General features: G+C 37.5%; 1 protein-coding gene across 5 annotated transcripts; it reads right to left on the bottom strand.

Moving 5' to 3' along the window:
- Positions 1–14,444: 14,444 nt before the first annotated feature.
- LOC136842638 (polymerase delta-interacting protein 3-like) lies at positions 14,445–63,752 on the bottom strand. 5 transcript variants are annotated; one of them, XM_067110254.1, is made up of 12 exons: positions 63,484–63,752; positions 46,542–46,626; positions 46,049–46,204; positions 42,598–42,661; positions 35,756–35,975; positions 18,682–18,889; positions 18,394–18,452; positions 16,636–16,729; positions 15,997–16,139; positions 15,653–15,772; positions 15,211–15,240; positions 14,445–15,044 (listed from the first exon to the last, which is right to left on the bottom strand). In XM_067110254.1, the coding sequence occupies exons 1-11, from the start codon at positions 63,564–63,566 to the stop codon at positions 15,213–15,215; spliced, it is 1,260 nt and encodes a 419-aa protein (XP_066966355.1). In that variant the 5' UTR covers positions 63,567–63,752; the 3' UTR covers positions 14,445–15,044; positions 15,211–15,212. The 5 variants fall into 5 exon arrangements, with proteins under 5 accessions (XP_066966355.1, XP_066966356.1, XP_066966358.1 ...); XM_067110255.1 differs by having other exon boundaries at positions 18,394–18,437; positions 63,484–63,641; XM_067110257.1 differs by lacking the exon at positions 63,484–63,752 and adding an exon at positions 63,037–63,350.
- Positions 63,753–72,089: the final 8,337 nt, after the last annotated feature.

Below are 72,089 nucleotides of genomic sequence, written 5' to 3'. Positions count from 1 at the left end.
ACAAGATTAAATTTTTGCATCAAGTCAGTAAAGGTTCTATTTTGATGACACCGCGGGCAATTTAACCTAACCTTACGCCAGAATTCAATTTAAGACAATTGGGATGAAGCACGAAATCTTACAGAACCATATATATCTATTAAATTAGCATTAAGAAGACCGATTTAAGATTAACACAGTTTTTGTATATATACCGCACATTATTGTCTAAAGCATATCTTCTAATGAATACAAGTGTCACAACGGTATCTCACAGATTAAGAATAATCACGGTTTTTTCCGACCAAGTCAATGAATTCCAAAGAAAGAAGAAATTTTTACATTTCATTCCCTCTCCTATCCATTGTTTTTTTCATGTTCTATCACAAAGAGAACAAATAATTAGATGGATTTGGGGGATAATCATGAGAGAAGAAGAAAAGGGAATGTGAAAGTACGTTCACGCGATTAGGCTACAGATCTAGAGCGGGTGACAACGAGCTCGTAACCAGCATATGAAATGTCAAGGTTGTCGTGGTTATTCAATTTACTTATACCAAAGTATTCCTTTTTCCTCAAAGGTTTCTGCGTTGCTTACATTTCTCCACTTACTTAACAAAGAACTGTTTATCTCTGTACACCGAGGCACCTGTAAAATTTTCCCACGTAATGCCGAGTCCACCAATCACGTTAAATGTGGTTTCCCCGACACAAATGCGAACTACGCATAATTGGACGCGCGTAATTTTGTATAAACAGACATCCTAAATATCTGTTTAACCGGTCATGTAATGTGGTGTCTCACCTTGCCTGTCACTAACCAGCGGAAAATTTAAAAGAGCCTGAATATAATTCGGTTTCTTTGAGTTTTCGTCTTTTGCTTTAGACTTCGATGTTAAATGCAACTCCAGAGGATTACCGATTTTAACTAATAATACTCATTCTCCACAGTGAAACAGTTAACAAAAAAGGAATATTAACAAACTGCAATTACAAGCATACATTTACAAAACAGCCAGTTTCCAAGCTCATGTGGAGCGTAATCTAGGTTAGAAATTATATTAGCAGATTCGTAAGCTGGTTGTTTTCTTTTTATGGATAGATACTTTTATGAGTATTTCTTATATTTTTCCTTTTTATATTCTTCATTCATTATGTCTTAAAATCCTTACTGTGAACTTGAGAGCGAGAGAGGGAGAGAGTGGGGGGGGGGGACTGAACAGGACCGAGAATAACAGACTAGAGTATCAGGAAGACGGTGAAAGGGGAAAATGTGCCAAATAGTTCATGGATTGTATGGGTGACACTGTGTTCCAGGAGAGAAAGTTGTGGTAGCATGAATATATGGTCATAAGGGAACAGAATTAGAGTGAAAAGGAGAAAATAGGCTTACGAGCATTGTTGGGCAGAGGAAGTTTAATCCATACCCTCCTAAGTTAAATTATGGAAAGTTAGGCTTGACTGGTATCTGTTAGAGGAGGCAAGTTCCTGTGTCAGCTTCCCTGCTTCGCTGCTGAACCCAGTTTAGCCTCGAGGTTCGACAACCTCTCACAAAGTGCTCTCATATCTATGTGCCCACACGTCACTGGCATCAACACCACTTACAGTAAGTTACAGATCACCTGTAGTTACTATGCAGCCAACGGGCCTTATTAAAATAGCTCAGAGCCCGCATGGGCTGCCCAAGAGCAACAGCCCATGCTGGTATAAGGCAAGCTGAAACTAAAAACAAAAGTAATAAATCTAATATAGTTCATATCCTGTGAACGAGTGACTGCACTGACAATTAACAGACCAAATGCAGTCATGCCCTACAAAAAAAAAAAAAAAAAAAAACTGTAACGAGCTAAATACAACATCTCAGGCTCTCTCTTTCGAGAGCGCAAGGTTGTCCACCAAATCAGTGGACACAGCATAGTTTTTGCATCGAACAACACGATTCACGGACTAACTATGGCCATGCATGCCGATATAAGAAGCCAGTAATGGATTTTATATGTAATTTCACCTTGGGGTAGTTTCGAGTCAAACGTCGTACATTTCAGACTAACAACGGCCATACCTACCAATGTTAAAAAAAACTAGCAAACTTAATATGGTGTCTCAGTTTCTTTACCCTCTCTCAAGAGTTACAGTCACCTCAATAGCGTGCTGGGCCCAAATGATTCTAGCACCTAACCCCGATATACTAACAGACTAACTACAGCTGTGCCTAAGCTATGTAAGATTATCAGGTAAGGAAATCTCATAAAAATGTAAAAAAAAAAGAGAGCAGGCAAGCCCGAAGACCGTAAACTTCTGTCTTCCTTCCTTCTTAGCGACCGAACCATCAGCCTACTAGCAAAGGGCAGACGTCAAATTCTACCTCCAAAACATCACAAGTGTTGACAAAGAAGGCAGACTATGTCTTCTAGGCGATCCCAGACGCCCTCTTCCCTATATCACATGTTGGCTTGACATCCAAGATGACAGGATCAAATGCAACAACCTAGTCAAGTTCTTGATATTCCAGTTCTCTCTTCTGCCGCTCCTCAACCTGCTCAACACACTGATGGAATACACAATGACAAGGGCATCTTGGGATGAACTCGAGTCCCTCCTGATGCTGCTTGACCTCGACACTGACAGAAAACCCTAGATGGTCGATCTAGCGATGGAAATATGGTTTCTCTGACTGCTTACTAACATTTGGGATATCCTCCTCAATACTAAAAGAAAACTGTTAGCAAACCTGCAGAGGATGGGCGAGTTGCTGGAGGTATCCAAGGCCTTACAAAACGCCACCCACAACATCTGCAAAGCCAAAGGAGACCAGGACCAAGATAACAACAGAGTGGGTGAAGACCATGTCATACAAAAGTGCCCATTCAAGCAAAGGCAAAAAGGATGCCCCAACCCACTCATCCTTTGAATATGCCTTTGCAACTTTGGCAAAGTATCAAGGAATTGCGCCTCAGATGCAGATGGATAAATAGGCGAACAGGGCAGTCACCCAGATAATTATGGTGACTGTAACAACCCTAATGGACACTCATTCCTCCAGATTCTACATCTCTGACTAAGCCTCTAGTAAGAAGTTCTTAGTGGACGCAGGTGGCCTCAACTCTATTATTCTTGTATCACTGGCGGACCACTAGAGGTCCCCCAGACAGTGATCTATGGTTTGTACCCACCAATGGAAGCCACCTACCCATCATGCAGCAACCAGATCTCACTCGCCACCTCACGAAGAAAAAAAATTGACATCAACTGTCTCAGACACTTCAGGCTACTTGTACACATCGCCCATCACTGCCTCCGGAATCTTTCTTCCTTCCAAACAGCATCACTTACCACTAGACTCAAGAAGCTATCTGTCTCTTCAAATGGCCATGGGCCTACACACCCTGTGTTTTCAAGCCCGAGCTCAAAAAATACCAGGCATACCATCAATGCATGGCATACACCACCACGTAAAAATGACAGAGCACCCTCCCCAACATCCAGCCCATTCCAAATTCCACTGCCTGACCCTAGACAAACTTTTACACCGCAAAAAAGGCCTTCACAGAAATGGAACAGATGGAGGCCTTTGCTAAAAGGGGCTCCAGCCAATTGGCCTCGCCACTCCACATAGTAAAGATACCCTTGGCACTCTTGGCACTCTGTGGGGATTGCAGGTGCCTCCATCTACAAACAGAGCTTGATCACTATCCACTTCACCACATGGCAGACATCACCTCCTTCCTTCACCCCACAAGAATTTTCTCAGAGTTCAACAGCAGGAAGGGCTACTTTCAAGTCCTGGTACACCACGAGAACATACCACAAAACCACTGGAAAGCTATGCCCATGGAGAAAAACATACCAAGATACAACGAGGCAATACATCCAAAAGAATCTGCCTACTTGCTCATTCCTATTGCTACAGAACAATGCCCACAAAACCTTCTCTTACACGCCCATAAAGTGTAGACTACTCCATCCTTAAACAAATAAATAAAACGTTCCAAATACAGCTACATGGGAACAACGACAGAGTTTCTATCAACAGACTAAAACAAGGATGTCTCGAAGAGGACAACATGTCCCAGTCAACCTCTCGAAGTCTGCCATCAAATCCGACCGCAAGAAAAATGAATCTGTAACAGAACTAAATCTATAAAAATTACCTAGTACCTTATCAGCATCTCAGTAGGGACGTGGAACAGCTTTCTGTATATCATATCATAACGACTGCTTTGCACAATTTTTGTTTCATTACATCCCAAAGAGCATTTTACCTAGTAGGCATGTGGTGCAGGTGTGCAATTCAAATCTTGTACTTATATATATTTATGTTGAATTTTTAGTTTACATGTAATTTTATTCTTCTCTGTGACTTAGTACCTTATTGCCATCCTGAAAGGCACCAGCTTAGCAATATGACTACGCATTCCGTTTGAAAAAAAATCAATAATCACATGTATACTGTATATACCTATCTCTTGTAAACAACCTCAGTGATGCATGAGCATGTGCACATTCCTCTGTTCTTGGTATCTTGTTTTATGAGGAAGAGGTGGGGGAGGGGGTTTGGAGCTCTGTAATATTCCTGGCTTTGTCGCTGAACCTGTTTTTTTTTATAGGTTTAGCTGCCAGGTTCAGCACCTTCCACTAAACACTCTCACAGTTGTATCATGGCCACCGAGAGAGATATCTCTCGGTGGCTATGGTTATATGCCTACACCTCATTCGCTTCGCCACCACACGGTCTCAACCATGTGGGAAACAGCTCACCTGTAGACATGTGCTGCCCGCTAGCTATATTAAAAGGGGTCAACACCTGCTACAGTCAGTTTTTTATTCGTATCATGTATATGAGTTTCCCTACACCTTAAGCATTCATTGTATCTTCATTATGCTTTCAGCTAACTTTTGGCTTTTATGTACCTACAGTACATTTACTCACAACACTTGGCTAGGATAGGTGTGACCATGAATATACTTCGACCACAGGTGTGACAAGATCTCAAATGTTTTCCACAGACAATCAATATCAGAATTATCAAAACGATGAAAATACTAAAAATAAATGAAATTTCATAACTAATGGTGGATTGAAGATGTGTTATATTACAAATAGGGAACTCAAGAATATGGACGAGTAACATGGCAAAAATAAACACTGAGGGGGAAAGATACCATACCAAAGGCACAGAAATATATTTGTTCAACACTGGGCTGAGGTCTTGTAAGCAAACATCCAGCCACAGTACATAAATATTGTACTGCATTGCTAAACTGTACTTGCCTAAGGAACTCGCTGTTCAACTACGACTAGCATTTTAATAAATTTTACTGCTATAAATTTAATAAAATTTTTTGAGACTAATAATAGCCTCTCTCTCTCTCTCTCTCTCTCTCTCTCTCTCTCTCTCTCTCTCTCTCTCTCTCTCTCTCTCTCTCTCTCTCTCTCTCTCTCTCTCTCATTTCATTTGCTCATTACTGTATCTTTCCAAATGAATGAATATCTTCCTCTTATCCTGGGTTGCTTCCTGTCATTTCTATCATTGACATGGACTCTAAAATTTTGTAACCCTTTAATTAACTTTAGGATCTCACTTTCAATCGTTTAAAATTAGATATTCACACACGCACACACACACACACACACACACACACACACACACACACACACATATATATATATATATATATATATATATATATATATATATATATATATATATATATATATATATATATATATATGTGTGTGTGTGTGTAGGTACGTGAATGTGAAAAAGTTTGTTCGTCCATCTAACGTCCATAAATGTTTGCACTTAACCTGCCCCAAACTGATCCACAAATAGAACTTTTCAGAAGGAATTGGTTTTATGCAGTGCAGTTTAAAAGGTCTTTCCCTTGATTGCGATAATTTCACATTAATCATTTTCCATTTCGGAACTGAGACTTGCGAATTCACGAAATCAGACGGAAAGTGACCGCTGTTTTCAAGGTCTAGACTCAATGGTTACGCACACTGAGACGTGTCCCCGAAAAAAAAAACACATGTGCCTGATCTTGAGTCGAGGCATCTCTTGCTGTTTTCTAAAAATATTGTTTCAAATGGAAACAAGGATAGATACTACAACTTGCGGGTTTTCACTTTTTTAACGAAATCTTAACAGATGATAAGAATTAAATGAAAATCTAATGATACTAAACAATATAAAAAGAAAACGGTTTTTACTCTAACTAAATATTGAGCTTTTAATCAATACACATGAATTAGTTATATGTCATTAATGCAAACATTTCTGAATGTATTCTTCATATCCAGCATGTCTGATTAGCTAAGCTGATTGCTGGTAACGAAACAGCTTCCCATTTTTATATGAAAGGCACCTTTTCACGAGTAATGTAATTGTGTATTATCGAGCCAAATAAGTCATCATTTAGAAAAATTCTATATTGTTTTAATCAGAGCAACACAAAACATTCTGTAAGTTATACATACATACATACATACTACACGACACACACACATATATACGAGTACATGACCACGACCTAGAGAGGACAATTATACATATATATATATAGAGTATATATATATATATATATATATATATATATATATATATATATATATATATATATATATATATATATATATTATATATATATATATATACATATATATAACATATACATACATGTATATGTATGCATATACTGTATATATGTATATGTATACATAATTTACTTGTCCTCTCTGTAGGCCATAGTCATGTGGTTTCGGTAGTAGAGTTACCTGGTCTTCGCCATTATTGTTGCCTCTCTCTCTCTCTCTCTCTCTCTCTCTCTCTCTCTCTCTCTCTCTCTCTCTCTCTCTCTCTCTCTCTCTCTCTCTCTACATGCACCTAATTGCCATGCCAACATTTGACTGTCTTTCTGGCGACTTCTCGGCCATGCTGTTGTGTAATCTGTCATCTGCATGTTGCTGGGTGAATTTCTCAAGCTTCTTGTAGGTAGAGGCGCAACTACAGCAATGGAAGAGGGAATGGCGGACGTTGGTGTACAGTACTCGCTGATACCGCCCATGCAGTGTCTTAAGTTGGCCAGGATTAATAGCTGGCGGCCTTGATGCGAGGCGTAGTACTGAACTTATTGTTGTGGAGGTTCAGAAGAACATCAAGAAAGGGAAGCTGGTTATTGGCACGCCATGCTGTCGCGAAGTGTACAGTATACTAGATGTAGTTTCAAAGGAATCCATGTTGGTGATCTTTACAAATGCAATTAATGATATGGGTGTCCATTTTTCTGAAAACTTTGCTATCAACTATGAAGAGGTTCGCAAATAGCACACCTAACGCGATTGCAAGACTTTTCTTTCTTGATACGCCTTGCCCCAGAGGAATCTAAAGGGTGCATCCTGTGTATACATGCCCTGAAGAGTCTTCTCCATAGTGTCTCCTTTGGGATGCTGGTGGAAGGGAGAGAGTCATCATCGTACAACTTTTCAGTGATTAATCTGTGGTTTTGTCGACAGGCACGTTCGCGTGGAGAGACTCAACACATCGACGGTAGCTGTGATGCTATTGGACTTGTTGCTGCGGCCAAGATCAATGAATTCCACATGGGAGGGGATGAATAGCGTCCGGAGATGCAACCCTTCTTTACTAGGTGAAAGGTTGGGGATGGGATTTGGTTGATATTAGGACATGAGGATTTCTCGCCATGTGAGTCTTCACACTGCCGTACGAGTAGCCAAGGTCGTAGTTCCGGACTATCTTGGAAAGCTTGATGCCGCCAGGACAAGCACTGACCACCTCGATAAGCTTGCTGGGTCTTCTTTTGATGTCCTGGGGTTCCTCATATCCTTTTGAATGTCGTCTCGTCCTTTAGGGTGGCATTTAACTTGGCTAGATAGTCCTACCTTAGCAGGTGAACAGAAGAAAGGAAGATAGAGCAATGAATGTTAATGAGAGAATGAAAGCAGTAATCGGTTGATTCGTATAGGTATTCGGGAAGAAATATAGAGGATGACTGTAGGATGAGAGAAGAGGTGAGTTAGTGTAGGTGAAGCGAGGCAAGTGACAGAATGTGTGTAAAGATGAAGATTTGCTATGTCTATGGATTGGAAGCCAAAGTGGAAGTGTATAGAAGGTTTGTTGAGCAAAGTTTCAAGTATGGAAGAAGTGTGAACTTGATCACAGAATGAATAACAAAACGAAGATGTTGGAATGAATTGCAATTAGTTTTATAGTATAATGGGAAAGGAAGAATTAAAATGGTGATAAATGTGAAGATGGCTAGTCATTTGAAAAAATGGTGGACGACAGTCAATGAAAGGTGTATAATTGGGAAGTATTAAGAGAAATGAGAATTCTGAGAAAGAAACAGAAAATGCTGAATAATTCGCCAGGAAGAGGGTATTATCTATGTAATCCACACCTTCCTACATATTTTGAAGAAAAGTTATGACCTACAAAAGCATATCGCTTATATTAAGCCTTTTTTAGTTATTTGTTACTTTTAACTTCACGAGTTCGTCGATTCCCTCGTTCTTTCGATTGAATTTTTTGACGTATCAGATTAGTCTAGACACAACAGAAAGGAATGGCAACATTCCTACTGTCTAAAATCGAAATTCGGGTTCAATAACGTATTAGTGAAAAATATCTTTCTCCCTTTCCCAGTTTTCGTATGCATCTAGCAATACTTTTGTATGCGTAGAAACTTGTAAGCTTGTTTATATGCATGTATGCATATTCTGGTGTCTGTACACTGGATTATATAACTTACTATACTTAAAAAAATGGTTATTATGAACATATTAATCCTCAGTGTAGGAATAATGATAATAATAATCACAATAATTATCCATTACCGTGTACCGTATTAGCATGAGAACATCGGCTAATTTGCCCAGTCCTGCTTCATTGACAGCAGTGCCCCGTTATTCATTTTCTTAACATCCACCTTGCGCAAGGTTCTGGGAGAAAAAAAAAACAACATTCTTGGTCATACCGAAAACAACGCATCAATGCAACGTCTCGTAACTGGAAACTGTTGTTCTTTGATGAAAAACGGCAACCTGAAGCACCGTGCCTTAACATCATTTTGGTAAGCCATGCATATACTTGACGTCGAGCCGCAAAAGAAGAAAAAACAAGCAAAAAAAAAATAAAAAAATAATCGATAATTGTGCCTTCCAGCATAACTTCAGCGATCCATATTCAGGCGACCGCGAACCGGACTAAACTAGTTCTGAATCAAGGGGGTTGTTCTGAATCCATGCGGGGGTGAGCTGTTTTTATCTGAACGTGACGACGTCTTTGCGATCTCGTTATGACCCATTGCCCTCCACGTCCGATCATAATTTGTTAAAATATTTTCAGCCGTGAGCATATCAAACTCGGGTACATATTTGTATAAAACTAGGCAAAGTACGTTAGGATTTTGTTCAAGTGATTTTACTTCATATCTTAAGCGCACCAGTAAATACTACAGGATGACGCAATTGCATAAAGATGCTTTATGATTTTTATTATACCGTTACGTTAAATTAATTGATATCACATCTGTATATTTACACAACTGTTATTCTCTAGCCTGTTTCTTTTCGTTTATTGTCAAGCGTTGGATTTCTCTCCCGCCTCCGTTCTCCCTGAACCCTAGACTAGTCTTTCTCCTTTCTAATCACCTTACCCCCACCAGCTATCCCTCCCTTCCCCCCGTAATCACTCGTCCTTTTATCTCATTTTCTGCCTGTCTAACGAAAGAAGCTAGACGACTGGAATCTGGTCGTACAAGTTCTGTAAACCATGACAATTACTGGCCTGTGGATGGGAATTGGAAAATAAAATTTAGGTCAAAGGCCAAGCACTAGGTTTATGAGGTCATTCAGCGCTGAAGGGGAAATTGCAAGCAAAAAGGTGTAACATGGGGAAGACCTCGCAGTTGCAGTACGAGGCAAATGTTAGGAGATGGTGGAAAGTAAGATGGTATACAGATGATACGAACGGAATGAAAGGGGTTGCAGCGAAGGGAAGAAGGAATGCTGCAAGGAACTTTAAGTAGTGCCTACAGTGCACCACTTGAGGTGCACTGATGTCACTATACACCTACAGGGTCACGTTACTTTATTGTTTTTTTTATGTACAGTAATACCAATTTAAGGAGAAGAAACTGTAATTTTTATAAGGGAAGAGTAAATTTTAAAGGCTTAAATTGTAAACAGTATACTGTATATTAACTGTGCTGTTATTTATAAAAAGTAAGATGCTTATTGAATATGAACAACAATATTTTCAGTCATCCTAGCTCAAAAGGTTATTGCCATCAGTAAACTTTTTACTAAGTAGATCTTTGTTTTTTCCCAACGGGAATAAAAACCATATACCGAACTGTTATATTTCATAAATTTTTGGCAAGTACTTATATATGCAGAAAGAGCAAAACAGAATCTCACTCAGGCAGAGGTGATTAAACCTTCTGCCTCAATAGCAAGGTAAGGCTGGGATTCATGGTATCACGTCATTATAAGGTTGAAAATAGCGAATGAATGAACTGAAATTGTATATATATATATATATATATATATATATATATATATATATATATATATATATATATATATATATATATATACATATACTATACATATACTGTGTATTTACATTTACATATATAATCTGTAAATACAATTACACAATCACAATATACACTATATATATATATATATATATATATATATATATATATATATATATATATATTTTTTCCTAGTACAATAGCTCATAATCAGCAATTTAATTTCGCAGTGCAGGATTGAAACGAAATACTTGGTACTTCAGGTTAATACTGTAAATTACAATTAGTAAATATCATTATGTATTTGCAAGTTTGGCAGGTGGCCTTGTTTACCAATGTTGTTGTGATATAGTGGTATAGTGTCTCTCTGTATCAAGAACATTTCTGCCCGTCAAGTACAGGTACATTAAAGTTTAAGGTTAAATACCATTATGACATGAAATAGATATTGTAATTAATCCGAGTGTAAACCTGATCAGTGCGATCCACATTAAGCAAAAGCAAGGAAGGCAAATACAGTATTAGAACATAATTCCTCAGTAAGAGTTCCCTACAGTGCTCTTTTTTGTTTAACGATTGGTAGCCTGAATTATCTCAGTTGTCTCCAAACCATCTTGTCCATATACAGTATTCTATAATTCTTTGATCATTTCGTTGGCAAATGTACTGCACTGATTCTCTCACGCTTCTGCCCCTATCTTAAGATTGGGTGGACATACAGCACCTGGAGCCATTTCCATCAACATCTCCATTCATCAACAAGTATTCTACACCGAATTTCCCCTTTAGTAGAGCGACTTAGTTTTTATGAAATTAAGGATGTCAAGCCAAGCATTGGATAGAGACCCGGAAAGTAAAGGAACTGGGAGAAAACCTCACACTTGCACAATGAAGTAATAATCGAAGTGGTTGGACAGCAAAATTGCAGCAAGGAAGCAGAAATGGAGGTAAAATAAAAGGTTAAAATTATATTGGGTGCGATTATTCATCATCATATCTTATCATCCCGTGTATCATACAGCAAGGTAAAGAGATTTACAAGGATTACACACACGCATACAATTTAGACCCGTTTGCCCAATACACCATCGAACTAGGAGTGCTTTTGTTGGCCTCTGTAGCCAAAGAGAAAAAGTGAGAGATGACAAGAACTGATATGCAGCACAGATATGACTCGGAACAGTAAGAAAGCATGGAAAACAAATAGTAAACTGAACTCGGATAAGAACACCCAAACAAGAATAGCTGCAGTAACACCTAACGCAGTAGCTAAACAACTCTTACTTAATGGAAAGCCATTTAACAAAGAACGAGTTTATCTCAAAAGAATGAAGGACGAAATGAAACGTGTCATGCAAGAAAATCATGAGAAGTTCGAACCATTCACTGTTGAAGAACTCCCAGAAGCCATGAAACACCTTAAACCTGGAAAAGCTGGATCACATACTTAGTGGGTGTGAACATGGGCCAGTCTGTATAGATTTGGACCTCTACGAATGCAATCAGGCCGCTATGCAGTGGATACAATGTTGGCGCGATAAGATATGATGATGATGAACGTGAAGTGAAGCGCACTGACGGCTCTAAATCCCCTTGGGAAAAGGGTTAATTGGAAACGGAGATTGACAAAATTTTGTTTCCAAAACTTGTAATTTGTTGCAGATTATATTTTTGGCATTCACACAAAAAGTATTTTAATAGTTCTGTTTACTTTACATTCTGTATATAGAAAAGCAGATCATGTGGGCTATTCATCAAATATCCATTGGTCAAGGAGCGCCATATTTTAAGGCTAACTCAGTATTGTGTCGTTCCTCTTATGACGAATTACATATTCCAACACTTGGCTTGATATATTTCAATATTATGTCATGCTCATCATTCCATATATCCATCCATTTATGTATTATAATGGGCTTCAATCATGTTATGTAATTACTATTACCAAGATCTAGATGTGACCTTCCATAGTCGTTGCAGCTTTATCGTCTCAATTTCCTTGAAAGCCTGCATGGGCAAGTATCCAAAATATTTCCCATTTTCACCATCTTCATGTAATTTGTGAAGTGAAAACTTAATTTGCAGTACACAGGTATTTTGGATTTTATTTTCGAACGTCTTCCACAGCACTTACCGAGTAACGGTGTATCTTTACACAGTAATTAAATTTTAAATGGTAATCTTAGCGTACATTATTCTCTGAGAAAACAGCTTGTTAGGCAGGGTAATTTACATTTTGTTGGGTAATTTGGCAAAAAAAAAAAAAAAAAAAAAAAAAAAAAAAAAAAAAACTACTTCTGATGTGGATATGCACCCATTTATGTACATTGCAGTATAATCCTTCTCGTCTTGTACAGAATGTTGTTCTGGGGTATTGTTTATAGTTTTGATATTTTTAGACCACATTGTATATCCGACACCCACCCTTAAATCATAACCCACTAGTCAATCTCTTCATATATTCTTCACACTTATAAAAAACACAATTGCTGGTCTTTTCTAAGAATTGGAAACCTACTGACAAGGTTCAGGTGCCTATTTTTATTAAAGTATTATTGATGCCTTTGGTACGTCTTAAGCAGCAGAGTAGTCGAAAGCAAAATTGTCCATGTGAATATTTATTATATATATTAGGTAACTATTGATATTGCTTATCAGTGGTCAAATATCAAGTTTGTCAAGGAAAATGATTGACAATGGCTGTGTATTAACATTGCACATGCAAAGCATTCAAGAACTAATTAGAAAATAGCAAATAACCCATTTACAGAGCAGTGGCACCTACTGTTATTGTGACAGTATATGGTTTACTTTATGGTGTTAGTGTAACTTTGTAGGGCAGTATGTACTAAAAAAAAAAAAAATTAGGATACCCTTTCGTGCTGATGACAGATTTGTTTAATCTGCCATTATTATTACTTCCACATGAGATACATCTTACCAAAGTTTTCTATCAAGTCATAAAACCTCATGCTTTTATATCCATTAAAAAAATAAGTACCAGCATTAATTCCAGACATTTTATTTCTTTGCTATGTATTTCAACAATGTTGCTACCACTGTTGGGGATTTAATAAATTTTATCTTTCCTGTGAAGACTAAAACAGGACTTGGTAAGAGTCAAGATTCGAAAACCTTTAATCTGCTACAAAAAGGAAACACGACCAACAAACCTCTCTGTGTGGTGCATTTTTTTGTGACGATGTATATATGAAACTAGCCATTCAGCCTAGTGCTGGGACTCCTAACAGCAAAAATGCTATATTGAAAATGGGTTACATAAAAGTGGTTTTCTTCGAGACATTGCAATAAATTCTTTGTGGCACACTTCTGTAAATGTTGCATAGTTAACTAATTTGAATATACAGTTGGCCCCTAGTATACATGGGTAATATATTCCAAGACCCATTTATGCAAAGCTTAAAACTGTGCATGATTGTGAACCCCTTACTTAAAAGGGTACTATACTCATGTTGACCAAAAGACCTGTGTAAGCCCATATAAACCCCAAAGCATCTCTTAGAATAACCATTATTGGTTATACAATGCAAAGGCTCAGCATTTCTTGTTAAGTACAGTCCGTGCTTGAATCAACTGACTAAGGAGGAAGGGGGAGCTTTGTTGGAGTGATAGGTTATACTCAGCTTGACTGTTACAAGGTAAATGTTGCATAATTTATTACTGGGATAAATGTTGCTGTGCGCAGGCAATGTTCCAAATTATCTTTGCTTCTGCTTTTACACATGTAGTGTATTTGAAGATTATCAAAGAGAAAATAATCGAGATGAGCCATGTGTGCAATGCAACAGCTTTGCACTAACCCTCGTTATATTCGAAGTCGGAAACTAGTTTAGCCTTAAATGTACACACACACACAACTACTGGACACAAATACAACAATAGACCTAGGACCATTTATTAAAACTTCTTTCACTTGAAATGGTACAATACAAGCATCCATGACTCAGCAATAATGGACAATAAGTCTCAAATGATTTACGTTTATGAGCTCTCTACAGAACACTAACAGAGTACTAATAGTAAGTGACATTCTAATGCCACTGGTTTCTACAAAAGGATACACTTTTGCCATTCTTACTACACTACAAATTGGGTCCTATCTTTGGGGGGGAAACCTTCCAATCTTATAAAAACTTAAAAATTATGGAATTGACTAAATCCAAATGCTTTGCAATGACAGGTACTTCTATAGCTCTCAATAAAATTGGCTATAAATTATAGCTGTTTCACAAAACAAATATCTAACATTTTTAAATGCACAAAAATATGAAATATGACTTTTCCACGATAAATGCCAATGAATGTTACAATCTAACTGTATTCAAAGATTTACATTTTGTAACAAAACTACAATCTGTTTTGAATGTCACATAAAAAAAAAAAAATTAAAAAACTTCCACAGAAATTAAAATGACAGAAATCAGCTACGATGACGGTACAGTATCACCTAAGAATCTCTATCTTGTTGCAATCTGCATGTCCTGTGAAAGAAAAAATGCCAAGGTAATGGAACCCACATTTCTTATGCTGTATCATGTTACCCAATAGAATATTTTGTATCTTCAAGTACATATACACCAATCATGTATTTAACAAGCAATCCATAGAAACATGAAACTTCTTACGATTAAACATGAAATTTCTTACCTCTACTGTACATAGTAACTGGTGCGGCCCCTGTAAGAACAAAAATTATGAGGCGTTACTTTTAATCAATATCTAAAAGACACTCTAAGGATAAAAAATTTATTACTGGAAACCAAAGATATCTCAGTGGCAAAATTCAAAAAAATCCAAAATTATTAGTCAATGGAAAAATGAAAATAGTAAAAACATATGGTACAAGGAGTTTTTCTGAACAGACCACTAAATACTACACTTCACAGATTACAAACTACCTGAAACACCAAGGGTATTGCAATATTATTTATATTATGACCTCAATTATAAAAACCTACCAAAAGTATATAGTATGTACAATTTAGATCATTTCCACCTATATTTAATTGCCTTTTTCAGTGTTAATAAGAAATTTAAAACCATCATGGTATTTTATTCAGCTTATCTTCAACATTGTATTACTACTCACCTAGCATTTCTCAAGACAGACCTTGCTGGAGCTGAAGTCACCACCTGGGCTTTCTTTCTGACGACCATAACCTTCATGGGTTGCCCATCCAACTGTCTATTGTTGAACAACTCAACTGACCTGGTTCAAATGTGAATTCAAAATCACAAATCAATTGACAGTCCTTTCCAATATTTAAATTTCCTTTTTTCAAATTACAACTGACAGTCCTTTCCAATATTTACATTTCCTTTTTTCAAATTACATCCACTAAGTTAAAAGTATCACTGAGAACATTTTAATATAAGCCAAAATTTAGTTACTAAATGACTAAGGTTCTGCAGAACATCTCAAGTTTGACTTGCCTGTATGCATCCTCTTGGTTTACAAAGAAAGCTTCAGCAACTCCTTGCCTGACCATTCTAACGTTGAACACAGATCCCACAGTACCAAGCAACTCTTCCATATCCTCTACACTTACGCATGGGTGCAAATTGGACACCACAACCTGAAAGACAGTAAGTATGCAAATTAGGACACAACAGCCAGAAAAATAACATAATTAATATTAAGCGTGAGTAAATTGCGATGCTTAAAATTCTCACCTGGCCCCTATGAGCAGCTTATCTTTATTTCTGAAATTCCAGAGATTTTGAAAAGCCACAATGTTTTGACCAGCACCTAAAAGGCCAGCTTTAATAGTGTCCAAAACAAAAGCACTGTTGACGTAAGATTAACAATGCACTTTTTGCCATCAGATACTTTATTATTTCATAATAAGTCCCCTTCCCTCATGAAAAATGAAATCAGAGCATATGAACCACACGTCAATTTGTAGTAACATAGCTTGCAACACAGGAAATTTTCCTTAAAATGAAAGGTAAAAAATGGCACCCTTGCATAATGGTATTTTAATAACACTAGTCTGAAAAATTTACTCTGAACACATTCATGGTACCTGTAGCACCCTCATATTAACAGCTACCAAACAATAGTATGCAGACCTTTGTTCCAGATTCTGCCTGAACCACTGGTGCTTGAACAGTAGCAATTTTCTTAGGATACACTTGGTATTCAACAGCATCATCATAATACTCTCTGAAATAGAAACAACAGTAATGGTAAACAACAGATCTTTACTATTAAAAGATCACACCTAGATTAATGGTAAACAACAGATCTTTATTGCAAAAAGATCATGCCTAGACACAAATGTGTAAAGTTCAAATTGGTTTCATTTAAGTAACTGGATGAAATAATCACTTTTTGAAACTAATAAAACCATACATAATCTACTGGCAAAAGTGATTCTCAGGCATAACATCCACCAACTTTACTTTTCACCATTAGCAACACCAAATTAATCGAATCTGACAGTATCTTTTATCTAAAATCTTTCATGTCCACATAACTCGTATTATTCTGGGAATGTCCCATATCAATTTCTAAGACCCAAAAAGATTGTGCAAACAGGACATCAGTAAAGTTAGTACTCAGGATAAAACTTCTAAATACAGAAAATCTATTAAAAAAACCTTACATTACCCATTCACAATTAAATGGATAAGACTTGCTAAAGAAACTGTGATTATTAAGATTTGAGAAATTTTATTACCAAATGCCAACTAAGTACCAAATGTCACAGCATGTCTCCTTGCACAATAGTTACTTGAATTACTCTCTCATCAACGCTCAATATACAATAATGTTGAGGCTTAATAATATACTGTCTCCTACAAATCAAGATATCGAATCACTGAGAACAAAATATGTCAAGAGCTAATATTTCTTTTCTATAATAAATTTTTCCTTTACATTGTAACCAGTATATTTACATTGTAGAGTACATCTTTGGTGGACCAAGTGTACCAAAGGTAGCTTAGAGAGGCCACTGAGCAATATTAGAATCATGGGGTTTTCCTGCAGTGCTTGCGTAAATATGAGGTGTAATAAGACTGGCTTCTCATGCATAATGCATCCACAGCTGGGAGGAAATAGACCCAGGGAACGGCAGAACACACTACAGTATAACTTTTGTATCAAGTAGTAATCCCTTCAGGATGTAGGTATTCATATTACAAACTGCAGATTGTCACAACAGGGACCTGCTTAAAATCTGCAAATTTATTGAGCAATTTGCATTTTTCCTAGATATATAAACCTTTAGTCTTTTTTATGGGACACCTCCAAGAAAATCTAGGTCTTGAAGCTTGGTTACCTAATGGCTAATGAGCAAAAGGGGAGGGGGGGGGGGGAGACAAACCTCCCACTCAGTATGCTAGTGCCATTGTTTGGCAATGGAGCAAAGTAGGGTTGGTTAGAGGTGGACAGCCAATGGAGAACAATAACAAATTTGCTCATACACAATAAAGTCCAGGACACTACTAATAATTCTTATGAGAAGAATTACCTGGACCCTGCAATCCAATCACAACAATAATTCTGGGTATAATACAAAAACAAGCCACAATTGCCAAATGCCTGAACATTCAACAAATATTCCGAAGTTCAGCTTAAACCTCAGCACCAGCAGTGTTAAGGACAATTCAGAATGAGGCTGAAGAAGTGGTGCTGTTTACTAAATGGGAGGTAGTTGCTGTTTTGCCACTAGTTAAACCACCTTACCACCAAGCTTCAACGACGACTGGGCCAGCTTTTGCTGAAGGTATTCCATATAAAAGATAAATTGCATTTTTGTAGGTGATCTACAATATAATCTTGAGAAACCACTTATTTCTACAACATAGAAAAGCTAAACAAACCGTTTTCTTCCCTGCACTGCTGACCCTTGCCACTTATCTGCATACTGTTGACCACCAACCTGAAATGTAGGGGCTTTAGTTCTTGACAAGTGTGTTTGGTCATTATAAGTACAATATTTCACTATTCTAATAAGACTTTCATGGACTCCTACATGCATTTCCACTACATAAACACTAAGTTACAACTAAATGCTAATTTATCCGATTTCTTTTATTTGATACCATATCCTGATTTCCTCATTTACACTTCTTAGAATGGAGACATTACAATGGGCAAATAAACCTCACCCTGTAATCCGAGTTAGTAGCTGTGATTCGAAGTCTTGAGGGCCTAACTTCAGGTTCATACTCTCTGGCATAGACAACTTGTTCTGCTGGGCGTGTCCTGATAATTGTTTCAGGACCCATTGTTAACATGGTATCCATTGGAGATGGTATTCCCATTCCTCCAGCAAAGGACTGTCCACGTGGAGCAAGCTGTACTTCTGGCCTGTAACTTGAGAACCAATATATCATTAATACAAAATTTACAATCCAGTAACTTCCAATGCTCAGGCAATCCTTAAAACACATGACATTTTTGGGGTGCAAAGAATTAACAAAGAACAAATATTTAAATAAATACACACCACCCTACTTACGAACAAGTTATGTTCTGGCTGGCCATTTGCATGTTGAATTGTTTGCAAGCTGGTTACTATACTCTTCACACCTATTCAAGTACAGTATGATATAAAGTCAATACAGTACTGTATTTTAGAGAATAGGCATGCAGACCAAAATTTGAGCTCAGGGTAACAAAGGGGAGCACTCTGAATAAAATTTTAATTTGCAATCCCATTTGTTTGTATGTGAATGTTCATAAGCAGGGTGGTGTCTGTATGTATGTAACACACACGCAATATATATATATAATTTACACAAAGAAAATATTCAAATGTCTTAGCATACAGTGCTACCCCACTTCCTCACGCTTCATTTTGTCTTGGATTTTTGTGGAATGTGTCTTTCACTTTTCTGTGGGAGCTTTCACCAGTTCACAGATTTGTTTTGTGGACAGTACCTCTAAAATGATCACAAATTCGTTTTTTTTTTTTTTTTTCTAGAGCAACACGTATTTATTCACCAACTACTCTTATTTTTTTATTTTGTGTTCATGACTAAATACTGATTTTTGTGATGAAAATGATTTACAGTGTATTTGTCAAGCTCACTCCAGGTTGGGCCCAAGACTGAGCTTAACGTGTAGGATTTGACTTGTAAGATGTATTTGAAATGATTTTAATGTAAAGTGTTTCCACTTGATAAAGCACATTGTACAATATTTAAAATATTTGCTAATTACTTTAATTTTATTTTCCAGTAAAAGCAGACTGGAAACAATTAGCGAATATTTTAAATATTGTACAATATGCTGTATCATCCAAAAACACTTAACAGCACTATTTCAAATACATCTTACATTACCCTGAGAGAGAGAGAGAGAGAGAGAGAGAGAGAGAGAGAGAAATTGAATCATACACCTGTTATGCTCAGTCTGGGACCCAACCTAGAATAAGCTTAATAAATACATTACTACAATATAAGTACAATGTAAATTTTTATAATAAAAATCTGTATTTAGTCACAAACACAATGGGAAAAAATACAGTAATTAGTGAATAAACAGTGTTGCTCTATGAAAAAAAGCAAATTAGTGATTATTTTAGTTGCTTTTACCAATATATAAGGAAAACGGGACGACTTCAATACTATGAGAGAAAACGGATATGCTTATGTATACACGGGTAACTTGATTAGTCGTCGTATGTTCCGTAAGAATTTAATTTGTATTTAGCATTTTATACATATTTTGCTGTTTACATTAATACTATTTTAAAATTAGTAAATAATTGTTATAAGCATTTTAGGGGGCATATATGCATAAGAGTAACAGTTGTAAAAGGGTACTAATCTAAGACTACTTAGGGTTTTTTGCGATGATGGTTTGGGGTGTATTTTTCTTTGGACTGATACAAAATTGTTTTAGTATGATGATTTAAGGTATACTTTTGTTTGAACTGCTAAATTAGGCAGTGAATTTTGAAACAGACCGTTATGTTTTAGTTTAAGGGGTACAGAGTACTGGGCAGTTATAAGCATTTATAGAGGGGATTTTGCATTTCTGCAGTGGGTTCTGCACCACATCACAGTAAATATATAATGTACTGGATTCATGACTCCCAGAAATTCAATCACATAGACTGCCAGATGTAATGAACCAATACCACAAGTTGTAGTTTTGAATGATTCTAATATACTGAAAAATCATGTTTCACCTACAGGGTAGATAATACCTGACATGAGACAATGCCTTGAAAGGTCAATCAATGCCAGAGCTACAAAAAATATAATAGGCATCTACCTTCATATTCACAGAGTTGGAGTTAAGAGAGGTTTGTGAACTAGTAACTATAGCTTCACATATATACAACAGATTGATGAACACATAAGATGGAATGTGATATTTGGTGGGTAGTGGTAACTGTGGTCAAAATACAAATTGTCAAGATGAGCAAAACAGCATTGGTGAAAAAAATTATTTATTGTTTATATAGGTCATTTGGAACTTTATATGATTAGGTATGGAGTGGCAAAACACTTAATTCGATACAACCCTAATACTATGGCAGCTCAACTGACTTCAACTTGCTGGAAATGACAGTCATGGAAAATAAACCTTATATCCTACTGAACAGAATCAGATATGTGCACTAGCCATAGGAGGCTGAGATGAACATGCCTAATACTGGCTGGTCTACCCTTATAAGATGGCCTCTTTGCATCCAGAGTAACTAACTTTTGCCAAGCCAATTAGTTTCCCCACTCACTTGTCATTTTATTATGTCTGCCTCAAAGAGCCTGCATCTCCAATTAAAATGTATTTGTAAATGTTTAACATTATTTGTTGCTTGAGAATCTGGCTGAGCCAATCTAATGCTGCTATGTTGTCGCTGAACTATTCACAGGGCCTTTGTGCTGTGCTCAAATTTCTTTCATATGAATGAAATATGAAATTAAAATGTTACCAAGTTTTTGTTTGATAATGTGGATCATACTTATTGATATGATGATCACCATCAACACTTTTATTGGTAGGTCTTAAAGAAGGGAGTTAATTTCCACCACATGAAAAGCAAAATCATTGGGCTCATGCTGATAAAACCATTGTTTTATGTCTAAGATGCCATGATGGTATACAGTGGGTATCTTAGAGTTGCTATCTATGCAAAAATATATAGTATTACATAAATAAAGGCAAATGCCACGAAGGAAAGTGAAAAAATGTAGTGGAGCTAGGCCTTTCGGCTTACTGTCCTTTACTTAGCAGACTGATAGAAATATCAAAAAGTTTACAAAGAAAGCTCGTATAAATGACAGATGGGGATTATAAAGGAAAATATGTACCTGGAATCCAACACAGTTGAAGAATTAGTAAATCTACCAAAACATGGGTAAATATTCAAGAGTTTTACAAGTGACTAGGCCCAACAGCTTGGAAACCAGGGAAAAGTCAACTAAAAGGTTACACAAGGAGAGACTGGCGGACCACCAAAAAATGACTGTGGAAAGAATAATCTGAATACATTTGTTATAAAAGTACAACTCAATAATTCTCCTTTTGGTAAACAATAAAAATTTTTGCAAAATGAATATTTTCACAGGAAAACATAACACACGTACGGATACAGGTATTCCCCTACTTACGATGGGGTTAGGTTCCAAAAAAACCATTGTTTGTTGAAAAAATCGTAACTCGAATATGGCCTAGCCTACACTATAGTCAGTTTTTGTTATCGAGGCGCATTTGCACAGACTCGCAGGGGTGCCCTTTTAGCTCGGTAAAGTTTCCTGCAAGCTGATTGGTTGAAAGTATTTTGTCCGAATAGCATCGTTTTCAAATAATTAACAAGTAATGCGAATCGAAACTTATTTACTAACCTAAATTTCTCCCTCAGGTATATGTTTTGTCAATAAATAATGTTAACGAATAAAGAGATGATAAAGTATTGTGATGGTAACTAAATTTAATAACAACAACCGCCGAAGTCAACGACAGGAGCTTGTTTTCGGATGCACGCTGCATAATTTTTTTTACTTTTCACATATTTTAACACCAACTGGGATAAATTGCACTAAGCATAAGAAAAACATGTTATAAACTTTCTTTGAATACCAGAATCTACTAAAACATGGAATTAATAAAACTCGCTATTGGTGAAAACTTCCGGGGAGGTAAAAGGAATAGCCCGTGGCTTTAGATAAAATTACCTAGATAGGTAGGCCTAGCTATTCATATGGTATCCACATTCCAGCAAACGCTGATGGGCAAGAAAACTTTTCAGATACATATCTTTTATAGGCTTTTGTGCTGAAGCCTTTTGTTATATCATTATGATAAATATGAAGACGCTATTTTCTTCTTTTACATAATAATAATGTACTTCCCTTATTATGGCTTTATTTCTTGCACACATTTCAAACTTGGCTAGCCTATGTCTATGTGTCTTATACCATTTTTTGGCAATTACAATAAATTTTGCTTAACTCTTTAAGGTAAAGAGTAACAGTAAACAGTAGCTGATGCTTGATATGAGTTAGGCTAGGTGTATGTAGGCCTATGATGTAAGTCCGTATAGAAAGGATTTACTAATTTTGTCGTAAAGGTATAGACTCTATTAATAGCACTATTTTCGGTTTGAGGATACTGTAGTGTTCCATAAATTGCATAAAAATCATAATTAAACGAATTCATAATTTCACAGAGTTACAACCTTGATACCCATCCCCCTCCCTTCCATCCCCGCCTCGGTATTTGACAGTAGACCCATATAGCCTACTAATCCTTAAAATGTATATGCGTATAGTACACTTTCTACTCATTCGTCACATTCTTTTACTTCTCAAAATATCCGCAGAAACTCCTGAACAGAAGGCAAAATAAGAAAATAAAAAGTTTTGTTATCTCGCATTGTCTGCTGTAACTTACACGAAAGAGTAAGTTGTTAATTTCTGCGAAATATATTTTTATTAGTGTGCACCTACAAAAAGAAGCATAGAAACTATTTAATTGCAGATATAGCCATTAAAGTCATCTCAATAACATAACACTGATTTCAACACTTACATAAATCAGGAAAAAGCTGCAATGACATAAATCAGGAAAAAGCTGCAATGACAATCACCTGTGATAGTTTTCCCGCCAGGCCGCCACAGGCTGTTCCTTTTACCTCCCCGGAAGTTTTCACCAATAGCGAGTTTTATTAATTCCATGTTTTTAGTAGATTCTGGTATTCAAAGAAATGTTATAATAACATGCTTTTCTTATACTTTGTGTAATTTATCCCAATTGATGTTAAAATATGTGAACAGTAAAAAAATTATGCAGCGTGCATCCGAAAACAAGCTCCTATCACTGACTTCGGCGGGTGTTGTTATTAAATTTAGACTTGCCATCACAATACTTTATAATCTCTTTATTCGTTAACATTATTTATTGACAAAACATATATCTGAGGGAGAAATTTAGGTTAGTAAATAAGTTTCGATTCACATTACTTGGTAATTATTTGAAAACAACGATGCCATTCGGACAAAATACTTGCAACCAATCAACTACCAGGAGACTTTTCCGAGCTAAAAGGGCACCCGAGTCGGTGCAAATGCGCCTCGGTAAAAAAAAACCGAGTTTAGGGTAATCAGTACCATCTATACATATATTATGGTAGCCTAGCCTACACTACACAGTATACTTTAAACATATATGGTATAGTAATTATTAGTGTCAGCTAATTCTGCAGGTTCAATGCAGATTGACATGATAAGTCAGTATAAAGAGAAATTGAATAACAAACAAGGCCTAGCCTGCACTTTCGTATATCATACACGGTACCCTAGCCTATATTATACTGTATTCTATTTCCACATAACACCGTATTATACAAACATCAAAATTACGAATGTGCATCTTTTCCATGGATCTTTTAAAAAGTTATGCTTTACTACACTATATGCAATTGTAAATATTCTTATAATTGCTTTTGCATTATAAATTCTGATCACAGCGATCAAATGTTTGGGTTTGGGAATCGATCACACGGTCTATTTTGCTGCATTTAACTCGGTTCAGAGGGCATTTCTTGCTTCTAGTTAGCGTAAATGAATCTCTAGATACTTTATTTATAAGGGACATATATATTTTTCGTTATACGAAGTGTTTTTAAGTTGAAATATAACTTAAATATGTCTCGTTGTGAAATTAACTGAGCCATTTTTTCCGGTAAGTTGGCGGCTGGCCGTTTGAGAGAGAGAGAGAGAGAGAGAGAGAGAGAGAGAGAGAGAGAGAGAGAGAGAGAGAGAGAGAGAGAGAGAGAGAGAGAGAGAGAGAGAGATTTATCTTTCATCGGCGTGAAAACAGCAGTAATATGTGTTCTTCCATGCCCAGTAGTTTTGATTAAAATACTTTCCAATTTTATTTGCGGTCGAGTTTCATCCATGTTGCGAATGCACGATAATTTATAGTCATTAGCAGCTTCAACTACAACTTGCAGCTTAAATTTACTGTAGCAGTATATTTCCTTGCCAATCTTTTCTCCAAAGCAGATAAGGGTATAGCGTAAAATATCAGTACTTTAGCATCATTTTTAATATAACTACGGTAATTGTTTACCCGTACGATGGTTGAAATACAAGCAAAACAGTTGTTATCCGATTCGGTTATCAGCAAAACAATAGTTTGTCGTTCGGCTGTTTATGGCTGTATGCATTTTCGCAAGAGTATAAGATTACTAACAATACTTTTATCATTCTCTTACTTTTTTAACTGTAAGATGGAATAAAGAGATGGAGAAAAAGAAGTTGGTCTACTGTAAGTTGGTCTCTCTTACTGCCTGATTGTACAGCAACTGTACGCTGTTGCCTGTGCCCGCTCGAAATTTTAAAAATATTTTCTAAATATTGTCGTACTGGTATTAATTGCTAACTCCATCAACTCAAATTATCGTAAGAAGAATTATCGTTACTAGTGCACTACCTGTGTTTACAAACGCACAAAAATTGCAAACGAACACTGACCTATTTTAACTGCCAACACAACGAGAGCAAGTGAGGTTGGCTCATTGAATTAATGTACCTATTCCAGCCTCTCGGGCCAATGTATCATACACCGTACATTGCCTGCGCCAGTCGCCCGCGAAATTTAAAAATAAGTACTTTCAAAACATTGTCGTATCGATATTAATTGCTAACCCCATCATAAAAGCGAATTATCTTAAGTCGAATTATCTTAACTAGAGCACTACCTATACATAGAAAATATATATAAGTAACTAATTAGTGATTAAGTCAGTGATTTTATCTTTAATCCTTAATGGAAGGAAATTCTCATATGAGTATCTGTAACTGGTTTTGGGTGATGGATGGGAATCCTCATATGAGTATTGACATTACACCCCATACAATTTGGCTGTATCGAGTTTCCATCACTTCAATGGCCCATAAATGAGTGGTGGCAACTTTACACCTAAGAGATCAGTATTGTTCTTCACTTGATGGAGGGGATGTCTTGCTCCTCTCTCTACCATAACGTCTTTTTATTTATTTGCTCATAAATATGATCAGGGATTGCTGTTGGTTTTAGTTATCTTTTATGATATGTCAGTTATAATTGCAATTTTGCAAAGAAAAGTGCAAAGAAATTAGAAAAAACATGTATATATCCAAAAAAGTTACTGCATCTCTCCGATTTCAGTAAATTTATATAAATATTGTAAAACAAATACAGTATACTCAGAATTTGTTACTGATTTCAGTTCTTACCTGCTTTGATAATGTGTGAGCTGCAATTATACCTTTACAAAATAAAATAAATTATTAGAAAAAACATGTACAACTTACTAAAATTTATGAGTACTTTGCAAGAGGGGGGCCCCCAAAAACAGGGTTGTAAATAGTCACTTTCAACTTCCCATGGAAGGCAGGGAAAATTTTTTAGAATTTGTTTTCTTAAACCATGTGCATTTACTCATCTTCCGCTTTCCATTTATATGTTATTTTCTTAAACTGGCCAACCTTAAAGTTTTCCTGGTCTGGGGGGTGTGCGTGATATATAATAATTAGCCTGTCCCTTAAGGATTAAGATAATTCTTGAACATTTTACTAATACGTGCGTCCAAATAAGACATGCCAGATTCTGTACTGGGCAAACATCCAATGCAATATTCATTCAAAGGAAAACTCGCAGAATAAATTGGACTGAATGTTCAGCGATAGCCAGATAGAGATTTCTCTTCACGAAATCTTTTAGAATCTGCTATTTTACAGCTTATTTCCAGTTGTAATTTCAACCTTAGCCCTGGCATGTATTATGTTGACCCCTGTATTAGTAAAGTGTTCAAGAATGACATCAAGATAAAATCACTGACGATTATATAATATATAATTACATCTATATGTATTTATATATCTATATATATATGTATCTATATACAGTATATAACTCTACATCTATCTATATACATTTATCTCTATTTCTATGTATTCATATGTTTAATATATTTTTCTGTGAAAATGTTCACTCTGCAAAAATTTTTGTTTACCAAAATGGAGAATTACTGAGTAGTACTTTTACAACATATGTAATCAACTTATTAACTTTTTGGTGCCCAGTCTCTTTCCCTGCTTTCGGGCTGTTGGGCCTAATCTCTTGTAAAACCTCTTAAATATTTACCCTTGTTTTGGTACATCTACTAATTCTTCAACTGTGTTGGACTCCAAGTACATATTTTCCTTTATAATCCCTATCTGTTATTTATATGACTTTCTTTGTAAACTTATTTTTATACTTCTATATCAGTCTGCTGAATAAAGGACAGTAAGTCAAAAGGCCTAACACCACTCCGTTTTTTCACTTTCCTTCGTGGCATTTGCCTTTACACATTCATCATGTTCCATATTTTCATGATTCAGTTATACATATAGTATTAAATATTGAAAAGTGTAAAATAATGCATAACTACATTAGATATAAAATTTTTTAATGATATCTTATCAATGTTTAAGAAAAGCATTACTCAGCATATCATCTCTGTTTTTGCTACTGCCAGACCTGTTTCACATATGAGCAATATTTTCTGGATAAATTTTTAGGGGTGAGTGGAAATCAATGTATGTACCTTTTTTGTCTTGCAAGTTACTGACTGAATAAAGTAACAAATTCAACAATTCATGCAAGCATGTATGTGAACTTCCATGCAGGCATGTTATAAAAAAAAAAAAAAAAAAAAAAAACAAACAAACAACTACAACTAGGCACTGCACGTCACTATGTATGTGCATTTGTCTACCGATTTTCTAGAGTGCAAATAGCTACCATTAGCACATGCACTTCAGTGTATCCACATTTAAAAGATAATGAGCACTTCACCCAATTTTGTGGGTGTGCATGAGGAAAGCCTGTTAAAAGATATACCGTATTACAGCAACCTGTTATTTGGCATAAACAATTATTTGTAAGTACGACCCGAAACATGCCATAAGCTACTGATATTCAAAATTACATTCAAGCCATTTTATTAAGAGCATTAACTTAATAACACTAGAGTAAAATGACATTTCTATAATAAAATAAAGTTTTATATATACTTACAAAGTAACTACATAGCTTTACATATTTATCGGCAGCTTAAATTTGAAAATTCATCGTAGCGTTCCAATATTTTGGTGTAGCTAACTCGCCCTGCCCACTTTCAGGGAAGGATAGGTACAACACTACTAACTAGCCCAATTTGTTTATGCCCTATGCCCATGAAAGGGGAGGGAGGGACGGCTATGATCATGTAGTTACTTGGTAAGTATACAGTATATGAAACTTTTAATTTATTATAAAAATGTCATTTTTATATAAGTAACTTACCAAGTAATTACATAGCTGAATCTCACACTGACAGGAGGTGGGAAGCATGGGCATGTACTACTACAAAAATAACTCATGAATGGAGATGAATTTTTAAAATAGTAAGTAGTTAACATTAAGAATGTTAGTTGTGACTTACCTGACGAGAGAGCTCCAGCAGGGAAATACTGCCTCCGATGCGGCTCATTTCAACCGTAGTGGTGTGGCAGTGAAGCCAAGAGGCGCCTCTACATTAGTGGGGCTTTGCGGCCAAGGAGTACTACGATGGCTGCCAAAGCATACAAAATACAAAAGCCCTTGCCCTGGGTGCAGTACTAACAAAAACCACAAAACACAAGTTTCACATACACCATAAAACAGATCAGATACCATAAACCATTCAAAGCACAACACAACGAATGATGGGAGCTCCAGGTACTCAGTACCCCCAACTTCCTGAAACTCGACAACATAATTCAAGGCAGTAGACAGAGGAGTGTAAGGTTACCCCCTACCCCTCCTCCCCCAATTCCATGCCAGCCATGGATAATGGGCCAAGGGTACTGCAGTTCTTGTAAACAGTTTTGATGCCACGTGGATAAAAATTTGCACCTCCAGAAAGTCTATTGTAAAATAGAAGATAGGGATAAATTTCTCTTGAAGGAAATTGAAGTCGGTACTGCCCTAATTTCATGGGCTTTAACCTTGCAAATTGGTAAGTCTTCTTGAATCTTAATGTGCGACTCAGAAATCACGTCTCTCAAGAAGAATGCCAATCTGTTCTTGGACAAAGGACGTGTTGGATCCTTAACTGAACACCAGAGGTTAGGGGATGTGCCTGATACTCTTATTTCTTTCTAAACAATGCCTAAGTGCTCTTACTGAACAAAGAGCTCTCTCTTGGTCTGTATGACCTAGAATGCCGTTAAACCTTTGATTGTGAATGAATGGGGCCAGGGAAAGGACGTTTCATTCTTCGCTAGGAATCCCAAAGTAAAGCAACAGACCGCATCTCCCTGTGAGAATCCTACCTTCTTGCTCAGAACCTGTAACTCACTAATTCTCTTGAAAGTAGCTAGAGCGACTAAAAAAAGTTTTTCTTGTCAGATCCCTGAGGGATGTAGATCGAAGAGGTTCAAATGGCGGACCCGAGAGCCATTTTAAAACATCTAGATTCCAGGATATGGAATCTGATTTATCTTGCTTTGCAGTATCTAGTGACTTGATAAGGTCACTGATGTCTTTATCATTAGATAGGTACAGACCTCTATGTCTGAAAACGAGTTGAGCATTGCTCTGTAGCCTTTGATCGTGGACGTAGCCAATCCTTGCGAAGACCTTAACAATAGCAGGACGTCTGCTATTTGTGCTACAGAGGTAGAAGATATCATCTTGTATCTTCTGCACCAATTGCGGAATGTTGCCCACTTATTTTAGTAGACGGAGGAAGACTGACGTCTACATCTGGCAATTGCTTCTGCAGCTTATCTCGAAAAGCTTTTCGCTCTGACAAGTTTCCTGACAGTCTGAAGCCTGTCAGAGCAAGAGTGGATAGTCCTAGATGGAACCGGTGAAAATACGGTTGCTTGAGTAGACTTCGTCATTGTGGAAACAATCTTGGGAAGTCTACTAGGAGGTTGAGGAGATCTGGAAACCACTCTTTCTGTGGCCAGAAGGGAGCTACCAGGGTCATCAACAAATTGTTGTGGAAGAGGAATTTGTTGATTATTTCTCTCACCATACTGAATGGTGGGAAGGCGTATACATCCAGGTTTGACCAGTCCTGGAGCATAGCATCCGTTACTCAAGGGAGAGGGTCCGGGGCTGGGGAGCAATACAAAGGGAGACGGTGATTCGTCGACACTGCAAATAGATCTATCGACGGCTTTCCCCACTGTTTCCACAGATCGGTGCATACCTGTGGAGTCAGTGTCCAATCCGTGGGTAGGACCTGTTTGCAACTACTTAATTCGTCCGCTATGACATTGACTTTGCCCTGTATAAAGCAGGTAACAATCTTGGTTTGATTTCCCTGCGCCCAGATGAAGAGATCTTTGGTCACTTTTTTTTAGTCTATGTTGAGAAAGGTTGAAGAGCTAAGTGTATTGCCTTTAGCTCCTTCAAGTTGATATGAAGTTCTCTTTCAGGTAGTGAACATGATGTCCCTGACACTTCGTTGTTTTCTACGAGAGCCCCCCAACCCAGATCTGATGCGTCTGAGAATAATGTGAGGTTGGGGTTCAGAGGGTGTAGTGATTTCCATTTCGCAAACCCTCCTGTTGCAAGCCACCATCGAAGGTCCTCTTTGATCTCAGGGGTGATTGGGAAAAATGAGTCAGGGAGCAACTTCCCCTGCCAACTGGCTTTCAAAAAGAATTGTAGTACTCTCGTGTGAAGTCTCCCTAACGGAATGAACTTTTCTATGGATGAGTGTGTCCCCAGCAGACACATCCATTCGTTGGCCGAGCATGATGGGAGAGAGAGGAATTTCTAAACTGTTCAAATGCAGGCTTTTATTCTCTTGTCGGATGGAAAAGCCCGAGAGTTGATCTTCATTCCCAAATAAAGAATTGACTGACTCAGGACTAATTGGGACTTGTCTAGATTTATCAGTAGGCCCAATTCTTGGGCTAAAACAAGAGTCTTCCTTAGGTCCCCCGTGCAACTCGATTCCGAGGGGGAGCGTAGGAGCCAATCATCTAAATAGAGGCAGATGTTGAGCCCCATGAGCTGTAGCCATTTTGCCACTGGGGCTAGGACTCTGGTGAAGGGGCCGTCTAAAGTACAAAGCACAGCACTCGAAACTGGAAGACCTTGTCTTGGAACACAAACCCTAGGTATTTCCTGGCCTCCAGGAGAACTGGATGTGGAAATATGCATCCTGCATGTCTATGGTTGCCATCCAATCCCCTTGACGGATGGCAGATAGAGCTAAGTGGGTTATTTCTATTTTGAATTTCGTAGTCTGAATATAAAATTCAGGGCGCTGAGGTCCAGGACAGGTCTCGAACCTCCCGAAGATTTTGGGACAACGAACAGGCAGTTGTAGAACCCCGGCGTGTTGACATCTCCGACTATTTCTTGGCGAGGAGATATGAAACTTCCTGTGATAGGGTTGAATACCTCTCAGAGTCTAAAGTGTAGGCCGCCAAGTTGATAGGAGAGGACACTAAGGGAGGTTTCTCCCTGAATGGGATGGAGTATTCTACTCTGATTACCTTTAAAACCCAAAGTTCTATATCTCTCCTTCCACTTGCTCCAAAAATGCTGAAGCCTGGCTCCCACTGGTACACGGAGGAAAGTATCCTTCCTTGCAAGGGGAAGATTTGCTTGTTGACTTTTTAATTGGCTGAATGGACCTAAAATACGCTCGGGAACGGCTGGAATCTACCTCTACCTCCTTGAAATGTTTGCTGTAGAGGGGAAATCGTTTTGGGTGCGAACGATGTTGAAGATGCAGAACGTCCAGACTCCTTAGGACGTCTGGTGGACTGGGTCAGCAAGTCGTGTGGATTTCTTATGCAGCTCCGCTGCCATATGTTCCACTGTAGCGCTGGGGAAAAGTTCCTGTTGATTTAAAGGAGCATGGATCTCTGTTGGGGAGTGACCCCTTTGGAAGTGAATGAACAACACTGCTCTCGCTTCTTCAAGTACTCCCATCATGAACAAGGCTGCCAGCTCCTGGGATCCATCCCTTCTCGCTTTATCCGCTCATGAGAGCACTCCCAGCCAGTCTGCAGCGAAGTTAGCTTGGAGAGAGGTGCAATCTTCTATTTTCTTCGCTAAGGCGCCGACAGTCCAGTCAAGAAAACTTGATATCTCGAAGACCTTAAATATGTCCTTAGTCAAATGCTCGAGTTCCGAAGTCATAAACCATATCTTGGAAGAGAAGGCAGATCTCCTTGAGTCGATTTAACTGGAGAAATCCCCTTGGGAGGAGGCAGGAGCTCCCAACGACAGCACTTCCCCAGTCACATAGGATATGTATCTCCTCTTGGATAAGTGAGGAGGAGGAGTGCAGAATACCGCTTTCCCCGTTTTCCTCTTTTCTGTCAACCAGCTCTCAATGCTTGACAAGAGCTTTCTTCGATGACTTTGATAACACCATCTTAGGCAGCCTACAGGCATCCACAGGCTGTCTCATCATGAAAGAAGAACCCGGAAAAAAGGGAATCGCTGGAGAAAAGAAGTCTGGGAAGCAAAACTTGAAGTATTTCAAAAGGGAAGCTTAGGCTGAAGCAGGCTGATCCTGTTCTAAGACTTCTTCTGCAGACAAAACAGGAGAGAGAGTCAAATTCTCAGGCCTGTGAGTCACTGATATTTTACGTAAAAGGTCCACAATACTGCCCAATTGTTGCTTAATGGGTTCCAAAGCTGGATCCTGAACCGGATGAAGAGAAGAGGGCGGTGCCATATGCCAGTTCGCTCGCTCGGAATGGCGTGATCGAACACTGACGAACGCTCATGAACTACTTGTTGAACTGGTTCAACGGGAGCACCGGGTCCTCTAGATCCTACTGTGTGTCTGGATCCCTCAGATCCCACTGTATGTCTGGGTCCCTCGGATCCCACTGGACGAATGGATCCCTCGGAGCCACTGGACGAATGGATCCCTGGGATCCCACTGGAAGAATGGATCCCTCGGATCTCACAGATCCCACCGGACGAATGGATCCCTCGGATCCCACTGGAAGAATGGATCCCTCGGATCCCGATGGATGTCTGGATCCCTCGGATCCCCTCAAATATCTGGGTCCTTCTGTTCCCACTAGGTACTTGGATCCACCAGATCCCACTAAACTGGATCCCTTGGATCCAAAAGTGTGATCTCTGTGTTTTCTTTGAGATCCGCCTGGGCGACAGGAACTGACGCTCTGACACAGAACTACGGGCAACACGTTAGATGGATCATCCCAAAACCTGCATGAAGGTTTGGGACTCGGATCATGATCTCTGTTCCGCTTGCACAGGATCAGAAATTCGGACTCAGCTGCGGATATTGGCCTTTTCAATGGCCTGGATGCACTTTTGAAGCGCCAGCTGCGCTTCCAACTCGTTTTGCACTTGGATCTGTCGGATCCCGAATTTGTATCACTCAACGAAAGGGCATGAACTCCAATGTGGATGCTTTTCCAGTGGCTGTCCGCCGAGTCCAGGTAATCCCAACGACAGGCTCAGTTGTGGGGGCAACCCCACCGACCTCCATGGGACTTATGGTTTGCCTCCCAGGTTTAGGGGAGTTTGACAGGACCTTTGTCTAAGAGCATTGGTGGGATGAGTAGCCACCTCCTCCACTGAAACAACACTTGCACTGATGTCACTGGCACTAATCTTGTCCATAAGGCCACTCACTGAAGCTCCTATTTGTGCTACAGTGTTCTGGTCCATTCTGGCTTCCAGACTGGCGATGGCATTGGGTTCGGAAGGTTGGAGGACTGGTGATCAGGGAGAATGCAGACATAGGAGTTGGAAGGGCATGCAAAACAGAACCCTGACTATCTGAATTCTTAGCTTCGGTCTTAACAGCCGCTCCCATACGTCTGTTTTCTCAAGTTTGTTCCCTGATCCCATTTTTTGCATTTGTCACAAGTCAAGACTGCAGAGCAAGTTTGTCCTCTACATTTACAACAAATGGTATGAGCATCATAAGTGACAGAAGTTAGTCAGGTATTACAGCCTTTGCTGCAAAACCTACTTAGCAGAACTAGAATCAGACATATTCTGAAAAAAACAAAGTCCAAACTGAATAAGCTAATGCAATTAGCGCAATCGCTACCAATACATGGAACACTTCACCAAATAACAATGAAAATCATCCGGCGAACTGTACTAAATCAAAAGAAAGCTGAAGTTAACAACCATGTTATGCTGTCAATGGGCAGAAACGAATTGGGCTAGTTAGTAGTGTTGTACCCCTTCCCCAAAAGTGGGCGGGGCAAGTTACCTACACCAAAATATTAGAATGCTACCGTGAATTTTCAAATTTAAGCTGCCAATGAATGACGTGTAATAGCTATGTAGCTACTTGGTAAGTTACATAAAAATAACAATACTGTACACAAAACAAGAGAGAGGGAGTAAACATATACTGTACACATTCATAAATTGCTTATGAAGTCCAATTCACATAACAGCAAATGAACAGCAAAAACTATATTTAAATTCAACAGTTTTCCCTGTATTAATGACAGCACAGTTAGTGAAAAAACACTGACTTAAAATGTTCAAGCCTCAGAACATTTGTTAAACGTAAAGTTTCTATTAATAATCATATGGTAGCCTCTGTTTATTTTCTCTTGTGCATTACTTTAATCCAAGTCCTGATAAAGTTAATATTCCTTAAAAGCGATTAATTTACCAGCAAACACAACGCATAGTTACTGAAGATTTTAAATAGTGATGTACGACACCTGAAGCTCAACTAGCTAGAAAATTGTTTGACACTAAGGCTTTCACTTTTTCCTAAGCCATATTGAATAACAATACATACTGCTATTACTTATCTTTATGCCAACACACATGATGACTTGGATGACACTATCAAGAGATTGTTAAATGTGTATTGACTAAAATGCAGTAGGAAATAGTCACTACTTGCTACAAATAAAAATCAGCAGACAAATGCATGCAGTGCATATGGTATAGTTTTCTTTATCTTTCATTAATCCTACCCAGACAGTTACATTCATTATTGAATTTAACAATAGCAAGAATTTCCACAAAGCTGTTACACTGGCTCTGGGGTAAAGCCTATACTACAGGGTCTAGTTCTTCATTGGAGGGGTGGGTAGTGCTCTTGGCTAGCACGCTGTTGACCCAGCGTTCGACTCGCGCTCAGTGGTCTGGTTAAACTAAGATATACTTAATTTCACTTGGCCCTTTGATACTTTTGGATTTCATTACTTATTGGAGGCCAGACTCCCAAATTGCCAATAAGTTCAAGTGCCATTGTAGTAAACATCAATAACACACATGAATAGTTATGTCTACGGGCAACAAATGAATTATTCAATGGGACCATGACAAAGCTACATTACTCAAATTAAATCAGACCACATCTTAATGTACACAGTATAAGAATCACATTTTGATCAAAAATGTTGAAAAATAACATAATAGTACAGCTGACAACAACCAGTGTTGTGTATTATTGTGCTTTAGAGAGAAGGTGAAGAGGAAGAGTGAAAGAAATTTCACTAGAACACACAGACCTAGACTGAAGGATCATCAAGAAGAAGGGCTTTAAATTCTATATTCTCAATTCATTTATAGAAACCTTCAATGAAAGTCTTATTTTGTTCATGTAAACAACCTGCAGAGAAGTTCCTTCAGAATTTGTAAACAATGGCTAAAAGATTCAGTATACCATGACTTAGTAGCTATATCTGGCCAGATTCGGTCGCCAGTAATAACACAAATTGAAATACTTACTTGACAACCTCGTAGGTATTGTATGGACGCACATTATTATTCTTGATGGTGATAACCCCAGGATTATTTGGAAGAGCCTGCACACGTCCACCAGGTCTATTTCCTTTGGTTACAACGGCAGCTCTCCTTACTACACCAGGTCTTCCCTTTATCTTCCTTTTAGCACCTGCCACGGTGCGGATAACAGCTGCACCCTTCATGCGGGTTTGTCCTACATTCACTAAAATAAAATCACATCTTTTGTTATAAGGAAAAAAAAGAGCAAGATTAATTAAAAGGGAAAGAAAAGATCTAATTAAAACTTAAAACAGCTACACTTCTCTGTAACTGGCAGTGAAGTGTAACCATATGAGGGCTTCCATCCTCTTAAATGTATCTTATAAGTCTTTGAAAATATTCTTTCAACTGGCTCTGACTATAAATAATTAAACATCAAACTTCAGTTTAGATTAAGAAGAAAACCACCTGCAAAATCATGGATAACCAAGAGAAAAAAAAAGCCATGAAGAATCTGCCCCTGAAAAAGCTCATCTACTCTTTGATAGCCGATCAGACAGAAAAAATGCCCAGTTCCTGCCATAAACCAACTAATTTTAGATCTTTACAAGAACACTGAAATTGACAACTCAAGTCCTCTCTGCTCTCTATAACATTATACAGCAAGAGTACAAATCCTAAAACCGTGTACATGCAAGAGAGGTGCAATTCTAACGTGATTGTTTGTGGGAATGCACCTACTGTTAGTGACAGTTTCCATTATTTATCTGGTACAGTATAGAAAAATCTCTCTCAAATATTCCTTGTACTATTTCAGAGCATAGGGGCTATTTTCTCAAACACCAAAAATGCATGTCCACTATTTACTTGGACATTTGAAAAATTTCATTCTAGGTTTAATTTCAGAAAACATTCATACCTATACAGAGATAAATATACTTTGGTGTAAAACCAGTCAAATACACTCCCCAGGCAAACTGATTATTTTTGACTGACCGCTAGCATTACAAAAACTTCAGACCTTTCACAACTGCCTTAGGGTCTGGTGCCAAGGATACAAGAGCAGATTACGGTCTGTTGCCAGAGACAAAAGAACTACCTTCTGTAAACCTTCTGCCTGATAGATTCACATGTACATTTGGTCTATCAGTCCATCATTCAACAATAACAAATACTAATTTACAACATCTGAAGAACTTTCACATAAATGATAGTACCAGCAATAGCTATTGGTATTGGGTGAAAGGTCCACCTAATACCTGACTTAAGTGGCCCATACAATTTGAATAACCTTGTTAACAGAAAAATAGATTGGATTTGTAAATTGCCACACCTACAGGCAATTAAGAGGCGAGTGCCACTAACTGAAAATTGCCGATAAACTGCTTAACAGCGTTGCTAGCCAAGCGCCGCAACACCGAAATGCTGTTAACCGATGCCACTGGTAAGCGGGGACTGCCTGTACCAATAGCTGAACTCATTAGTAAAATAAATATAGCATAACCAAAATACAAAGGCCAATTAACCAACTTCCCGCAAAATCTTTCCGAGTTACAGACTATAAGCACTGATGCTGTAGTATCTTCATGCAGTCTCAAACTGGTTAAACAAAAGGTATGATTTGTACATCTTTACAATTTCATGGTGGATAAATGGATTGTCAGTACCAAACTGCATACAAAATCTAGTGTAAACAGCCACACTTTTGTTTCCAGGAGGAGGAGAAAAATTTTCTTAGATGGTGTGGTACATGTCAATTACAAAGTTCACTTATGTGTTCAGATACACTGCTGGTACCCACTTCTTAGGGTTTCCAGTGCATTAGGCGAGCATAAAATTCAGCGTGAAATACCCTGATAGTACTCAGCTATAAAAGCTGAACAGTAAATATCAAGATAAACCAACCAATAAAAAGCTAAACAGGAATGATCAATATAAGCTCACCAACAATCACAATCCAAATAGCCAGTTACAAAAACTAAACCTGAGAACATGGAGCTTAAGCTTCCCATGTCCAAACATTCTGAACGTTATAAGGCAGGAGAAAGCAAGAACAGTTTTATGACCAAAATACTCTCTCAACAATGGGCTTTCTGCACAGTACAAACATTAACATAATATAGGTACACAACAATGCAGCCAAATCAAAGTTGTCATATTATTACAGCTAGTAGCTTACTGCTATTCTGTTGAAATTTTGCACTTTGCAATTTGCAACTTTCATACTGGCGTATATAAAAGTATAGCTGCCAGTTACCGGCTTATGAATGGGCAACTTCAAAACTGTACCCTAAAGTCGTAGGTAATTAAACGTAACAGTGGATATGTATTTGTTCAACTCCATGTAAAAACAAAGGTTATGTATTTGTCTGAAAACACTGTGTTTCTTGTAAGGTGGGTACACAAAAATTACTTAAATTTTATGATAACATTTTTCACTGATTCCCAAATTACTCATAACATTTTTCACTATGATTCCCATTGTACATTTTGTACTGATTCCCATTATTAAAAAAAAAAAATCCACAGTACATGGGTAATTTTTAGATTGGTGGTAAAAAAAAAAAAGGGGGGGGGAATCTTGAAAACTTAACTGGTTTAATGCTCTTTACAGGGAGTTATGAGTTTCATTTTTCACCATGCAAAATTAAAAGTGCAATATAAAATACTAAATTCTCTCTTTCACATTGTGAAAAGCAGCTCTTCTTTCAAATGCTCAGACATACTTTCACTCACTCTTACTAAAAGACGAATACAGTATCACATTACCCCATTGATCATGAATGAACTTATAATACGGGTATGCACTCAACTTCAAAGGACAAAGAGAAAAGTTAGTTTGAAACCCTAATAATCCAACAAAAAAAAAGTCTTCCCCTGGTAAAAATTTTTTATTTTAGAAAGTAAAATTCCATTCCCAAACACAGAAAACTTTAAAATCTACTGTGAAAACCATACTCTGTGCTCTCTTGGATGACCTTATTTCCATAAATGGTAGACTTTTTTTTAATGAACAAGTATCAAGTTGACCAACAATAAATGCAACGGCCAGGATGAAATCCAAACAGCTGCTTTCATATCTGACTGGGCTATCAGGTAGCCAGCAAATGGAGCTGTTACTTGGTTAGAGAACAAAACATTCCTTTTTCCATCAAATGGGAAAATCCTTTCCTCATAATTTCAAATGCTGCCAGACTGTTACTACCAAAACCAAGATGCTATTTTTTTCCCCAACATTCAAGTTGTGAAAAACAACGTCAAAACATACTTCATAAAGTTATTTGCTGGCCCTTATCTGAATGTAATGTCTGGTTACATTAAAATATATCTGATCAACGTAAATAGGCACTGTAATTTCAGTGTAGTCAAAAATTCTGCACAATTTGTCTATACAAGTCCCTCGACTTGCAATACTAAGTATAGACGGGCATACATGGAACAATTCAGATTTACAATGCGTTGACAGAGGACATTCTCATAATCGTCTCCATCTGATTTTGCACTAGCAGTTAAGGGTCACCAACTGCTTAATGACACGAGGGAAAAAAGGTTCCTAAACAGTCTCTGCTAATATTTATCTCAAGTAAACAGGAAATTATGCTGAAACATGAAATCTTTCAACATACTTTTCCAAGATTTCTGTCAAGGAAGTAACAAATTATCAGACTGTACCACACTTTGTGGACAAAATATTTAAAGTAAATTCTAACTGCAATAACTTTTCCACATTTTTGGAATAGCATGGACACTTCTTGGCTAAATTCAGTGCAGATTCAACAAACCTTAAAGGCCTCTATCACAGGTTTCTCTCCAAAAGGATCACGGCCAGGTAAACTGAACAGGGTGTGAAATGCCCAGTAATGTAAGTTTGCTTGGGAGCCAAAGTGCATTTCTCATCTCAATATCCCTGTCTTAACTTTATATACACTTACGGAGTATGAATTCCCACTAAAAAATATGCTTTTTTTTTTTTTACAAGCACAAATAAAAATCTGTGCCATCATGAAAGAAATATTTACTGTGCCAGTTACATAATTAAGGAATCATTTACTCAAAATTCTCTCAATCACTAGTTTCTTTCCTGGCTTGTCCATGGCTCTTCAAAACTTAACAGTTTGCTTTAAATACATGGTTTACAATGAGTCCTTGCATCTCTATTTCTTCAAGCTTTACCATCCTTTCTCTTGTCCTTCCATTTATAAAAATTTTGCTGGGCTTTCCTAAAGATTTCTGTTTTACTTAAAATGTGACAACTGGCCTTTGTTCACATTATATCCAAATTTAGAACTACTTACATGCTGATGTCCACTTCCATTATTTCTGAGAGACAATTTTTACCAGCAGAAAACTGCAACTGCACACGTGGAAGAAATATTAGTCATTTTACTATGAGCGTGGTTAAGCAATTTTAGTGTAGAGTAAGTAAACATAGTTGTAAAATTCTCTTACACTGCCAGGTTCATTACATCAGCAAAACAGCCAAACTTTTTATTCTGGAACCTACACCAGTGCATCAGCAACATGGTGTGTACGATTGCCAATATAGCTACCAAAAAGTACTTTAAGGATCTGATTTATCATGGCATTATTGTGGAGTTGGAAATTATTTTTTTTATTGTTCAGATGCCAATTCCACATTTAAATTAGGGCACTTATTTGTATAAAAGACCAATAAAATGGGAAAAATAAGTTATCTGTGAAGTCTCTCCATAAGGGGAGGTCTTAAAAAAATTTCCACCATAGACTAAAGATGCAGAGTAGGTCATCTGGGGGAATGGAGCCGAGTAAAGGCATCTTAGGGACATTCTTAAAAAGCATACATATTTTTTTTTTATAGCTTTCCTTTGACTTTGTGCTGTGTTCTGACAAAAACTTGAACTACTGTCTTGTACCCAATTGTACTGATTAGGTATTGTATAATCTCACCCAATATTTTCTTACATGAATTTTGTGGAATACGAGAACAGTTTGTGCCTTATTCCATAACCTGATGAAGACACCGAGCCCCTTTCCTCTTGATTTTAAGTTTCATATCAGTCAATAACAATAGTTGGATAAATATCCACACTTCAGCATCACTGAAAAATTGGTAGTTGTAAGTTCGAGAGAGGTCAAGGGGTACCACATGAAGCACGCCTTGCATGGCAGAACTTGATCTGTACTAAGGGTACTATTTAAAGAACAAATCATATTAGTTTGGAAATGACTGCAGTTGCACTGCTAATCCAATTTATAACATCCTTATGCTTTGTACTTACAAAGTAAATTACTTTATTGAAAGCATTTTATGTAGATTTAGAATTTTTTTTTTTTTTTGTGGTAAACTTCCCATCTACATGGCATACACAGTACTTGTTTCTTTTATTGCAATTTCATCACAGGATTCCCATTACCACAAAGCTTTTATGAAGATGACAAAGGTCATCCGGGGGCATGGAGCTGAGTAAAGGCATCTTAGGGGCACTCTTCAAACGTATTTCTTTTACATCTTTCCTTTGACTTTGTGCTGTATTTTGACAAAAACCTGAAATATTGTCTTATACCCATTTGTAGTGATTAGGTATTGTATAATCTCATCGAATATCACCTTACAAGAATTTTGTGGCATATGAGAACAGTTTATGACTTATTACATAACCTGATGAAGACACTTTTGAGCCTCTTTCCTCTTGATGAATATCCACACTTGAGCATCACTGAAAAATAGGTAGCTAAAAGTTAGAGTGAGGTCAAGGGGTACCACATGAAGCATGCCTTGCACGGCAGAACTTGATCTGTACCAACAGTTTATTTTTGTGTAATAAACACGAAGCCTTTAGCTCCAAGGTTCCTTTTATTAATTCACTCCAATTTCCCTCCATGTAGCTTGACTACTACTTAAATAACAAATCATACAAGTCTGGAAATGACTGCAGTCGTACTGCTAATCCAATTTATAACATCCTTATAGCTTTATAGTAAATCACTTTATATGAAAGCATTTTTATGTAGATTGAAATTTTTTTTTTTTTTTTGTGGTAAACTTCCCGTCTTCAAGGCATATACAGTATTTGTTTCTTTTATTTCAATTTCATCACAGCATTTACATTACCACAATGCTTTTTTTGTGAAGATCACTTCCACCTTAATCTAATGTATAATACTCTGGTCTTCAACAAATGGCAGGCCTATTAATGAATCTTGCACCTTTATGACAAATGTGTACACACGTCAATAAAATCCTCTGCGGCCAGGCTCAGTTCTCAATAAGAACTCTACCAACTGGCTGGTTCATGCTAACAGCAGATGCTTATATAATTGACCAGTCTTTAATTCTTCCATGAAAAACTCACATTTAAAGAATTTCATATCATAATGTAAGCCATATCAACAGACCTTCCAACATTCCATACTCTATCATCAGAACAGAGCATTATTCTTGAATGTCTCCTATCACAAGAGCACTAGAGTATGATTACTGGTTATGGGAAAAAAAAAAAAAAAATGAGAGAGAGAGAGAGAGAGAGAGAGAGAGAGAGAGAGAGAGAGAGAGAGAGAGAGAGAGAGAGAGAGAGAGAGAGAGAGAGAGAGAGAGAATTACCCAATTCAAAAGTACACTTAAAATATAATAAACATAATTATGGGGAAATGTTGACCCTCAATCGCTGGTGGGATCATCACTAAAAGTTTTTTTTTTTTTTTTTAAATAATCTTTAAAGCAGGAGTGAAAATGTTTGCCACCATTTGCAACTGTACCTGGAAGCTGAGCTATCCAAGTCAATGGTAACTAGCATACAGTACTTCAGTTACTGGATCTTCCACTTACATGCACTCAAAATAAAACTAATGACCTTTTTTGAACTTACATGTTTGTCTGGGTACATTAAGAATTTTCTTCTTCACGACTGTCTTCTTCTGTTGAGGAATTACCTAAATACAAAAGAATGTACAGTAGGTTGTGTTAATTAGGCGTCCGAGCTAATTAGCTGTGGCAGAACTTACATTTAATATAGATTATTCAGCTGAGATGTATAATACAAGGGATCCTTTAAAAAGTTCTGCTAATGTAAAAGAGAATTGGTCTCCAATGGCCTTCTATGCACTTACAAAAGACATTGTGGAATAATACAACTGGAGGCTTTCTATTTACGATACATCACCTGCAGATTTAGCCAATTTTAATATTTAAAAACACCACTAAAATGGTGCACATACAACCAACAATTCATGCCTCAATTAGCCGTATAACTGCCTGTTTTTCCAAAAAAACATGAAAACAGATAAAGCAGAATCACAATTTAACCCAAGACAACGCTGCGCTATAAAAGCATTTCCTTTCAATTGTAAAATTGCACAACCGTGTGTCCTAGTGAGCAAGTTCACTTTAAAATCTCTTGAAATCCCTTGCTACATAGAATTATTCTGCACAAATCTGTAATAATTTCACACTTATGCATATTTGTAATAATTTCACACTTATGCATACAGAGAAAATGAAAATGCCATGAAAACATCTGTACCATTAACCAACTGGTCAAGACACCACAAATTGAGTTGATCATAGCAGAATCCTATCAGGTAGGTCCACGTAGCTTGTGACGTGAGAAGGCCTGAGTCCATTTTGTTCTCAACTGGACTGTGTTCAGACACCACTATTTTGCACTCTTATCAGTGCCGAGATTTTCCTTTGTGCATACCACGTTTGTTTTCATGTTTGCCAGTACATCTAAAACAAACTTCAGGTTTAAATGTAGCTCTGCTTTACCATTAATAAGATTGTTTAAAACTGGCAACGTTACCAAGACACTTCTCTGCTCCAAATGCATTTTGCATAACTAGAGAAATCCTTCAAAAATATCCATTCCAGCTGTCATTTCCGAATAATTCTTCAGGCCAGCACAAAAACAGAGCTGACAAAATCTGACTTCGTGTTCAACATTAAGGATCTTAGAATACAAAGAGCCATAAAATTAGTTACATTACTTAAGAAGATTGATTTCATAAGGCATACTCAATAGAATTCATTTGCATCAAATGAGCATTACCTTAGAATTATCTTCCTAATCCATGTTTAATCTAGAGGTGTAAAAGTTGCTGACTCTTACTGAAGCTCTAATTTTTTTTATATTTATAAATGTATGGAAAATCTGTAAAAAATTCTTTTTGTGCATGATAATGCTTCTTCATACAACAATTTCACTTGGAAGCCCAGTTTCTATTTACTGGTGTATAATACTATACTCAACCTTCAAGCAACATGGGCAATATGTAATACTAGACAGCCTGAATTGCTTTACAACTTTCTTGGTGACCAGATGAACATTGTAATGGCTCTTAATCACATAATGGAAAGATTTGCTTGACAACAGAGTAATCTATTACTAAATCAAAAGGTACCTGGGAGCTTCTGTTCCCTATCTATAGGACAACCTTATCAATGGTCCAGAAAGTTTATGGTTAACTGTGATATATGTGCAAAAATGCTAGTACTAAATTACTGAAAAATCACACACTGTACTGAGGAGTTTTCATGTTCCAGACTTCAGCTTAGATAAGCACATTACACAGATGTTTTTGTGATTTTACACATAGGTACCTTTTTGTCAGTGGCTCTGTTCAAAGCTGAACAGAATGGCACATTATATCAATTTTCTTCAGGAATATGAACATTGTGCCGACTCTTGGCCAAAAAATGGAAAGATGAGACATATGACAAAGTAGTAGTCTATTATCAATTCAAAAGGTACCCTGGGAGCTTCTGTTCCCCATTACTTATGTTAAGAATACAATTATCAAAGCTTCAAAAACTTTTCAGTCAATCATGAGAAATGTACAAAAACTACCAGTACTAAGTTAATGAAAACTCTCACAGTACTTCACTTCAAGTAGTTCAGCCCATTACATGGCTTGGTTATTCTACACATACTGTAGGTAGCTTTACAATGGATCTGTTCAAAGGAACGGAAAAGAAAGTCACAAGTTTTCTTGTGATGAAACATGAACATTGTGTTGACTCTATCACACAATGGAAAGATATTCTTGACCATGGAGTAGTCTTGATTTCTTGAGAGTGAAGCATCGTAGTCTTTCATCATTTGAAATGCACCCAAGGAGCTTCTGTTCCTAAACTAAACAAATGCTCCAAAAAGTTTCTAGTCAATTATGTGAACCATACAAAAACACCACTGGAAGTCAATGAAAAACCACATACTACGCAGTTAAATCCCACCTGCAGTTCAGGTCAGCCCATCAAACAGGCATTTTGGTTATTCTAAACAGGTAGTTTTTCAATGGGTCTGTTCAGAAAGAGGAACAGAATGACAAGGGATGTATGGTACAGCAACTGCATATTTATTACTGCTCAAATGGACATCAAAGGCCAGCTGGAAAGTTCAGAGGACCCTGGCCAAACATGCAGCTTAAACATTTGAAATAATGACAATAAGCACCTAATGCAAACTTTAAAATCCAACTACATACTATTCAGGATGTAGTTTATTGAAAAAAATCTTGTATAGTTGAAGCAAAGAAAAAATACAACTGCACACACACAGTTAGATATAAACATTCATCAATCTTAACAGTACATTATTTACTGTAAATAATGAAGTGCTGGCTACGCACCGCTGCAAACCAAGATTAATCATGGCATGAAGTGGGTTAATGAACTATTCATCTCAAACGCTGACAACAAACCTTCCACTGACAATTCTAGATATAACGGCAAAAAATTCCACATTAATCAAGCACATGGTATGCATAAAACCATTTGCCTTTTCCACTGCGATGATTTTGTGGCCATCAATGTCTAAGTGAAATTCAAAATCTTTACAAGTAAATGCATCCAACACCAAGGAGACACCATTCCCTCTTATTACACAAAACAGGACTATTTATGGCCCAATGGTATAGTTTTCATTCAATTTGCAAGATTTGCACACTAAATGCAAGACTGCACTAAAAGTGTGGCAGAATTCTTCCCCCCCCTTTAAATAAGACTGTGCTTGATTGCACTATATTTTTAAAAAGCAAAACTATACTTTCAAATATATATAATGTTCACCACATTTCATCAACCCCTTGCCAATAGAAAAACAAAAATTCGACCCATTTGTAACCCAACCCCATCACTATTCAATTCCATCCATGACACTCTCTCCACCCCCTACGTTAATGTCTCCCAATTGGTGGTGAACTAAAAACAACTACATGCACTTCCTCAAACATACTAAACTAAAACACACACATCTTGCACTCATTTTCCTGACAACCATCCCATAATTACCCACACATAAAACCAGCATTAGGCAATCTTACCTTGTCGCCAGGCTTGCCTTTGCGAATTTGGTTGAGCTTATCTCTGGCATCTCCCTGCTTGGCTATTTGCGCCAATCGGTCTCTGGCATCCCTAAACTTTATTCTTTGCTTTTGGATGATCCTATTCCTTGCGTCCGTATTTATAGACAGATTTTTCTAAAACAAAATTACATTGTATGCTGAACTATCTTTCAATTACGACAATGCTGATTTGCAAAAATTTCATGTACATATGGTATATAGCATCAAAGTAACTATGTCTGGGATATTAAGGTTCCTAATTGGAAAAAAAAGTCACATTAAATTTGCAACAGAAAAAATAACCAAATCTTGTAACATTGTATTCCATATAATGGAAGAGCACTATCAATTAGTTAATTGTATATGTCATTACTGCTCAAGTTTAAAAAGATGATAAACTTAGTAACTTCACTCCACCAGAAATTACAAAGAACTCAAAAGTATACAAATACTTGAAAACCTTACTACTGACCTTTGTCTTTATTCCCAAGTCCTTCTGTACATCTTTGAACAATTTGCCACCCTTTTTCTTTATCATTCCTTGCTTCTGATTTACACTGAAAAATAGAAAGCTATTTAATACAAGAGGAACTGCAATGTATCTACCACTACATGCAAACAACAACATAGTAAAAAACAATAAAAAATAAAAACCAATTTTTGAAGTAACTTTATTTTTCCCTAGATATCCAAACCAAAGCTACTGCTCCCAAGTAAAGCTGGATGCTGTTGAGCCTGATAACTAGGTAGTTTGACTGGTGGTAGGTGAGCATCATCCTTACCTGCCATCACTGAACATCCCCAGAGGCTCCCAATTCAAGGAGGATACTAGTTTTTCAGCCACTAAAGAAGGTCTTTCCTGGTCTCCGCTCATGGGCACGAGCTGGGAGGGTAGCTTGCGTGAGGCCGACCAATGTCACTCCAGTTGCCATAGAAATGAATGTTAGCAGAACCATACATGCAAGATGAGCTACTCCAGGAACTACTTTGAAACTTCTCAGAGCTTGATGAACCAAAAATCCAAAGACAAAATGATGCTGGCCTGTCTATAAGCTATAATTTGCAGGCTACTTGGGTATGAAACTAAATTCTCTCTATCTCAATTCCCATGCTGTGGCAAATGAGTGGCAGCAGTCTTTATTCTGAGCAAATACACCTATGAGGACACCAGAATTAGCCAATTGTCCAGGTAATGCAGCAAGCAAATACCGTGACTGGACTCAAGTCAGCAAAGTGAACACTCATTTGAACACCTTTGGGGCTGCCAATCTGAAGCACAGCACTCTGAATTGTACATCTGAAAGAGCACATCCTTTAGATCCACAGTAAGCAAGAAGTCACCTTCACTGAGAGAATCCAACATGAAGATACTGTTTCCATCTTAAACCAAACCTGAAGGACAAACTTGTTTAAAGGAGAGATATCACTGACATGTCTCCAGAGACTTTCTCCACCATGAAGAGGACATTGTAAAAACCCAGTTTACAAATTCAAGCAATGTTCTTCAACATTTCCTTTGCCTCTGCTGACAGGCTCTAAACTTAAAGAGATCCCACAGGGTAAGATGGGAACAGAACGGAACATAAAATTTAGGCCAAAGGCCAAGCGCTGGGACCCAAGGTCATTCAGTGCTGAAAGGGAAATCGAGAGTAAAAATGTTAAGAGAAGATGGAAAGTAAGATGGAATGCTATGAATAGAGGTAAAGTACAAGGAATGAAAGGGGTTGCAACTAAGTGCTGAAGGGACACTGCAAAGAATCTCAAGTAACACCTACAGTGCACCGCATGAGGCGCACTGGCAGCACTGACCCCCTACAGCGGGTAAGATGGGAACAGTAACGTAATGTGCAATGGTAGTGGGGGTCAGCCCTTCAAAGGTATTCAAGAGCCATCCAAAATGACCAACTACCAAGGGCCCCACCCTATCAATGCCATATTGACCAATGGCATCACAGCATCTGGAGAGGGGGAATGCCAACCTCAGCATCCCCTTCCCTTTACTAACAAGGATTTGGGGGAAAGCCCACTACCCTTTTTGGGAGGTAGTAGTATGGGTTCCTTAGTACATCCCCCCACCCTTTCTCTCTCCCAGCTTAATCCCAAATAACATGGTATGCCCACATTACTTTTAACAAGTTTCCTTTGTTCAGACATGGAGTGTCTCGTGGGTGAAGTATGAGCACATTTCCAAGGCCTCTTGATTTTATATTACTTTGTCACTTATGAAATGCTTGCCAAAGCTCTATGTAGGAAATTATCATGACCATTACCTGATGGATAAACCACAGCAATAGCACATGGGATGATAGTATGAGGTATTATCTTTGTTTGAACTGTTAAAATAGACAGTTATAAGCATTTCAGGGGGTGTATATCTTAAGAGCAACAGTTGTTGGAGGGTAACGTAAGATGACTTTGGGTGTTTTGGGATGATGGTTTGGGGTGTATTTTTGCTTGAAATATTAAAATTACTATTATAATTTAAGGTATACTTTTGTTCAAACTAGTAAAGTAGGCAATGAACTGTTATAACAGGCAGTTACAAGCAGTTGTAGTTTTTACGAGGGGATTTTGTGTGTCTGCGGTGGGTTCTGGACCTATCCCCGCAAAATTCATTAGGTTAAATGTGATTCTTCATACAATAAATCAGGCTTACCAACCTTGTGACTTGTCTTAGAATTCATTACTGTAACATAATTAACAAACAGTTACTGGTGCGTGTAAGACTGGCATAAACAACAGCAAGTACTGACAAACAACTGAATTGAGAAACTACCGTTTGCTGATGTCAGTTACCATAACTTACACATGGTTGCATTACAGTTATCAACTTGTTAAAATTTTGGTAACTTTTCAATGGTGACTTCCATAAATGAAAATAAAAATTTGATTAGCTTTCATACAATTGAGAGTTAAGTGTTATGAAAGTTTGCCACTAAATTTATGGTTGTAGCTGTGGCTGAAGAAACGAATACTGTATGTGCAAAGGCCACAAAACGTTTTGGAACAGGCAAAAGCAACATCCGATACTGGTGAAATCATACCTTTACTTCATTTCGCTTACTGCATTTATAAATGAGGATAACACCAGAGGGTTAACTACTTTCATCAAGAATAGCATTCCCGCTATTTTATGCGAGTCTGTTATGATTAATGGTACAGAGTTTGTGTCCTTGAAATTGTATGTTAACGATTGTTATATATATGTTATTAATGTGTATGTTCATAGTGACATGTTGAATATTGAAAGTTTGCCTGTATGTATTTTTGAAGAAAAGTGTTTACTACTGGGCGATCTCAATGCCCGGCATAAAAATTTCGAACATAATGGGGGTTCAAATAAAAATGGGTTTGTCATGAACAGTATTGTTGATTCTTTTGATCATATTTGCGTTTTGGGGAATAGAGACCCCACTCATGTGAGAGGTGGGAGAATTGACTATGCTTTGCTATTTAATATGACTGAGTATGAAGCTTCTGCTTCAGTTGTTGGTAACTTAGTAAGTGATCATTTTGCTATTGAGGTGAGTCTGGGTATACAAAGGACAACTTACAGTCAAAAACGGAAAAGATTAACTATCAAGAATGATGAGAAGGTTACATTTATGGCTAAGGTTGCTGAGTGGTATAAGGACTACAAATATGTAAATGGACATGGAAATGACGAGAATGTGTTTCTGGATGATTTGCTTAAAGTAATAGATTCCATATTGCATTTAAAGGTGAACAAGGAGAACTGTCCTCTCATGAATTCCAAAAAAGTAAAGTATACTGATGACAAAATAATAAAGGGTTGGAACAATCTTTTAAGAAAAGCACAAAGGAAGTGGAATATGAATCCTAATGATGCAAGTAGTAGAGAGGCAATGATACAAATAGCAGAAGGTACTTCTGAAATACGAAAAAAAGTCAGAGGAAAATACTGGGACCGCTTTTTAGAGGAGGTATCTTTTATGAAGTCTCTAAGTGGGGTATGGAACGCTGTAAATAAAGTAAGAGGGATCGGAAGGAAAAATGATGCGCATCATGACCTAAAAGGAATGGCAAATGAACTCATGAAAAAATGGGCATCTGTCTCTAGTTTTAGTAATTTACCAAACAATGTTCAGGCTAGTTTACGTGTGACTGCATCGTTCAATGAGACGACAGTTAGTAAGAATGCAAATAGATATGGTGGATGAGACTAGTTTGCCCTTTACAAAAGATGAATTGTTGTTTGGAGTTAAAAAAGGTGGGTCGACTGCCCCTGGGGAAGATGGGATAACATATGAAATAATTAACTGTCTTATAATGATGGAAGATAGCCCACTACTTGATTTGATCAACCTTTGTTTTGAAAATGGCAAATTACCCATTAAATGGAAACTGGCATTGATTGTACCTGTACCTAAGAGTAATGAGGAATATCGACCCATATCACTAACATCCTGCATATGCAAATTAATGGAAAGGATGATTCTTAATAGATTACTTTTTATTATTGGTGATCAATTCTCTCAAAATCTGTATGGTTTTATCAAGGGCAAGAGTACAACAGATTGTGTTCTAAGAGTGCTGTGTAATAGCAATGTAAAATGCAGGGCATTTATTGATCTCAAAGGAGCATTTGACAGGGCAAATAAAGATGTCATACTTGAAGAGCTTGTGAATAAAGGCATTAAGGGATCATTGTTAAGGTGGATTGAAAGTTACCTAAGTGAAAGGAGGGCTAAGGTCTGGTTTCAAGGGCATGAGTCTGAAGCAATGGATATGGAATTGGGTACGCCACAGGGGGGAGTTTTAAGTCCAACTCTGTTTAATGTGTTAATGGATCGCATTGCAAGGCATTCCTTTCCTAGTGGTACAGAAGTTGTAATATATGCTGATGACATTATGATTCAGTGCACAAATGAGTTTGTTTTGAAAGAGGCTTTAGCTGATCTACATAATTTATGCTTACACATGGGATTAGTTATTAATGAGAATAAAAGTAAAATTCAATCACGTTCTCCAATTGAAAATGAGATATCTTTATATGGGAGGCAGCTGGAAATGGTAGGAACTTATAAATATCTTGGTATGTATGTTGGTTTTCACAAAAGTATGGATGAGGTCAATTATGTTAGAAATATTTGCCTGGCAAGGTTAAGACCTTTGCAGGTATTGGCAAACCGAGGTAATGGTGCCGGTATACCTGTATTGCGAATGATGTACATAAGCACAGTTCGTTCAGTTATTGATTATGCAGCCCCAGTGGTAATGTGTTATTCGGAGAGAGAATTAAAGAAGTTAGAAATAATACAAAATCAAGCAATGCGCATAATACTAGGTTGTACCATGAGTACGCGCATAGAGATCATGAGAATGGAGTTGAATCTTCCAAGTATCTCTGAAAGAGTTCAAGAAATAGTCTGTGCAGCAGTTGTCCGCAGCATAAGGAGGGGGGAGGAGATTTTAAAAAAGGCTATTGATATGATGTCAGGTAACTGTAGAATCTTGAATAAACCTAATAGTTGTTTGAGAAAACTATATAGAATAGTGTTAAAATATGACGTTGTTAAATACTGTGTTCAATTGGAAAGAGTAATATGCCCAAAGCCATGGTTGTGTTGTAGGTTAAACATATCTATAAGTAAGTTGGACTATAAAAAGAGTGAGTGTAATATATATGCGTTAAGACAGTAGTTTCTTAGTAAACTGAATACGTTACCTAAGTGTAATACCATTCATATATACTGTGATGGCTCTGTAAATGGTAACAAAGCTGGCTGTGGTGTGGTTGTTCGTGAATATTATGAAAATGATGTTAGTGTGGATGAAATGATGTCTAAGAGGATTGAAGATGAAACATCATCTACGGTAGCAGAGTTACATGCTATACATGAGGGACTCAAATTGGTTGTTGATAAAATGAAGGATATGTTTGTATTTGTTGATTCCCAGAGTGCTTTGCTAGCCTTAAATAGTAAAACACCTACTAGTTGTGAGGTGGTTACTCTCTGTAAAGGGTTGGTTTGTCGGTTACAGGAGAAAGGGATAATTATCAAGTTCATTTGGGTTCCATCACATATTGGTATTCCATTAAATGAAGTTGCTGACAATCTGGCCAAGGAGGGCATACAAAAGCCTCACATTGACATAGAAAACTCTATGAGCTTTAACAGAATAAAAAGAGGAATGAGGATAAAACGAGAGGTTTGGGGAACAGAGAAGGCTATAAAGATTTTGGAAGAAGGCAGCGTCAGTATGAGGCATTATTTGTTTGTTAATGAAAATACTAATGTTACATACGGCAAGATCCTTTCGAAAATTGATACTTTTGTAATGAGGATGAGGTTGGGGTATAATTATTGTTGGCAATATATTGATGGTGATGGTATACCCTTTTGATTGTGTGGTGAAACATACTCACATACTTTGCATCATTATATGTTGGAATGTGATAAATTTAAGGAGTTTAGAAATGTTTCTATTAATAATGTTACTGAGCAAGTTTGTTTTATTTTGAATAATAATCTCGCAAAAAGAATTGTTAACAAGTTTCCAAGGTTTTATTGGAATAGATAAGAAGAGCATAGTAATAATACTTTTGTTAGGGATGCATTAGCAGGTTAATACATCCCAATTGATGTGTCAATAATTTGTTTCAGAATTATTAAGAAATCTCCTCATTTATTTTGGAATACGTAATTGTGAGTCATTTGCCTTTGTTTCAGTATAAAATTTTGCTTAACTTTTTAAAATAAATTTTCTTTATTATAACGTTTAATTTTATAACTTTTGTTTTGTATGACATTTACTTATTGTATCTTTTCGTATGACATTTGCTTATTGTAATTTTATGTATGACACTTGCTTATTGTATTTCTTTTTCTTTTTTTTATGACTTTTGCTTATTATAATTTCTTGTATGACATTTGCTTATTGTATACTGGTATTTGCTTTTGCTACTTTTTTTTTTTTGCATGGAATCCATTTTGAATTTCGTTGGTGGGTATAGCAGCATGCTGCTACACTCCATTTGATGTTTGTCAATAAACTTTTTGAATTTGAATTTATAAATAAAGTAAGTTGCATTTTTAAACTACAGTAATGGCTGTGATGTCGGTAAAATGCAATCGGCTGATGATTTCAAGAATGTAAACATTACCAGAATGCAAATGGTGCCTGAACATTATGTTCATAAATTATAATACGATACAGTGCTCCCTGCTTTTTCACGCTCCATTTTCTGGAACACATTATTCATAGGGGAACTTTCACTAATTAACAGATTTTGTAGATAATATTACTACAGTGTAAGTACACTGTAAAGTATTTTTATCATAAAAATCTAAAAGTGAGTCTACCGTGGCCTTCTGCACATGCGGCTAAGGATACTACTGTCACGTGGATTTGTATGTTAGGAAAAATATAAATTTTTGTTGAATTTGTCACATTTAGCCACAAACACAACATGAAGAAATACAGTAATTAGTGAATGTAGTGTTGCTCTACAAAAGAAAACAGGACTTAATACTACGAGAGAAAACGGCTATGCTTATGTATACAGGGGTAACTTGATTAGTTGTCAAACATTATGTAAGACAGATTTATTTAATTTGTATTAAAGATTTATTTAATACAATTGTATTAAACATTTTATACATATTTTGCTGTTTACATTAATAATATTTTAAAATGAGTAAATCATTATTATAAGCATTTTATGGGGTGTACAGTAAACCCCGTTTTTGCAGGGGATGCGTACCGCAACACCCCGTCCACCTGAATAGCAAAAATCCGCGAATACTTAAAACCCCTCTAAAAAGACACTTAGAACTGCCTATTTTGATAGTATATATAAAAAAAAAATGCTTATACCTGAGTATTTTAATAGTTTTATAACAAAAAATGCATTTAGTCATGAAAATACGAAAATACAGTAATTACTGAATATTTCTGTGAAAAATAACGCGAATGGGCGAATTTTCCGCGAATAATGAGTAGATACTTTCCACAGAGAAATCCGCGAATACAGGGTTAACTGTATATACATAAGAGTAACAGTTGTAAAAGGGTACTATTCTATGATGAAATAGAGTGGTTTGGGATGTATTTTTGTTTGAATTGATATTAAGTTGTTTTAGTATGATAATTTAAAATATATTTTTGTTTGAACTACTAAATTAGGCAGTGCACTTTTAGTTATAAGCATTTTAGTTTAAGGGGTACAGGGTATTTGGCAGTTATAAGCACTAATAAGCATTTTTAGAGGGGATTGGATTTTGTATTTTTAAGGTGGGTTCTGGAACCTATCCCAGCGAAAAATTGGGGGAGCACTGTAATACGACAATAATGCATACAGTATGCAAAACAAGTTTCATTAAAATGATCACTCTTAATACAACTGTTATCTGAATTCAGGAAATAGATATCTTTCGGTGTAACAACCTTTGCAGGGTTGAGAGTTTCTCTGTCTCTCTTTCTCACATGTGCCGGTTTAAAATACAAAAGCAGCAGCTTTTGTTTTTTGCTGAAAATGAAACCCAGAAATGTTTGAAAACAATGACAGGTGCCAGATCAGATCTTCTCAGCGCACTTTTCAAGAAATTTAAGCTCCGATGAACCATAGATGTTAGCATTTCCGGGAGGATACTTATGGAGCAGGCCAGAGTTTTCATTAGGAACTAAACCTAATGAATGAGTCATTATTCATGAGCTTTGTTCTACTTTTAATGACACAGCAATGTATATGAGGAATGAGCTTACACGACTGTTTACTTACAGGTTTTTTATGAGCAATTTCTGTCATCCAGGATTTTCTGTGGTCCAGCTATGACCTGGTTCCAAGGGAGCTAATTTACAGAGGTCGGACTGTACTGCCCAACATTCTACATACTTTACGAGATTGTACATATGAAGGTCACAAGGACTAAGCTTGTTTAACCACATGAACTGGCGTTGGCTACACCTTACATACTTCAAATCATATCACACGCGCACACACTTCAGCAGGGATACAACCTAACCAAACCTTCCCTTAGCATAGGGCACCATGCGCTGACCTGGCCCCCTTCACATTCCCAAACTAACAGGGAGCTTGGACACGGGTTATGTCAAAATCTGACTCAATGCTATGCTGGTCAATCAAAAACAAAATACAGTCCAACCTCTTAAATCCAGAAACCTTGGAACCAGGCAACTGCCAAACCACAGAAAATCCCTAAAAAATGAAGCCCCTATGTAAACACACTCTTGCAAGCTAATTCCACATACAAATAGCCTAGGTACAGACTTAGCCTACTACTTGGCTAAGTTCTGACATAGCTTTTTACCATTTGATTTCTTTTATTTTCACTACCATTTTACAGTATAACTTCATACTGTATAATTTTCTTTAAAAGTGTACTGTACTTTATTTAAAACATTTAGCCTACATTCCCGAGTTAGCATAACTCTAATTAAACTACAGTACTTAACTTTTCTCAGACTCTGCAGATTATCGTTGATTTTCATCTCCTAATTTTACTATCCTCATAATTATCGCTATTAGTTTCTTCATCATTTATTTTGACTGTAGAGGGTAATGAAATGACAAAAATAAAGAATTTCAGCGATCACTCGGTGCATTTGAAAGTCGCCGTCAAAACGTAAACAATGCACACCGTCATCTATTGAGGAAAATGAACACCAAACATTCGCTAACGGGAGAAAGCTTGTGCTTCTTACCTCTAGTATCATCTGATCTTATGGGTGGCATATCAAATGGGTAAATATACAACTATATAAAACCTACCACCTGTAAGTCTTTCAAGCACTCCAAGAGTACGGAATTCGGGTGTTGTCAAATATCTCATTGTTTGGATTAAAAGTTTTGACTTGGCAGAGCCTTCTTAAAAAAATATATTCATTTCAAGTTAATATCAAAAACATTGGACTTCACTTGCTTTCATTACTATTATTTTCATCAGAACAAAACAGACATGGCAAATTTTTGCTGCCAGGAAGTTAACAATACGTGGCGCCGCCCTTATCGCCGAGCAACGAACTAATGGTGGCTGATTCAAAATATAAAGCCGAACCACGGGACCACAGAACGCTGGTTTTAAGAAGTTCAACTGTATGAACTGCTTACCTTTTCCAAATTAGCTAAGGTTAAAATAATTGGGTTCTGTCATCTTCTTAGCCAACTTCAGTTGGAGTTGACCAGGGGAAAATATTTCAATTGCAGAAACACCCAAACCTTACACTGAACACCTTTCAGACACTGCTTACTTGCACAAAATTTACAGGCAACTGCTGGTACAGCAGTGTCTGCAGGCTTAGAATTCAGTCTGTCAATTGAGGTGTTATTATATAGCAATCATAAGTACTAAGTACTGTACTATTGGAGAGGTGCTGCTCGCTGGGTCCACACTGAGCTAGCCTGATCATAGCATGGTGCCCTAGGTTACAAGTCAAGGTCTGATTAGGATCCATCCCTGCTGAAGCAACCCTTAATATTATTTTAAGCAATCTAAGGTGTAGCCGATGCCAGGCCACATTTGAACAGAAAATTAGATCCAACAACCTATATAAATATGCACCATCAAGTAGGCTACATAGATTGGGACACAAATTAAGCACTCTTTTGAGAAAGTCTAGGCATATTCATATTTCTATGGTCATGTTAGGTCTAAAATGTGTAGTCAAAATTCTGCTTCATCTAAAATGTGTAGTCAAAATTCTGCTTCAAAGTAAAAATACACACAAAATTCCTAAAACAACTAACTCTTGATGTATTCTTAAACATAATATGCAAAACAACTACATTTTACTGCCTCACATATCATAACCCAATGTTGTAAACTGATACCTACCTAGCCTAGTAGTTTTCCAAACCTTGTCTGTATGTTCAACAAACCTGACCACAGCTCAGGCTATGTCAGCACGCAATGGGTGTTGAGTTTCCGTTCTTGCAGCATGTGGCTTAGCCTTGGCTGCAACTAAATGTGGCCTCCTCAAGAGCAAACAAAGAAATATTTCAGCAGGGATGCATCATATAACATTCCCCTAACCTACTGCGGCACAACCTAGTTTTAACTGGGTTAAGGAAGGTTAGGTTATGCTGTATCCCTGCTGAAGCAGGCCACAAGTAGCCATGTGTTCAAACAAACTTATACCCATCAACTTTTGTACAAGGTTTAAGCTATGGTTATTTACTGTTTGTAACTTAAGAGAACTGAATCTACACTATCCAAAATAAGGAAAAGTTAAGACAGGAACACGTTAATATATTTTTATGTAAGGTATAGGTTAATCAGTTGAAGACAAGGCTAGGCTACACACTAAAACAGACTGTCACCCATTTATATAGGCTACATACATACGACAGGCCATATGCAAGCTTGTGAATCATCAACATAAGCATATTTGTCAGTTGATGCTGGGTCAGGAACATGCACTCTAAGAATTTTCCATAAGATAGCCTAAGTGGGTGTTCAGACATGGTGAGCACCCCTGTCCTCTGCTTGCCAACAAGGACACTTACCTAATATGTGCTACCTATTTGCTCTTACCCTTACATAAAGAATATTCACCTTTACCTACACATACATCAATGAACTTGCCTTATTACTGGGAGGGGTCACATTCGTTTTCCAAGGGGGAAACCAGAAGTGGGTAGAGGGTGGCAACAGCACGAATGCATTAAACCGGGCTTCATATGCTGGGTATTTTTGGCAGAGGAGGCGATATGCTACATTTTTGTTGAATGCATCTTCCCTTCTACCGTAATTTGGTACATCAGCCCTAGCGTCCTTCCAGTAACATTCAACATTCTGGGTTGATGCCCCAGTTTCTGGGTGGTTCAAGGTTACTTGTGTGTACCCTTCTAGTTGTAATTGGGAGTATGCAGCCCAACAATCACTTATTACCTTCGTGCCCGGCAATATCCACTTCCATATTTCGACCACTTATGTTTCCATTGTATGGTCGGGTACCAGGACCATAAATATTTTTTGGGATTCAAGTTGGAACCCCCAAACACCCACACTCCTTCAGTATACCTTCCTTTATTGTATTTTCTTTTGCTGAACTTGGAAAAAATTTTGCCGGGACCACCAATTCGAGTGATGGTACTTTCCATGTGATGTAGTACAACTTCCTGGCAAAAGTTGTACCCAATCATTTATGAAAAAAAAAAAAGCTAGCTGGCTCAATTGCAAAGGTGCATGTTCTCGAACCAAGTTCCTATCAGCCCTGATAAATTAAGGCGACGATGTGCTTGTTGACCAGCCGAATTCTTGATTACAGTACTTTATCCCATCAGAATGATATTTTTGGATAATTTGACAATAGTAAGGCAACTAGGTCATTTATACATTAAATTTAAGACTTTGTGCTGTGCAAAAAAGGAGAGTTAACTCCCGACCCATAGATATAACGGAAATATCAACAATACTTAATTCACAGCTGATGCAAAGATCCACAACGGTTGCAGACGTTCACGTGACAATCAAATGGACGAATTAAGAGCAAGGCTGACAAACCATGCTGAAGCGAGCATAACCCTAGGCCTATGATTGGTTGGGCTGGATCAAATTTATAACAGAGAATATAATTGGCTAATAAAAAAAAATTGCACATGTGCAGTAACCCAACCTGGTTGGTGGATGCGTAAAAGCCTTTGACCTAACGTTCGAAATGCCCCCAACCATAACGCCATACTGCGGCAACTGGAAGAACTAGTGGAGAGCGACCTTGCATGTCACCAGTAGCTACTACTGTACTGGGGACATAAGAAAATCTGATTTAGTAACAAAATTGTGTGATTATGAAATTGTATTTTGGTCGGGCAAGTTTGTCTTGTCAGGTGCATTTTAGGGTAAGTTACCTATTATAATTTTTTGCATGTAACAGGCTATTTACCAAGACATATGCTATGCAACTGTTGTAAAGTTTTACCTTAGCATATTTTTTACGACTATCTTGGTAAAGATATTATTTACTTTCAACCTTCTGAGGAAGGTAGGGTAGATGACTGGGCATGAGACTCATGGGTGGCTGAATTTTCACTTTTCACTCAATATTTATTTTCACTTTTGAGAGAATATTTAGAGAGGAGAGAGAGAGAGAGAGAGAAAAAAAAGAGAAGAGAAGAAAAAAAAAAAAAAAAAAAACTTTCAAAAGATTGAAGCTTCGTTAACAAAATGAGCTATAGGAAACTGCCATACAAACTAAAATAAGCATGAGAAGTCTTTGTAAAATAAGTGTTGAAGGCAATTTTGAATCCAATATGGTGTCCCCCCAAAAACTGATGCAAAATGAATGGCAATTAGACAATTCCTTCCCAGAGCTCAATTAACTGTGTACTGAACACTAATTGCGTATAATAAAACAACATTTTGTTGCCTATACTAGTGAAAATATGAGACATGGAATTCCCTTCCATCATGTGGTTGAACTGAAATGTGTAATTACGCAGTGTTTACCCTATATCAATTTTTTTTTTTTTATACCATGTGCATATGCATATCTTCCTCTTTGCATCGATGTATTTTTTTTTAATTTGGCCATCCTTAAATTTAGCCCGGACGGTGAGGGTCAAGAGAACCAAAACCATCGTAAGGTGTTTCTAAGTATTAGCTCCATGCCTGTTTTTACCTTAGAAACTGGTTTTTTCTACACTTATAGGGTTTCTGATATGGCAGTGCATTTGTTTGGGGTAGTTTACAGTTTCGGTTGCCGGGCCGCATAACACAATCTGCCTGGGCTACAATAACTCCGCCAAGGTAAGTAGTTCCACGACCCGCGTGCCCCAGTATCTTGCCAGTTTTCTAATTGCTAAGATGTCGTCCGTCCAGTCAGCGCATCCCTCCCACGTGCAATTTGCTGCCACAAACCCGGTGACTATCCTAGATCTAGCAGTGCTGTGCAACGACGAATGCTCTTTACTGGTATTTCTAATGAAAAGTGGCCTGATATCTGATTTTAGTGGTGTTTGTGGCCACTGCAAAGAAGGAACCATTGGACTGATCAAACGTGGCGACAGTTTCCAGTGGTGTTGTAACGCACGCCACTGCAGGAAACACAGATCCATTCAGAGGGCTCGTTCTTCTCTGGTTTGCACCTTTCATTTAGGACCATTTTAATTCTCATTCACGGCTGGATTCACGAACTTCCCAAGAAATATATGCAGATGACTCTGAAAATCGGGTCACCTAACTGGTACAATTTCCGCCGGGAAGTTTGTATAGACATTTTGGTGCAGGACAACCGGAAAATTGGCGGGCCAGGACACGTCGTGGAAATTGACGAATCCAAATTTGGAAAGCGAAAATTTCACAAGGGTAGACGCTGTCGACAGTTGTTGGGTTCTTGGCGGGATTGACCGGGAAACAAAGGACACGTTTTTTCAAGTTGTTGCTGACAGAACTGCAGAAACACTCCTCCCAATTTTAATTGAAAACATCCACCCTGACTCCATTGTAATTTCAGACTCTTGGAAATCATACCACACTTTAAGCCAACATTTCAAAACACACAGTAACATTAATCACTCATTACACTTTGTTGATCCAGCAGACAAAAGCATACACACAAACACGACAGAATCTACTTGGTGGGTGTTGAAGAGTATTGTTTTGCCTAAAAGCGGTACTGTAAAAAATTTGTATAATTCGTATTTCTCAATGTATTGTATTAAAAATGCTACCTATCAAATGTTGATTGCCCTTTTAAAGTCTTTTTGGAATTAATTAAATGTTCATATCCTTTAAATCCAGTCGATTCAATACCCACCAAGATGCGGCCTAATTTCGTTGAAACCCGACAATCCAGAGATGTTGCCCTACAAACGGATTCGTCAATTACACCCGTCCCTGTTCCAGTCGTCCAGATCACGCCAAAACCAGCTGTCCCAGCTCAAAAGCGAAGAAGAATCAAGCCGCCGTCCGATTTCTCAGATGATTCCGACTTCTGCTAAGGTTAGTGGGGTATCTGATCATTTTCAGGTTAAGCATTTTAGTGGCTTTCTGGGGGAGCCAGCAAACCCCCACAGCCAGGGCACGCCGTCTTGTTTAAGGTTAGGTCAGTTCGTTCTGGTTAGGTCACAACCTTGCATTTTGGATGAATTGTGTTAGCTGGCTTTACTGGAGGGGTCCAGTGTGGGCACGCCGTCCTGTTTTCGGTTAGGTTAGGTTACTTCTGGTTGGGTCAGGACCTAGCGCTATGGGAAAGGTTAGGCCTGTTTATGAAAATGCTGGGACACATTGGCTTCCGAATCGCCGCCATCTTGTTTGTATTCTTCCGCCAGTTTCCTAGACGGAACCTGCTGCCACCTGGTGATGGGTCCCAACTATAAAACTGGCAGACGACAGCCTTGCCGACCTAAACTGTAGGCGCTCCTTTGTTTGTTGATGGCCAAATGGAATGCCCTCAGCCGGCTGTCCGCGGTGAGTTAGACTATGGCAATTGACGTTTTTCTACGTTATTTTACTTGTTTTACAAGAATTTATAGTAATATTTTGTCGGTCGGCTGTAACTGAACTATTTGACCTTTGAAGACTACACGACTTGAATTACCTAACGTGGGGTAGGTCTAAGCTGGCATCCCACGGCAAGCCCACCACCCCCCTCCATAGCTAATATGGCAAAATTGTAAACAGTAAACACCCCTATGGTACATTAGGTTGGCATTTTTATGGGTGTTGGGTAGATTACAGTTTCAGCTGGGCAACTCATTCTGGGCGGTGCGAGATCCCTCCGCCAAGGTAAGTAGTTCCACCCAAACAGCTGACGACCAACGACCCAAATGCCCCGCGACCTTCCTCAGTCTCTCCCGGGTTCAAGAGTTCCTAACATGGCTACTGTGTCTTCCCGTGTCCATCGATCCGACCCACCGGGAATTTGGGGCTAAGAATCTACCCTTATGGATTTAATTGCTGGTTTACCTAATGAAAAGTGGCCTACTTGACCAGCGGGACTTGTGGCAAGTGTAGGTTGGCATTTTAAACGTGCATATCCCTTAAATAAAGCCTTTTCAACACCCGCCAAAATGTTTACTTCCGACTTTGAGGTACAATTTCCAAAAGTTATATATTTAGTATTTTCACGCCCTTCTGGGGGTCCAGGGGGTGGGGTCGGTTTCGTTGAATTTGGGCGACCTAGGTCGCTGGGAGTTCAGGGGCGGCCCCAGCCAGGTAAGGGCACGCCGTCCTAGGTTCGGTTAGGTCGGTTTCGTCGTTGCGCCGCCATCTTTTTGTATCCGTCCGCCGATTCTCTAGCCGGTACCCACTGCCACCTGGTGGTGGGTCTCGGCTAGATATCGGCAGATCTAAAACCCACAGCATACTGAAACTGTAACCGCTCCTGGGTGTTTACATTACAATTTTGCCGCAGTAGCTTTGGAGGGGGCTCGCCGAATGCTGGCTTAGTTCTACCCTGCGGTAGTGTAATCTTCAAAGGTCGATTACAGTTTAGTATAGGCAATATGACTTTAAAGCAAGTAAAATAACATAAGAAAACGTCAACTGCCATAGTCTAGCTCACCGCCGACAGCCGGCTTAGAATTACCTATGAACTGTTCCAAACAGACGCACCCATGCTCTATCTTGTGAAGACCGTGTATGGAAACCCATTGTTGGATGGACTTCAGGGGTTAATTACATTAATTACATTCGTGCAACATAAATTGAAGGTAAACCCATAATTAGCATTTTATGTAAATCCATAATTAACAAACAAAAAACTTCAGAAAAAGTTAAAGTTAGAAGGAAATCGCCGCCGCGGAGCTACTACTTAGATCTACCAGGAAATGGCATACTATGAAATCTTAGGTTTGTTTTCGTCTGAGGAACCTGTTCCCGTCATTCTAGACTCGCCCCAAGAATCAACAAGCCTACGCTAGACTAATGGGTGGGGGTTCGATTACATTAAGAAGAGGGTTGCTACGCCTAGGCCTACGCGTCAGTGTCCTAAAACTATGGGTAATCTAATTTCCTAAATCTAAGGCTAGTCTAACTTACAACATCCCTAAGGGATCCAACCAGTTGTTAGCTTAACCAAACTTCATCCCGTTGTCAGATTTGGCCAAGCATGAGGGAACAGCTACCATTATGAATAGGCCTAAGCTGTTTGGTAAACAAGGCTTCGGGTACGAATCACGGTCTCGTTCCCGCTGCGGTTGCAAAAGAAGCCACCACCCGACTGACTTTAGCAACCTTCTTTCTCACACACTGCCTTATTAAAATGAAAATTTGTTTATAACAAAGAACCAAGGCTTCGTTGGTTGTAAACAACATGCGAATGCACGGGTATGCAGGCATGAGGTACCAAACACACGGGTTTACCACTAACGGATTTAGGCTCACGTTGCCGGGAAAACCAACGAGCTCAACTAATCACATTAATACTACTTTATAACGGAAAACTTGGTTTTATTATCACCACATTTCAAAACCTAAGGTACTAACCGGTTTGCTTGTGTGTTATTATTCAGTTTAAACCTCTGCATCCGCTTCTGCTTAATAATTTCGTCGAGAGATGCGTCCGCCATGATGCCGTTTGAGACCGAGTTGCGTTGCGTCGAGGAAGTCAATTATCGAAGTGACGTCACGAGAATGATGCAAGTTTGTTTTCCTTATTCAAGACGCATTGTTCATGAAAAATGTAAGCATTTTCAACATTGTTTCACGTAAATAGCCTTTCATTACTTCCATGAGATATTCTGAGTGATCAAACTGATATTCAATTAAAATATAAACCACAATATACAAGAGCTTCTTCAAACGAAAACAAATGCTATCGATGGTGATGACGCCGTATACAGCAAAAACAGACACCGCATAAACCATGTCAATACTCAGTATAAAGATTTTGCCTAGAATATAATCTACAAGTGATTAGCACTTTTTAATAAAAATTTCACGCATTGCATTTAATGTGGTAACGACCGTTTTATTGTTATTATAACCATTTCCTATAGCAATTGCACGCTTCTTCAAATTCGTATGTCATGGGCCACAGTGACCTGAAGTTCGTACATACCAAATCCGAGTGAAAAATATATATCAGTCACATTGTTTTAACTTCTTTGTTTTAACTGCTAGCATCACTATGCTTGGAAAACAAAATAAATTACAAGGCGTGCTTTGTAGACATTTGCTAATGATGAATATTGGCACCATGAGATCGTGCTATCGCAATAATTATTGAACTTTGCTAAGTTTCAGGTAAGAAGTTTTTATAATGGCAATTCTGCCATACCGAATGATGAAACTTTAGCACAAAAAATTACACATTAGTGAAGGTAGTGCAAGGAGTACATAAATTTGCAAATAAATCTGTATCTACAGAAAAAAAATTTGCGCTAGAAACAGAAAAGGTGGGTTCTCGTCGTAATTCGACATTGTTACCAGATGTGAACAATTTCAACTGTGAAGTCATTTTACAATAAAAATGAGGAAGCTGAAATTACCTCAGAACACAGTTTTCCTCATTTCGTCGGCTTTGAGGCCATCAAATTATAGTTGGAATTATTTAGTGTAAATGTAATAAACACTGTAAAAAATATGCTTAAAGGGCTCCGTACTTAACACAGTGACAGCATTGTAAAATCATATGCATAGTATTTGTTGTAGGCACGTTAGGAATTTAATGCCAGAATAAATCATCATAAATACTGAGTCAGAGCTGGCTAAAAGAATGATGACCTTTCAGTGAATAGAAGTGGAAAATCACATAGAATTGATTGGTTCCATTAAAGTAAAATAACAAAGTCTAAATATATTTCTAGAAATGTTATAGAGTCAGCACTAATACAACCAACAATAGGAAAGAACACCCTTGACCCAACCCTGCACAAGGTGTTCGAAGAGATTTAAAAGAAACACTAAAGAATCTCGGTGATTCTTTTGAATGTCCTTTGCCTCTCTTTGGTTTATTCAGTTACCCGAGATAATCTTAAACAGCTATTCCTCATCAAAAGACCTACCCCAAAAGTATGTACAGTTTTAAAATTTGTACATACCCTTGTACGTTAAATTATATGTATATATACATATATATATATATATATATATATATATATATATATATATATATATATATATATATATATATATATAGTTTTACGTTTGCATGTAGACGAACATGTCATAATACTGACTGACTCATACTGATTGATTTATATCATCCTGACGTCATACAGTAAGTCATCAATGCCAAACTTACATATTTACTGAAGGATCAATGTGACAGTAGCTATTGTTCTGCTTTTGTCTAGAGACGCTCTTATCCGAATGCAAAGCCTTATTGTTGGGGAAAAAATCGTAACAGCATTGAGATGGCCAGGGATTAATTTTTCAGGCCAGGCGGAAAGCATCAGGCCTACTCTGGTAATTCTCATTCTCCCTGTTGACCTGACTAGTGTATTAGGGAACTTAGTAGTCATTCAACTCTGTTGAATCAGTCAGGATGGAAGAGGGTATGGGACAAGCAACCTCATCCCAAATGTTTCCTGGAAATGGGAAGGATATTGACTTTTAAAATCGTTTAACCACCATTCCTCCTCTCTCTCAAAGGGGGAAAATCATATAGGCGACAACAAGGTATTTGGACAAGCTGGATGAAAACTGAGCCAGAGTTAAAGACCCTGACGTGGAGGAGCATAAAAAGAGCGAGCAAAATTAACGACTAGGGTCGCACATTTAGGAGGGAGGCTTTGTGGACATGAAAAGTACGAAGGTGGAATAAAAGCAGCAAGTGGGGGATTAGGGAATGAGATGTTTGACTAAGGAAAATGAAATATTGTTTGAGGTGCAGCTGCATGACAGATCAGGATGTATTTTAGGCATACAAGAGGATAATATAGTACTCAAAAAGAAAGAAGAGAGAAAGAGCAACTAATGAAAATACAGGAGAGAATCTGAGAAAGTACTTGAGATTATATGGGGAAAAAAATTGCTATTTGAGCTCTACGGAAATACAAGACATAACACTACAAAATACGAGAAACAAACAACAAAGTAAAAAAAAAAATAGCCAAACTTGAAGAAATAACTTAGCTTATTGAGTGAGCAAAGAAAAGTACAAAGTCAACGTCACTGGAGGGTGTTACAGAAAAACAAGTAAATTCTTATGCAGATGAAAAGTTTTCACTCATGAATTTTCAAATTTTGAAATTCTGTATAAATGGGAAGGCAGGTTATGACCACGCGAGATTTAGAGTATGATATGGAAACGGAGAGATGCCGTGTGAAATAAATATAGTCCTTCATTGATGGAGAAAATATTCTAAAGATGTTGAAATGGGTGGTAAAAAAAAAAAGAGCTAGGTATGTAGAATTGAAAAAAAAAGTGTTGTGGGAGTTAAGGTAAATTTGAGAACCCTTCTGAAAATTACTGTACAGGATATATAGAGGGTAATTGATGAGTTTAAGAAGGAGAATTTCTTGGAAGTTAATGGGACTGCACGGAAGATGCCACGATAAGATAATGAAAGTGTGACTGAGTGGCTGACTTGGATGTGAGGCGTTTCTGGTAAGGGAAAGGTTTCAGGGAAAGAGATGAGGGAAAAAACTGTTCCTCTGCATGAAGGTCAAGATGAAAGAGGTGAATTTGAGACCCCTAGTGTACAGCAATACCTATTATACTAAGGAAAGTTCATGTCAGGATTTTGATTGAGAAAGTAAGATAAATTGTGATATTATACAAGGAAGAGGGTCGGTGGATCAAGTATTTGTTATGAAACAGCTGTTTGAAAAGTTTGAAAGTAAAGGGGAAGGCCGTATGAGATGAAAATGGATATAAAAATAATTAAGTTAGAGGGTGGAGGATACTGAGAAAGCATTGTGTTGAGAGTAATTTTCAAGAGCAATTAAAAGTTTTTACGGAAGAAGTCAACCATGCATTAGAACATGTAGACAAATCGATTGGCCATTTGGTATAAAAGTGGGACATTTTTATGGATATTTGATATCTTTATAAGGTGATACAAAGGCCAAGGAAAGAACATCAAATGTAGGTGCAAAATGTAGAATAAAAAAAGGGAAGTGAATGACTCCTGAATTCTAGTGAGAATATAATGGTAAATGGAAACCCTGGAAATGTACAGAGGAATGGAACTGGTTGATTCATAAAGATACTTAGGAGTAAACGTAAATAAATTACAGTGGTAAGAGAAAGGAGGTGAGTTATAGAGTGGGTGAAGCATGGAAGGTATAATGGGGTATGTGCAAAAGCTCTGAAAGAGAAGATGAGTGGCTGTAAGGGCCAAAGTTGTAATGTATACTTGGAGTGTTAAGCCATCTCCCCATTATGGAGGTAAAGTGTGGATATGAATTGTTGATCAGGAAATAGGATTGAATCTGTTGACATCAATAGTATAGGGTAGATTTGTGGAGTAATGGAGACAATAAAGGCGAGAAATGATTACGTACGCAGATACGGCAAAAAGCTTAGAATGGGTGAACAGATGCATCATACGTTTTGGTGCTGTTTAGTTATTTGGAGAGAATGGAGGATGATAGTCTGATGAAAAGAATTTATAATTCGAAAGGGTTGGGAAGGAAGAAAGGTCAACCTGGAAAGCGCCGGATATTTGGAGTGAAGGAGGCATAAGAACGAGATGAACTTCATATCCTTGACGTGAAAGAGCGAGTGCAATATAAAGATTAATTGCATAGTACGCAGTGCGTGTGTGTCTGTGTGTGTGTGTGTGTGTGTGTGTGTGTATGTGTGGGTGGGGGGAGAGGGGGGAGTTCGATGTGCTGCTAAAGAATACTGTAAAAGTTTTCTGCTCATAAGATTCATCTTTGATTCGGAACTAGAAGATGAATGTGGTAGTCACTGTATTTAATGCTTTGGTATCATTACAAGAAAAAACACACATATATGTATGTATGTATGTATATATATATTTCTGTATGTACGTATGTATGTATATAGCCTATGTATGTATGTATAAGGTGGTCTGAGCCAATTCCATGCCATGTAGTGTGTGAAATTTATTTCCACAAGCTCATTAGAATCTGAAACCCTTCCTAGCTTTCGAAAAGCTTCCCAACAATTTCCATAACTACAGCAAGCCTAATTGTGATGCAGCCTGTTTCAAAGACCGGAATGTCTCAGCCAAAGAAATTGTCAGCCGCCAGTAGTTTTCTTAGAAAACTAAATATATAAACAATTTATTGTGCAAAAAATACTTACGAAGTACAACACAACAGGCAACCCGGACGCGGTATGCGTCTAGGGGAAAGCCCTCTCGAATGAATGGCATTGGCTGTGGTGTTATACATACCTTTTCCACCCTTTTGATTACTAGACAAATGTCATTCATCAGGGCTGATGTGGTACTCAGATAGTATTACAAAATATAAATGCTTACAGAAAACTATATAGGGGAATTATAACATATTAAGTGGGAATTACTCATTAAAAGATTGCACTGAAGAATTTGTCTTAAACATTACAAAGTATGCAACTGTTATGTATACTGGGCATTAAGAAAATAATTTGAATTACTGTTATAAAATTAGGAAACTAAAAAAAAAACCATTTAGCAGTAACTCTTATTCCCTTTATTCCGTGCTTGCCCGTACTTTGTGTGCGAATGCCTGTGGGCGCAGATATTCGTTCAAATAGATTCGGATCATGTGAAAGATAATGGATAGATATGATCGTCTTATCTTGACGTTGGAGGACTTTGGCCATGAAGAATGAAGGGAAGAGTTCTATAAGATTTATGGAAAGCTTCCATAGAGGAAAATCGAACACAGCTGGCGCTGAAACAGTGAAAATAAGAGAAATTATTATAAAGGAGAAAGTGACATTTCTTTTGTTAGTTTTGGAAAGAAGAGGAAAACTGAAAGTCGACATTCATACAAAACTAAAGAAAAGCAATTTTGAAGGAGAAATAATACATTTCTATAAAGTTTTCGAGAAGTAAAAGGTTAGATATCGATGTGAAAATTAAATTTTCAGACGAATAAGTGGATAAAATAAGAAAAAGAAACACAACTGCTAGAAAAGGAGATGGAAAAATATATTTTTTTTTCTGGACGAGAGATTAACCACATAACTTATGGGCGATAAACGCAGTGTACGGGCTCCATGTATGAGCAAGAGCCCGTGCTGACACAAGCCTAACTCATTCTTCAAGTCCAAAGTTAACATAAGCCCCTGACAATGCTTTTCAAATTAGTTGCCTATTCTCGTATTTTCCTTTGTACTTAATAACTTCTTAATGATGTGGCTTTCTTTGTCCATAGTTCAGCTTTTCTTTTTATCTTATTATCAACTTGTTTCTGGTCCTGGCTTTTTCTTTTTTTTCTGCCTAACCTTGACAGGAAAGAAGAGATGTTGGTTTCACATGCTTTGCAATATTTAACTAAGGCACTTATAATTTTGAGACCCCGAGTAAGTTACATTTAAGTAGAAAAGGAAACATCCTCCTTCTTTTCAAACAGGCTAATTTGACGGGAGCAGAAAAATGAAACTGAATCTATAAAAAAAAATCTTTTATGATTATTCATCAAACGCCACAGCATGGCGGTTTTGGAATTTTGTCTGCAGTAAGTGGGTAGAGAAATGCAGTAGGACCGAAAAGTGAAGACAAAGATCTAAATAATCTCATCTATTACCATATCAGTTATGTGAACCTTTAAGCAATGAATCGTTCAGTGACAGTCGCTTTATTCTTGACCAAATGTTAAAGCAACGAGCGCGTCCCCATCCCCGTTCCCCCTCACCCCGAATTAAAAAAAAAAAATAAATTTTTCATCTCATGTTAAGCAATTCAACGCCTGAAATTTTGAAATATTAAATGTATCAATCAGCATCTCATGTGTGAAGCATTCCTTGCTCATTCAGGCCAACGCCTCTCGCATTTATTATTATAACCGAAAGCAAACTCAAAGGTGTGAGTAATATTTTCCACATGTAACTAGTCCATTTTTTTTTTCATTTACTGGAGCAGGAAGTAAAATTATGTGAGTTTATTCACCTTTGTCGATCTAGGTATTCGAGAATTACAGAGGAAATTTCTTTGCAATATTATAAGACGAATACCGAAGATGTAAAATGACTGAAGGGAGAGTATGAGAGATGTATTTAATGCTGGAAGAAAATATTCTCATAGATTGCCACAAATTTCAAAGACCATATTCTGGAATAAGTTCCTGTATGGGCAAGCCTACATGGTGTTAACTATCTATGGAGACTAAGTCTCATAGAAGCTTTTACATTTATATATATATATATATATATATATATATATATATATATATATATATATATATATATGTATGTATGTATGTATGTGTGTGTGTGTGATCACAAGTATTGGCTTTGCAACGGAGATACTTTCTTACCTGAGTTATAACTACATCCAACACATGGCCAACATTCATGAACAAAATAAAATGATGTCTCACAGTTAGCTTAAATTGGGATTTTTGAGAGAAATTCAATGGTCTAACTTAATTACTTATAATTACATTAAATCAAAAGAATAACGCAAGGGAGCTCTAAGCACTGGCAAAGCAAGGGTGCCACAAACATCCAGCTTATACTCTGGGAGAATCTCGTAAAAGAATGATTAATGAAACATACTGGCACTATTGATTATATTACATAAAAGATACAGTGCCACAATTATACAGTTTATAGCTTGAGGAAATCTTCTCAAGGCTGACTGATGAAAGGAGAGGCACCGTGTGACAGTAGGGTGACACAGCCATACATACACCTATTCTGCAATATAGAAAATGCGCGAAATCACTTTGGGTTGTTACAACGATGGGTAAAGTTTACTTAGAGCGCTGAAGCCTGAGAAAAAAGGAGTCATTCAAGATAAAACATAATGCAAACTGGGAGTGATACTTAGGAGCAATTTAACACCAATGATGTTAACACCAATTTGTTAAGACCTTTAAGAGGATTGCAAGGGAGGACATGAGCAGTGGGAAATACAGTTGAAGAAGGTGTTGCTGAAATAACTTTTCAATACCACACGGTACTTGAATTCCTGGAACAAGGAGTCTTGAATGTAGAGCCAGTTGGAATATTCGTTAATGGGGACATCAACGATTGGCACTGATGCGATACTGAATAAGTCACCAAAGGACAGAGAGGATCTCTGTGAGTGGCTGACGGAATGGCTGCATTGTGACGCGTCTGCGTTGGACAAAGGTCTGCACAATACTCCTTCTTTTGACCTCTGACCTCCTCCTTTTATGATTTCCGTTTCTGCATTTTTTGGCTTGAGTCCAAGATGCACGGTTCCCGTTACTCAAGCCTTCTGGTGATTCAAGTGTTCGGTCCTTGTTTTTCGGTTTTGCCTGCAATATGGAGAGCATTTCGGCAGAAGGGGGAGGAACCACTGAGAGGTCGTTAAGAGGGAGAGAGGTCTAGGATGGACAATAGCCATAGCAAATAGCAAATCGGTAATATATATATATATATATATATATATATATATATATATATATATATATATATATATATATATATATATATATATATATATATATGAGAGGTGTCCTCACTGCCTATATATATATAAGTGAGAGTGTCCTCACTGCCTTGCAGGCAGGAAGGCAGTTGAAGGACTCCCTGTTTAAACACGGCTGCCAGTCGTCAACTGGGTCCTTGACCCTAAGGACTTCTCTTCGGGTGTTTCATTGACCTATGGTCATCATTGCCATTAGTAAAAAATGTGACATCATGGGAATAAAAAACATAAAATTTCCAAGAAATTAATAAAATGGTAAAAATGAAGAGACGATACGTTATAAATTTTCAGTAAAACCACCTTCCACCACAAACTCCAAAATATCCTCTCCAAGATCCCAGGAAAGACGATAATCACCCTCTTCATCAATGAACTCTGAGAAGAAACAATTTCTCAAGTTCCCAAAGTTGGGGCACTAAACCAGCGCAAAGTGCTACACAGAGACTGATGGCAATAATACGAAATACACTTCCCCTGAATGACTTCTTGGCATGGGAAAATTTTGATACAAACTAAGAGATGCAGAGTGAGATAAAAATAAAAAAAATATTTTAATTATCTGGAAAA

Source organism: Macrobrachium rosenbergii, chromosome 10 (assembly GCF_040412425.1).
Source record: "Macrobrachium rosenbergii isolate ZJJX-2024 chromosome 10, ASM4041242v1, whole genome shotgun sequence".
NCBI lineage: Eukaryota > Metazoa > Arthropoda > Malacostraca > Decapoda > Palaemonidae > Macrobrachium > Macrobrachium rosenbergii.
Note: the sequence above shows the minus strand (reverse complement) of the source record. Positions and strands in the feature narration are given on the sequence as shown.

Excerpts from the sequence above, each read along its gene's own strand:
- LOC136842638 (XM_067110254.1), bottom strand. The coding sequence starts at position 63,566 with ATGGCGGACGCATCTCTCGACGAAATTATTAAGCAGAAGCGGATGCAG. Across the intron at positions 46,627-63,483 it reads AATAACACACAAGCAAACCG|TGTAAATCAGAAGCAAGGAA; the intron begins GTTAGTACCTTA and ends TCTATTTTTCAG. Across the intron at positions 18,453-18,681 it reads CTACTAACTCGGATTACAGG|GTTGGTGGTCAACAGTATGC; the intron begins GTGAGGTTTATT and ends CCTACATTTCAG.